Source organism: Rutilus rutilus, assembly GCF_951802725.1.
Source record: "Rutilus rutilus genome assembly, chromosome: 15".
NCBI lineage: Eukaryota > Metazoa > Chordata > Actinopteri > Cypriniformes > Leuciscidae > Rutilus > Rutilus rutilus.
In genome coordinates this window covers 33,945,527-34,017,615 of record NC_140220.1, presented here as the reverse complement: position 1 = coordinate 34,017,615, position 72,089 = coordinate 33,945,527, and the positions used below count along the sequence as shown (strand labels likewise).

The 72,089-nt window shown below is 38.8% G+C and overlaps 1 protein-coding gene across 2 annotated transcripts; it reads right to left on the bottom strand.

Moving 5' to 3' along the window:
* Nucleotides 1-32,321: 32,321 nt before the first annotated feature.
* Nucleotides 32,322-35,889, bottom strand: lratd1 (LRAT domain containing 1). 2 transcript variants are annotated; one of them, XM_084432081.1, is made up of 2 exons: nt 35,757-35,889; nt 32,322-35,499 (listed from the first exon to the last, which is right to left on the bottom strand). In XM_084432081.1, exon 2 carries the CDS (start codon nt 35,460-35,462, stop codon nt 34,680-34,682), a length of 783 nt encoding a protein of 260 aa, XP_084288207.1. In that variant the 5' UTR covers nt 35,463-35,499; nt 35,757-35,889; the 3' UTR covers nt 32,322-34,679. The 2 variants fall into 2 exon arrangements, with proteins under 2 accessions (XP_084288207.1, XP_084288208.1); XM_084432082.1 differs by having other exon boundaries at nt 32,328-35,499; nt 35,602-35,888.
* Between the last annotated feature and the right edge of the window lie 36,200 nt (nt 35,890-72,089).

Here is a 72,089-nt window from a genome sequence, read left to right as displayed (position 1 = left end):
GCGAGAGGCAGCGTTCATTAATTTGGCACACTTACGGCGCGCATAATGATAATAACAGCCTATGAGACGATGAGGCTGACATCCATGTTTTGCATAAATATGACATTGCTTGTGACTTACAGTCCCAACAGAGCTGATTGAATAATGGGCTGCAATTGAAAGCATTAGCTCACTGGAAACAACCACTATTTGTTTGTGAAGCTCATTAGGGTTAGCGAAGAGAATTATAACCACAACTGCCAGTTTTTTAACTTAGCCACATATTTCAGGAGGGGTTTTTTTTCTTGCAGTTAAAGACTACCTGCCATCAGTTCAGAAGTGTGATGTATCTGTTGAAGCAATCCAGAGAGGTAAGCTGCTTTTAATCCTTTTAACTGACTGTAAGGTGTAATATGGCTCAATCGATATTAGCGTGCTTGTGGAAGTGTTAGAAGATACAGAAGGCATTAAGGATTACTAATGTGTCCGCCTTTTTTGTAAGTTACACAAAATGTCTATGGCATGCTGCCGATAACCGCAGCAAACTATTTCAACTTCTCCCTCAGTTTGTGAAGAAACACGCTTAAAGGTGCAGTTAGCGATTTCTGAATAACGCTGTTGAAAGTGAATCGGACTGAATATCACTGGAAAAATAAGGGTTGTGATCAGGCAAGAGCTTTAGGACATGCATTAATATTAGAAAAGCTTTCCAGCACTGGAGAGACCAAGCGGCAACCTCCCTGTCTCTCTCTTGAAACCAACACGGAAGTGAATTCAACGGCAATTCATCGACTGGCCGCTTGAGGCTGGCTGCAGAAGTGAGTCAAATCTGTATCTCCCCCATGTTAAAATACCCAACTTTACAGCAGAAAAAAACACGTTTACAGCCTGGTGCAAAAAGTGGCTTTGGTCTATATAGCTTATTTTTCCCTTCATGACAACTGTGAGGGTGGTGAATTTTTTTATAACTCATCCGTTTAAATTATATTAAGCCTTAAAATTTCTGCATAATTAAGGGTGTCCACTTTTGAGTGACAGGTGGATTCCTGCTGCAGTGGTCATTAGTCATCATTAGCTGTTTGTCTGCTGTCTGTTAGCCGTCACGTTACCTCAGTTAATTGTCTGACTGTAAAAATAAATTCGGGAGTGACGTGCTGACAAGATGGCGACGGTCGGCCACGCCCACTTTAGGCTTCAAAAACGGTCTTCAGAAACCTACGGGTGACGTCACGGACACTACGTCCATATTTTTTTACAGTCTATGGGAGAGACCTAAGCGGGAAGGCCTGAAAACGGACGATGAGGTTGCATTGTTTCTGCTCCACACGCGAGTAACATTGGTTATGAGTGTCATGTCTGGAGCTGCTGTACTCTTGCTTGTATTTACTCATGTAGGCCTACTGTATGTTTATTTTTTGTTCTTTCTTGTCGGTCGTTCATCATCTTCACTTTATTTTTCGCAAAGCTATATTTTGCTTCGCTTCAGCTATGATAAAGAGATATCCACTCTTGCGTTGCATGTTCGTTCATTTTGGGGGTGGAGCAATGAAGAAAAGAAAATGGGTGTGTTTATGTTGATTTCAAGTATCAGGAGTGTTCAGCAATGATTCTAAGGCCTCGTTTACACTGCAGGTCTTGATGCCCAATTCTGATTTGTTACCGATCGTCCATTTACACCTTCTTTTAACTGTGACCCATATCCGATTTATGTGTTTACACTTGCCATACTGTCTGAAACATTGCGCATGCTTAAAGGGTTAAATCAGAGAATGTCTAATAAGGCGAGAAGTTTCACTCTCAGTAAACTTCCGGCTTCTGAACTGGTTGCAGTTCCACTCTGATTCCATAGGAGGGCGCTCACAGGACGAGTGCAGAATGAATGGAGGTCTATGGCGCTATACCAATCAAAATCCACTTTTCTCAGGATATAATTTTTTGTCTAGTAATTTGAATGTTGTATTCGAAAGGAGATGCAAAGAAATTACACATTGCTGGGTGTTAGATTTTTTAGAGTCACTTATTTGCTTAAAAAAATGTTTTAAAGTGTCAATGACGTCATACACATCGTACGACCAGAGATACTGCTTTACGGCAATCCTTCAGTCACTTTGGTGCTTTCGCGCTCTGCACTTTCTTTTCTCTCGAGGCATCGACAACACAGCTGACACAGGTAAATACACGTGCTAGAAGAGTTTTTGTTTTGTTTGTTTCTGGTCCCGCTTCGGATGCCACGATGCCATCAAGCGGTATCTCTGGTCGTAATCAGTCCTTCACTGACCAATCAGTGTTCATTAGCAGAATGCTAACGTGTTATCGGCAACAACAACTCAACCTGTAAGAAATCGAAAGGACATAAGTACTCCTATAAGAAAGACCTATAAACCATGTTGAACTTGCAAAACCTACAATCAAATCTGAGATTTCTCAACGGCAATCGGGTGAAAGAGACAAATTTAGCCGTCTAGCCCCATAGACTCCCATTCATTTTGCACTCATGGGCGATCGCCCCCAGTGGAACTCTGGTGGAACTACAACCAAATTTCGGTACAATAGGACTTAATAGGGAGTGGGCAGGCTCTCCGTAGACGGGCTCTGGTTAAATTCTCTTGCACAGATGGGCGGACGCGAAATATTCTTGATGCTAGCTCTGCGATATGCGAAGTTCGCCAAACATCACCATGATTTTGAGGCGAAGGAGGACGAAAAGTGCCATAATTGCACATATGATTCAGTTATTGTGTGTGAGAGAGATCTCAGGACTGGTGGGAACATATTGGCTTTAACGAGGAGTGGGTCCGAAATATGGGTCCAACAATATGTTGTGTCAACGTTTTTTCACATTCCTCTCCTACGATGACACAACGTTTCGTCGGGCCATCCGTCCCTTTGCAGACGCGCGTCTGGGTTTCTCTCGTCATTAAACCGCGGAGACGTTGCCTAATGCCTCAGAAAATCCGATCTGCCTGTTTACATGACAGTCGCATTGGCACATATCCGATTTATTTCCACGTATGAATGAGGCCTGAAACCGATCTCGAAATATCCGAATGCATGCCATGCGTTTTTTTCCTGTTTACACTGTCATAAAACACATATCTGTGTCACATATGAGCAAAAAATCGAAATTGGGTCACATTTCACGAGGCCTAAGAAAGCGTTTACTGCACATTTAAAGGTGCTGTATGTAACTTTTTTTATAAAATGAATCCTTTTTTTATTGCCCGTCTGTGAAGGGGTTGTAATCACACATTACAATGATCCACTTTTCGCGTTTTGCTATTACCTCTGAAGGCCAGTATTCCTATTTTTATGTGAAGTCTCCGGGTCGGATTTTCTGCGAAATCCACCGGATGTGACGTGCATGCGCGCTCCCGAGCCTCTCCGTTTTATATATAGTCTATTGCGACGGCACTGCAGGCGCTGCAGTCTGCAGCTAACGACATGGAGTCTGATAACACCAAAAAACGACCTGCCTCCAGCACAACACAGACTCCAACACAAACTCCAAAAAAAAAAAAAAAAAATTATCTGCTGAAGCTCGTCAGGCCAAACGTCAATCGGATCGACTCAGGACGAAAACACGGATCAACATTGGCAGAGCGTTTGAATTATGGAGAGATCTCCGCTTTGTTTTAGGTATAAAAACAGACCCTGAGTTGGCTTTCATCCTTTTGGACAGGTAAGCTAACAATACTTAAAAGCATGTAAAATATATTGTGATTTTGTGCTTTAGTTGGCTCAAGTTAGACATCATTAGTTCGCCAGCTAACGCCGACCATTTGCTAACGTTATCTGATGTGAAAGACTACAGTTGTAACTTTATTGCTTTTCACGAGCACGAGCGCTGTTGTTGCAATCTGAAACATCACCGCTAGAGGCCGCTGGATCCTACATACAGCACCTTTAAGGAATCATCACATTAGCAAACTTCGGATAATAAGGTTTATTATCTATTATTAATAGTGTAGCGATTTGGTTACTTCCAAACTAAGAAGCTTTATATTTATAAAAGCATCAAATTATGTTCAAAGTTCATTGAGATGACCCACAGAGTTTCACCATCCAAAGGTAATACTGTTGTGTATATACGACAACAGCTTGAGGCTGTCTAAACTGGACACGTCAAAGCGTAGTGTACTTTCCAACGCCATCCTTTGTCAATACCGCAAGAACAGTTTACTGTCAGTAGTGACTAGTTGCACCATATCCACTGTAGACAGGGTCACAGACTATCCACCTTATCATTGCGGAAGTAAGCTATTTCACGTGAATGTGCAAGATTTCTGATGCATTAGCCACTATAGGTAAATAACTAGAAGAATATGAAAGTACAGTAAACTGAAAACTATTTGCCAGAGTGATTGATTACAAAAACAATATTAAAAAAAAAAAAAACCAGTTTGCAATATCACCCACCATAACAGGCTGTCTTTGTACAGCTAAAATAACTGAAGTGGCTAACACTAGAAGCCTTGCACATTTAAATCGAAAATAAAGTGTAACTCTACCCACAGCAACTGTGTTTCTATCACAAAACAAAAACAAAAAAAATAATATAGAAGATAAACACTTTCACATGTCTGCTTTTAAAGTCTTACAATTTATAAACTGAGGGACGAAATAATTGTCTGTTCTAATCAACAGCACGTCACAGATTCTGTAGATAGTTTAAAGGAGCATTTCACCTACACTGTAAAAAATGTGCTGTAGTTATGCAGCTGTTTGCCAGTAACTTACTGTAGATTTAAATTTATGTTATTTACTGGCAACAGTTTGTTCAAAGTTAAATGAACATTAAACATTAACAAGTCTTTGTCTTTACAGAATAAAATGATAAAATAACAATCTAATGCAAAGCATTCTGGGAACCAGAAATCTTCATCAACCTTTTTCAGTTTTTTTTTCCTTCAGATTTTGGTTCCCAGAATGCTTTGCATGAGGCTGTTATTTTAGTTTTATTCTGTAAAGATAAAGACTTGTTAATGTTTAATGTTCATTTAATTTTGAACAAATTGTTGCCAGTAAATAACATCAATTTAAATCTACAGTAAGTTACTGGCAAGTAGCTGCCAGTAATACTGTAATTTCTACAGATTTTTCTAACAGTGTATGAGAACATTAAACTTTATTGAAAGTGGGTCATATATGTAGTCGAAATGTAACATAAATTTCGAATTTGGTGCCTTCTTGACCGAGGAAAGACAGAAAGTAACTAGATATTGCTTTTAGTTTCTGCAAGTGAAGTCCCATCCACTGATCTGTAATAGGTCTGTAGCGTGAGTGGGTCCCACCCCCTGGAAAAATGAGGAACGAGTGTTTGTAGTCTCAACCCCTCTGCAAAGATATGGGACTTCCTGCTTAGAATGACGCAAAATTATAAGTAGGAACTGCAACACTGAAATCCGCATTTCTCCCGTCTCGGGAAAATGAGGGAATAATGCACAACCGTTAAAAAATATGGGTTTCTAATGATACAAAGCTTAATGCAAATGGGTGAAGTGTTCCTTAAACTTGTTTTGAACCCGGAACAATCCTTTAACTTCGGATGCGTTCTACTTTTGATCTTTAAATGTGTCAGATTCTCTCTTTCATACTGAATTTTGAGGAGGCCACTTTTCAGGTACATTCTTCCACATTTTGTTATACTTGAAACGAGAATGTTCATGCAGGCTTAACCTGTGGAGTAGGCTATTGCACAGAGTGGGCTTTGACAGCAAGATTAGCTTCTCTTTAGAATTGCCTCTATCTCCATTCCATCTACTTTTACAACTGCTTTCTTAGTCAAATTATTCACTCAGAAGCCAGCGTCAGGGTTCGGATGGAGCACAAAATGGTTTAATTGTCATGTCAGAGGTGAGCCAGGGGAATAAATGGAGGTTTTCAGCTTGAGTCAGAGTCGGATGAGGAGAACTAGAGAGGAGCTAAGAATGCTACTAATAACGGGTCTGTAGTAAGGTTATCATTGTCTCTCAAACCATTGAACTCCTCTCTACAGGACCGCTGTGCATTTAACAAGGGAAACAAGGGTGAGAGAGGAAATAAACAAAGGTACATGGACTGAAAAAAAAAAAAAAGAGTTGTGACTGAATAGCATTAATTTGATAGCTTTGTTTTACTATTGACGAAAATGCCATTAATTTAATCAATATTTTGTCATGTGATAGCCAGGGCCTATTCATTTTTGTCCATTTAATCCGACTGAATCGTGTATAGGGTTCCAAGTATTCACAGCTGTGATAATTAGCCTATTCGTGGTGAAATATCCTATTGATAAAATTTTATGTAAGCCTACGTGGCTGCTTTTATATAATAGTTTTTAAAACAATATTTTTAAATTATACGCCCGTGCGCGTCTCCAAGCACAGTGTTGTTGAACGAATCATTTGAGCGAATGATTTAGTCTTAGTTGTTGCTAAATGAATCAACATTTCTGAAAGAGTCAGTGATTCAAAGACTCATAAAAACAATCTTTTGTCACTCCCTACCAGCGTAACGTAACCTGCAGAAAGGGTCTCTGAAAACAAATGCACTGGAACAGCTGGATAAAACTGAGAAGAAAATGTTTGTTAAACAACAGACCAAATCATTGAATGCATAGCCTACATTAAAAAAAAATTCATTGACATCATTAGGCTACTCTGACTGAAACAAGAACATTCCTCGAAAAGCTGGTGGATACTGGAAAATCGTGTTAGTTTACACAGATGCCCTCGTGTTCTCTGTGGGGGTAGCTACGTCTTTTTCTGCAAGGGTTTGTATAAATTCCTTTCTACACACAATTTGCTGTCAGACTGTTGACCCCCTCCAGAGACAAAGAAAGAGAATGAAAGGATGAGAGACGTTGTTGCACTAGAGTACAGGCGAAGAGAGATGAGAGAGACCAAGATAAGGGTGAGAGAGTGAGAAAGGGCTCATGGGATGAGAGGGAAACCACTTGACAAGACATGAAACAGTGGAGATTAGAGAGGCTGAGAGAGAGCACAGCAGGGGCCTGTACCATGATGCTAGTTGAACAAACTCAGGGTTGCAGGATTAGTTTCGAGTTGACAAAACCAAACCAATCCAACCAGGCTTTGTGCCATTATGCTGATCATCAACTTTCTCTGTCAACTCAGGCTTTGATTAGGAGTTTAGGTGGGACATTCGTAGCGAACAGCCAATCACATGCTGAGAAAGAGTGAAACTGCGATTCAGTTCTCGCGAGAGAAGCAGTGCGATTCACCTATTTAATAAAAGTATTAACATATTAAGAATTTAAACAAATTTACACAGCAAGAAGAAAATAGCTGTCTATGAAAGAGGACAACTAAAAGAAAAAGTCTTGCTATATCAGTGCAAGTAAAAGTTGTGAAGATAAAGGTATAGAGAGAATTGAACATTTAAGATTACATGTAGTCATTTTATAGCGTTATCTAATGATTCTAAAGCGTATTTATATTATTCATTTAAACTCTGCGTAAAAATAATTGATGAACTAAAATTGTACATGTGTGATCGACTAATGGGTATAATAATTACATAATATCTAAATCATACAAAATTATTATTCTAAATAGGCATTACTAAAGGCCTGACGATTTTGTCTTTAAAAATCATTTGCTGTGTAGTGATCTTTAATTTGAAGAAGAAACAGGTGGAGTGACTTTATAGTATCAGACATGTGTCACTTTGCTCACAGCTGGTCCAAGTTCAGCTTCAAGTTCAACCTTTTACCTTGAACATAACCTGACCCGGACCAGGTTAGCCGTGGAGCGTAAGTTACTATGGCGATGAACACTGCTAAAAGCCAAACCACTTTCATGGTGCCTAAAACCCAGGGTTGGAGCAAACTACACTGAAATATATCGGGCTAGCCACCTACACCGGCTTCATGGTTATAGGCCTCAGGTCTTCAGAAGCTAATATACAGATACACACATTTCACAGAAATGTACACAAGCACTTTAACGAGATTCAGAGATTAATTTATTTACAGAGATTATTCCCGTTTAGCAGAGATTCTAATAAGTTATGTAGCTGTATTGACAAAACTGCAACCTTGGCAGGAAAGTATGTTTCAAGAAATGCATCCTCTAGGCTTCAAGTGCTTAATCATTGTTTACCGTGATCGCAAATGTGGCATACAGAATATTTAAATATTTATCAATCAGTATGACTCACAGGAATTATGGTCCAGCAGATGGACTGTGATGGAAAATAATCAATTTATTTGAGTCAGGTGTAAAAATAAATCATACTCTCTTCCAGTTCTGTTTGTGCTATTGAGAGAGACCAAAAAAAAAAAAAAAAAAAACATTATTGTAACATCTTGTCTTGTCTTGTTTTGGTTTTGTTTCATGTCAGTCATGTTTCATGTCTTTGTCATGTGATTCCCTGTTAGTCATGTGATCCTGCCATGTGTTCCCTTGTCTGATGTATCATGTTGTCATTGGTTCATTGTTTCATTGTTCACAGGTGTCCCTTGTCTAGTCATTAGTCCTTGTGTATTTAAGCCCTCATGTTTGCCATGTGTCCTGGTCAGTATTGTTTCCTGTAACTTCTGCTGGTAAGCGTCATGTCCACGGTTATGTTTTGAGGCCATGCCATGCCTTTGTTTTATGTTTGATCACGTCATGCCTGCCGAGCCAGAGACTGTTCACGTCATGCCTGCTGAGCCTGTGTTTTCGGACAAGATGGCCATCACGCCTGAGTCAGCACCGGAAGATACAGCACTCATAGTTGCCACGGCTATTTTTAGTGTGTGGGCAGCACACACATCGGCTCCAGCCTGTGAGCCCTCGGCCAAGATGGCCGCCGCCACGCCAGAGTCTTGTCCTGAGATGGTCTCCGCCACGCCAGAGCCTCTCCACGTCATGGCCGCCGCCACACAAGAGTCTTGTCCTGAGATGGCCGCCGCCACGCCAGAGCCTCTCCACGTCATGGCCGCCGCCACACAAGAGTCTTGTCCTGAGATGGCCGCCACCACGCCAGAGCCTCTCCACGTCATGTCCGCCGCCACACAAGAGTCTTGTCCTGAGATGGTCTCCGCCACGCCAGAGCCTCTCCACGTCATGGCCGCCGCCACACAAGAGTCTTGTCCTGAGATGGCCGCCGCCACGCCAGAGCCTCTCCACGTCATGGCCGCCGCCACACAAGAGTCTTGTCCTGAGATGGCCGCCACCACGCCAGAGCCTCTCCACGTCATGTCCGCCGCCACACAAGAGTCTTGTCCTGAGATGGTCGTCGCCACGCCAGGGCCTCTCCACGTCATGTCCACCGCCACACAAGAGTCTTGTCCTGAGATGGTCGCCGCCACGCCAGAGCCTCTCCACGTCATGGCCGCCGCCACACAAGAGTCTTGTCCTGAGATGGTCGCCGCCACGCCAGAGCCTCTCCACGTCATGGCCGCTGCCACACAAGAGTCTTGTCCTGAGATGGTCGCCGCCACGCCAGAGCCTCTCCACGTCATGTCCGCCGCCACACAAGAGTCTTGTCCTGAGATGGTCGCCGCCACGCCAGGGCCTCTCCACGTCATGTCCGCCGCCACACAAGAGTCTTGTCCTGAGATGGCCGCCGCCACGCCAGAGCCTCTCCACGTCATGTCCGCCGCCACACAAGAGTCTTGTCCTGAGATGGTCGCCGCCACGCCAGAGCCTCTCCACGTCATGGCCGCTGCCACACAAGAGTCTTGTCCTGAGATGGTCGCCGCCACGCCAGAGCCTCTCCACGTCATGGCCGCTGCCACACAAGAGTCTTGTCCTGAGATGGTTGCCGCCACGTCAGAGCCTCTCCACGTCATGTCCGCCACCACACAAGAGTCTTGTCCTGAGATGGCCGCCGCCACGCCAGAGCCTCTCCACGTCATGGCCGCCGCCACACAAGAGTTTCGTCCCAAGATGGCCGCTACCACGCCAGAGCCTCTCCATGTCATGGCCGCCGCCACACAAGAGTCTCGTCCCAAGATGGCCGTCGCCACGTCAGAGCCTCCACCCAAGAAAATTGGGTACCAGGACACTTCCAGGTCCGCCCACGGCCCATGCCCGTCATGCCACGGTTCTAGCCCGGTTCCCCTTCCCTCCTCCATCCTCCCTCCTAAAAATGACACTTTATCATGTTTTGTTTTGTTTCATGTTGGGTGTCTGGAGCCACCCATAGAGGGGGGGATATGTAACGTCTTGTTTTGGTTTTGTTTCATGTCAGTCATGTTACATGTCTTTGTCATGTGATTCCCTGTTAGTCATGTGATCCTGCCATGTGTTCCCTTGTCTGATGTGTTATGTTGTAATTGGTTCATTGTTTCATTGTTCACAGTTGTCCCTTATCTAGTCATTAGTCCTTGTGTATTTAAGCCCTCATGTTTGCCATGTGTCCTGGTCAAGTATTGCTTCCTGTAACCTCTGCTGGTAAGCGTCATGTCCACGGTTATGTTTGAGTTCATGCCATGCCTTTGTCTTATGTTTGATCACGTTTTGTAAATATACTGCACTTGGCTTCTCTACAAACTTGCCTTCTGTGGACCATTATTATAATTATGTGCTTTGTGTCCATTCTGACTCTGCTGCAGATTCAAGTGCAGGGTGGAAAAAGTGTGAACCCTTGCATTTAATGACTTTGGCAGCACAAGTGTTTCTTGTCATTGCAGATCATATCTACACAATAGTCAGGAGGAATTCTGCACTATTCCTCTGATCACTTCAGCATCGTTCTTGAGTTGTCTGCAGTGGATCACTTTCTTGAGGTCATGCTAAAGCATCAATCTGGTTGGGGTCAGAACAGATTTTCTTCTGTTAAAGCAGTTCTGTTGTTGATTTACTTCTGTTCTGTGGGTCATTATGCCAACCAACAATGCTTGCCTTCAGTTCTCCGACCTGTCATGATTAAGTACTTGGGAATTAACTGTTTTTCACCAATGACTGCAAGCTGCCCAGACCCTGGACACTTGGACACTGGACACTGGAGGTTTAGATGTTGGTATGCTCTGTGTTTTTCTCTTCACATTTAGTTTTTTTTTACTCCCAAACACCTCAACTTTACACTTTTCTGTCCATGCATAGAATATTTTGCCAGTAGCAATGTGGAACAGATGATCCTTTGCAAAATTCAGACGTGCAGTATTTTTTTCTTCTGTCTGTGTGTGTCATTCATTGTATCATTCAGTCTATCTGTATTTGTATTAGCCTACGTGTAGTGAAAAGCTGAGCTAAAATGTGCTTTAAGTTGTATACAGAGATGGGCTATATGGGGATGTATAGAATATATGGGTCTTATTCACAGCAGTGGCCCAAGAGGGCCTGTTATGTCAGTAAGCTTGTGACCTGTTCTCAGCCCAGCGCTGCATGTGTATTTCTTCATGAGAGAGACTTTTTTCCTCATAGTACTCTCCTAGCTGTCCAGGTACTCACAGCCACAACTGAATCTCTGATCAGTTGCCATGGCTACACTATTTTTTTCCCTGCAAATACTGGTTTGAGAGATGTGAAGTGATTCCCAGTGCTGCCATTAGAGTGACCAGTTGGACTTGTGGTATATAAATGCATGAGTGTATGCATTATGGTGTGTCTATGGCAGGCAACACATGTGTCGTTATGTTACCTTGTTATTGCAGCTCGACTATCTCTCCGATGACCCAGAGACTGTGAGGAACACTGAGGTATCCAAATCCACTTGTCAATTTAAAGAAGCGTCTGCTATCACATGAGCTGCACCATATGCCCTTTAATGGTACAAGATATAAATTAGACTAACACCATGTGACCAATAGAAAAAAAGCACAAAGAAATAGATGATTTGTAAGAGAAAATGAGAAGAGATATGCCATACACCGGATCCAGATTTAGCACCTCTCACAACTTCAAACAAGCGCTTCTCAAAAATTTGTTCCTGGAAAATGTAGGATGCCTTATTCATTTTTCTATTATTGTTAAAGGGATAGTTCACCCAAAAATGAAACTTCGGTCATATTTTACTCGCCCTACTCGCCAAACCTGTATGAGTTTCTTATCTTCTGTTGAACACATTTTTTGAAGAATGTCGGTAAGCAATGGAAGTCAGTGACCAGAAACTGTTTAGCAACCCATATTCCTCAAAATATCTTCCTTTGTGTTCAACAGAGGAAAGAAATTCATACAGCTTTGGAACAACATCAGGGTGAGTAAATTAACTATCCATTTAATGTTGTTAATATTATCATTTGTAAGCTGTTGTTACATTTTTACATTTAATTATGATTGTTATCATAGCAGAATTCATCTAGCTCAAACATGTAGAGCAAGTTGAAGAAACAGTGGATCGTAATCAGGATTGGTCGATTCCCAGGAAATGCATGAACTGATAAAATGTATACCTTAAAAGCTATGCAAATCACTGTGTATTAAAGCATCTGCCAAACAGCACATGTGTAAATGCATTTATATAATAAAAGTACAAAAACATAATCTTAGCTGAAAGCACATACAATATATATTTAGGCAGTTCAGAGTGATTTGGGTTCCTGTATGTCTGTAAGCTAAGTTTTGAAATGAGACATGAGTGTGGAAGGGTAATTAAAGTATCTGTGAGAGAGAGAGAGGAAGAGACATGAAAGAGTGTGATGGGGATCTCTGAATGTGTAAGTGAGTGACCCTGGGGTGAGCTCGTTCAGTAACAGCGCTTTCTGCCGTACCGTCACTCCCAGGGATTTGTGGGTAGATGAATATAGCGCCAGAAAATGGTAATAGGTGGTAGACTGGAAGGAATGAGATTCACTTGTTTATAGCATCACAACTGAGCACATTTACATTTTGCATTTATATTTATTAATTTTCCCGGATGCTTTTATCCAAGGGACAATACAAACACAGGCGATTAATCAAAAGTTTAATCGAAAGCGAAAGTGTAATCACGTCTTCTGTCATCGTCTGATGTGGCTGTGCTAATGAAACCGCTACGGCGCATTATCAAGTGTGCTGAAAAAGTAATTGGCTGCAAGCTTCTGTCCCTCGCTGAGATGATCTCGTCTAAGGCAGTGAACCAGGATACAAAGACTATTGAATACCCCTTCCACCCTGAACATGACCAACATACACTTTGCATACTCGATATTGCTCTTCTATATCCTACGTTGTGATGTGTATTGTAATGGTGTCTGTGGTTGCAGAGTGTGAAGCAGGTGCAGTATTGGTGAATAAAATGGATTCTGATCAAGAGTTACGAACAGTTTAACAATGGCGCGAAATGCAGTATGTAACGTGCTTAACAATATGGCACCATTAAATGAGTTGAGAAAGAAAGAACAAGAACAAAAGAGTTTTCCAAGACAAATCAGGCAAGAACTGAAGTAATTACTGTATTACTGTAAGTGTGTATGAGATGGACCGAGAAAGAGTGTTTGTGTAGTTCAGAGTTTAGATGTGGTAGAAAATGTGTAGAATAATTGCTGTAATCGGGGTGTGTGGATTGGTGAGAGTCTGAGTGTTTGTGTTCTTACACTAATTAACTGCTAAACCCATGAATCCTAAAAAAAAGTTAGAAGCTGATTTCACACTCCAGTCAACCATCTCTCTCTCCCCCTCTCTCTCTCTCTCTCTCTCTCTCTCTCTCTCTCTCTCTCTCTCTCTCTCTCGAGTCTCTCCCTCTCTCTCTCTCTCTCTCTCTCTCTCTCTCTCTCCCCCTCTCTCTCTCTCTCTCTCTCTCCCTCTCTCTCTCTCTCCATATATATATATATATATATCCTGAGGCTCTGCACCTGTCCGTTTATATCAAAACAGCTCTTTAAAAACAAGCCAGGTGTTTTAGATGCACAACCATGCATTTTCAGCCTTGTGCCTGCAGTCATACTGATATTTAGTACTACAGCACACTTGCCTGTGTGATATTGCTTAATTATCTGAAGTATTTCTAGACTGCCTTTACTACAATAACATTATTTTTCTTTTCTTTTTTAAATCTCAACTACATGCTGTTGTCCTAAGAGAACAAACAGATTTTCATTACTTTTCAAACACAGAATTGCAGTACAATTAATTATGAAGGTGTTTTTTTTTTTTTTGTCAAATTTCTGTTTTGTTAAACTGACATCAGAAAAACAGTTTTCAAAAATATGATGAAGCCACCACAGACGTATTTCTATTTTCCATTATTAAATGTCTACCTTTTTAGTATTTACCTAACATTCCATTAAAAAGTAACTGTTTTTCTTCATAGATTTCTGTATGCTCAGTTTCTTAATATCAACCTTTTTTGTATGTATTTAACATTTAATTAAAATGTAAACAATCTAGGGCCCAATTATATTAGTATCTGTCATGCAGCAGTCAGTTTTTGACAGCAAAGACTTTAATTAATTTCTTTTTTCAGCTAATTTGCAGTACCTGCAAAATCATTTTGTAATCTTTTTTGAGAGTTCCATTTTATGGAAGTCAAGAAAATGCAATTAAAGTTTAAACAAACTTGTATGCCATTACACTGTAAAGCTGACCCTAATGTAATGTTTGCTTTTCTTATCAGCTTTCAAATCCACGTCGAACCCAAGATATTGCACTCCCCTCTTGCATTGAAAGCTTTCATAAACAAACACAAATTAGAGCGTTCAATCTCCATTCATGCGTTTTTATTGTCATTCAGAAGTTATTCTGAGATTCGCGCTGACTCAGAGTGGCCTCGCAAATTGAATTAATTAAATTCTTATCAGGCAGAGAGCAGCCACTTCTCACTCGATGAGGTAAAAGCACTTGGCTTCTAACAGATACGCGCTGGCGAACACTTTTTCTGTGTTTGTTTGCGAGAAACGTCCTTTTTTCGCGTGTTTGCTTTCATTAATGTTACGTGAGACAATATTTATCTCGGAATTAGGCGTGCCTTGGCTGCGGGGATTTTGCTGGTATGGAAACTGACAGACTAAATATAAAAGCTCCGATCCAGATTTAATGCAGAGTGCCTGTGTTCTAGGTCAAATTAGCTTTTTAATAAATTGCACCAGGAAAAATCTCTGAGTAGATAATTATCCACATCTGAAATGTAAAGCAGCGAAGGAAAAAAAAAAAGCCCCTCGATTGAGTTGAATGAGACCTCGAATGCTCTACAAATTGAGCAGTGCCGTATAAACGTTATCTTGCCTTATACTTCTGAGGGCATGTAAACACTGGGGCTGCGTGATTCTCTGCTCTCGCAGAAAGCCATTGTTCGGGCCGTGGACGCTGGCTGTGAGTTGACCTTCTGGTAAAGACCTGTTGAGGATTGTGGAAATCATGCCTGGAAGCATCTAATCAAAGCATGCATTACACACATAATGGCAGAAAGGCGCCAAGAGACCTGTGACATTTCTGTCTAATTACACATTAAGTCATTTTTAAGTGATGATGAGCAAATCACCGCCATTATATTACCGTAAAGAATGGTGACAAAGCCATGACATTTTCCAGCTATATTGATTTGGCATCATGCCTTTTTAGCATGCATGGACCCTGCGCCTCATTCTGTAAGGTGGCAATAATTAGATGTGGCGATTCAGTTTAGCTAATGCAATTGCATGTTTACTTTTAATTAGTGACTCCAGTCGAGTAATTGTTGAAAAAGAAGCATCCAGCTGTCCTCGTATGCTTTGGAGTACGCTTATACATTGGATTCTCGAACTTCTGCCAGAGATCTGCCGCTGAAAACACTTACTGAGCTAATGAAGTGAAATTAGCCCAGGGGTTAAACTGGATTGTGGTGACTCTGACTTCACCCCTAGTGTAAAGTAGCTGTTTCGGCAAGCTGCTCGTATACAAGATGGCAAAACAGTCCCTACAAACCTCCTCGAACAAGTGCTGTGAGAGACTTAATCTCGGTAGCTTAACATTCAGTCACATCCTGGCAAGAAACTGCTCAGATGTCCACACCAGTGGAAAGAGACAAGCAGGGGTTTTAATCCTTGCCAATGGATTGGCCTCGGGGGAGACGGAGAAAGACGAAGATTTGAGGCTTGGATTGTTTCCCTTTTCAAGAGCCCAATTGAATCCTTGCTTCAAGTGGATAATTGAACCCTTGCCCAGTATCAGTATGTAGCCTAGTTCACACACTTCACACTTGGCGTCACTCCAGGTGTGTGTTGTGGGGAACTTGATAAATAGTATTAACCTTGGTAACAGGCTTTAATACTCAACAGATAGGCCTATTCCACCTTGAAATCACCTATGTGACTTTATCACCAACGACGACACTCGAATCTGAGGACCAAGAGAGGCAATTGATTATATTATAGAGCCCGCCGGTCGATGGTTTGCATGTTTTGTGTGTGTGTGATTGCTGTTCTCAGATAGTTAAATAGAGATAAACTATGGAGATATGAACCTTGAACAGCATATATCTTCTTCCGTTAGTCAGCCAAGAAACTGAAGTGAAGAATAGTGGGCTAGACTTGTTTTTGCCCCAGTAAAGTTCTGCTGTGCCCTAGTAACATTTTACTGATAAATCATTATGTGATAAGAAATGCTCGAAGTGGGCCGGTATGTCCGCACCGCGCCATTTGCATACTTAAAGGGATACTTCAGCATTTAGCATTAAGCTTTGTATCAGTAGAAAACCTGTAGTATTTTCGCATTACCGTGCTTCCCTCCCTCATGTCCCCCTGAGACGAGAGATTTATATATTTTTTGTCTGGAAAAAATCCTTTGATGACGCAAAAATCGTCATTTTGCGTCATCGGAGGATTTTTTGGCCTGAGGCGAGAGACTACAGCCAGTTGTAGGGGCTGTCCCGCATGTTTTCAACCCGCCCATACAGGGTGGGATCTCACTCACAGAATGTACACATAGGGCCCTATCTTGCACCCAGCGCAATTGACTTTGTACACCGACGCATGTATCATTCCTATTTTGCACCCGCGCAAAGCGGACTTTTCCCTCCACAGATGCACGTCGGTTAACTAGCAAATACACTTGCGCTCCCCGGGGCGGTTCAGCGCAAAGAGGAGGCGTGTTCCGGCGCAAACGTTCCCTCATGCTATTTTGCAGGTTTAGAAAACAATTCCGCCAGTGACCAGGAAAAACCTAGTCTAAAGTCAGTGGCGCGTTCCGCATGTTATTCATGCTATTTTAAGGGCGCATGCTTGGCCATAATCAATGTAGCGTGTGCACAACGCGCGTTACAATTTGAAGCTCTCATCTACACAGAAGCAGCCGTTTTCATTTTTGCAAATCATACATTATTACTAGGAAAAATATTAGGTCTTGTAGGTCTTGATAAGCCTAGGGCTTCTACGTATCCCTTTTCGAACAGTGTGATTATTATGCAAAAAAAATAAATAATAATTTTGTTCTTGATTTTGTTTTATTTTTATTGATGGATATTTAATGTGTTGCTGTCTTTGGTTTAATTTATTTTTTAATTGTTCGAAATAAAGATTTCATTCATTTATTCATATTAATACACGAGGGAAATCATTGTTGTGTCCATGAAGATGTGAAAATAAAATAGGCATAAATCTAGCTTACACATTTAATCATACGCCCAAATTATCATACGCCTGTTTAACCGAAGCTAATTTGGGTGTGTTTCTCCATCCCCAATGTCACTTCTCTGTGTTTTACGGCCGTGACGAGGACGTCTGTCTCCTCGGCTGTGAACCACTCCTGGCGCGCGCCTGGCAAATCCGCCGTTATAATAGGAATCCGCTTAGAAAAAACGCGCCTGCTCTTAAAGGGAATGTGAGACGTCGCTCTGATTGGTTTATTTCACGTTACGCCCAAACCACACCTATGAATAATGAAGCTACTTCAGACCAACCCCTTTTAGATTTGCGTCGGGCGCAAGAGTCATTTATCCCGCCGGGAAAATAGCAACAGCGCCGAGACCCGCCCACAAAGTTACTTGCGCTTTGCGCTTTGACACTTGCGTTTCAGATCGTTAAAATAGGGCCCATAGTGTCAGCCGTCTTTTTTTGGAAGCTAAGCTAACAGGCTCTTGTTCTGTGGAGAAAGCTGAGTAGTAGGGGTTACCATCCTCTTTTTCCCAGACATGTCCGGCTGTCATGATCGTCCAAAATGTCCGGGATTCGGCTTTTGCTTTCTACAGTCGCCATTCATTGTTTACATGCACACCTTTTGTTTCAGTCTAACTGAATTCATTCCGATTGGTGAATCTGAATGTGGTGTTTACATGAACGCTAAACAAGTGATCGGTTGATGTGCGTGTTAGCATTGCTAAAAAAATTCCTGCTCCTCCGTGAGAGAGAGCCTACGAGACCGGTGCGTCTCACAGGTGTTGCTCATCAGTAATCACGCCACCGGCCTCGTGCCGTTCTCTCTCGTCCTGCTCGTCACAGTCAACACAATGAAGCGAGACTGTAGAACGCAAAAGCCTAGTCTAGAAGGCTCCAAATTCAAAAATAATTTCACATTTCTACTACATGAATGACCCATTTTAAATACACATTCATCTTTCCAGAGGTGAAGTATCCCTTTAAGCATTTCTCAATTTTTTACTGACGTCACTGGACACGCACACATCTTGTCACCAACGGTCACTGTTGCCCATGTCACCGGAAGTCGCCAGCTCTCCATTGAAATGAAGAGGATAATGTTGCTTTGTTGCTGTGTGTCTCTGGTGGTGTGAACAGGGCTTTATTCATTGTATCAGTTTTGCATTATATCCCATTGTTTTCCTGTCAAATTAATTAATGTGTGTGTGTGTGTGTGTGTGTGTGTGTGTGTATGTGTATATGTATATATATATATACATTAAGCATATGTATATTATGATCCCTTAACCTTATCCCCAAAGCTAAACATGACTACTTAATTTTCTTTTTTTTTTAAATAACATAATGCTGTCTGTTTCTGTGGTTATGCAAATGCAAGTAAATGTACATGGTAGAAAAGTATACATACAGAAAAAAATTGAAAACATGCATGTAAATACTCGTGAGATCACGTTGATAAAAAAAGTTAGGATTATGGGGTAGAATATACAGTTTGTACAGTATAAAAATCATAATGTCAATGGAAAGTCCCCATAAAACATGGAAACCCAATGTGTGTTTGTGTGCACGCTTAATGTATATGACTGTTTGCACATGATTTGTAAGCACTTTATTACTGTATAATTATCATAGCGTGTGGGATTTAAAAATGGACTAAGCCAGCCATGCTGCTCCCAAAATCAAGTTTTGCCATTTTTGCAAAAATCTTCCCAGAACTCCCAAGAACATAAGAGTACACTTTATTACTTAAATGGAAAACTGCCCCAGTGCTGATTAAAGGCTAGACGCACCTCTGGTGGAGTAGATCACAGCCGTGGAGAATCATATCCCTCATTAAACACACGCAAGACATAAATGTACACGCACTCATGCCTCATTCTCTCCATCAGGTCATTCATGACAAAATCAGCTCAGATATTTTAGTAAGAACATTCCTGTCCTTGTTCCTTTTTAAACTGATGAATACTCCCACTTTCTCTTCCTCACTTTTCCTTAGCCTGTCTGTGAGGGTAGAGGTCAGACTAATTAAAGTTTTTTTTATTAATTAATGTTTTATTATTTATTAATGGGTTTTGAAATGTCCATGCGCCCGCTTGCTGTGCTGCTGAGACTGCTGTTAAATCTGTCAATGTAATGCGTTTTCTCAATCTAGATTAGACTGGTGTCTTGTTTAACTTCATTTTTAGGAAATTGTGGCTTTTAACGTTTACAAATATGTTCTTTCCCTCAAATCTCCCCCTCTAGATGTGTTACTGAGCCATCATTTCGTTGGCTAAACTGACTCGCCGGGACAAAATAGTGCAGAATGTTGTTTGATGCTGGGAGCAGTCAAAGTCATGCCGAATGATGGGATTATTGCACTCGTGGATATTCCTGATTGCTGTGGAAAAAGTGAAGGTTGGCAGTTCTGTATGCAAATTGGTTCCAGCAGGGGAGAGGTTGAGGATTCAGCGCCAGACGGCGTAGCTATAGCGACCCAGACACTCTCTACATCTTGCCCATTGGAAGCAGCAACAACACACAATGAGGGACCTTCAGTGACAGGTTGCTAATGGAAACAGTGACATGGACACCTTCCTGCTTTCCACACACAGCAGCCTAATACACACGCAAATACAATTACACACTGATTAGTCCCGGACGGCCTATTTACCCAAATGCACAATTACTCAAGGTCAGGGCAGATAAGGGGTCTCTCCTTTCATTTTCTCTCACTTCCTGGTACTTCCATCACAGAAAAAAAAAAAAAAAAAAAAAGTCCTCCTTTTGCTCTTTGTTTGACTTCAGTATTTCACTCCTGGCCTCTATTCCACTATGTTAAAAAGACACTTGCTCTATACTACATAATTCAATGAGACTGACATGATTTACAGTGTTTTCATATTTCCACAGATGGTTTTCTCCTGGTGTATCTTAATTCTTCGTAATCCATTTCAGCTCCAAGTGCAGCACTGCAGTCTGTGTGAGGATGGCAGTGAGTCATGTGTGATGTAAGCATACAAACAAGTGAACATTTCTTTCTCTTTATCTCTCTTATCATCATTCTCTATCCATTATCCACCAGTCCATCCGTGTGTGTGTGTGTGTGTGTGTGTGTGTGTGTGTGTGGTTCAGGTATACCCAACATTATTGGAACAAAATGTCTCCATAAAGATGGTAATAATATCCAAAATCCTTGTCCTTGTGGGGACATGTTTGGTCCCAATGAGGAAAACAGCTTATAAATCATACAGAATGATGTTTTTTGAAAATGTAAAATTGCAGAAAGTTTTCTGTGATGGGTATACGGTTAGGGGAAAGAATTTAGTTTGTACAGTATAAAAATTATTATGTCTATGAAAAGTCCCCATATAACATGAAAACCCAACGTGTGTGTGTGTGTGTGTGTGTGTGTGTGTGTGTGTGTGTGTGTGTGTGTGTGTGTGTGTGTGTGTGTGTGTGTGTGTGTGTGTGTGTGTGTGTGTGTGTGTGTGTGTGTGTGTGTGTGTGTGCAAACATAATGGCTTAATTGAATTGAAATTGAAATTTTTTATTTTGATGGCCACACCACACAGAGCTCCTGATCAATTTGTCCAGGTTTATTTTGCCTCTCCTCTTCACACCAATATAATATCAAATACAGTTGTCCTCAAACCTTGTGAGAGACAAACCTTCTCTGGTGTCTTAATAAAAGGAAGGAAAATGAAGTCTGAAAGGAGTCTGTTTTTCACCTATAGTATATTGTTTTTTGTTTAAATGCATATTTTTTAAATAATATTCATGATAACTATAAATCCAGGGGAAAAATGTGAAAAGGAACACATTTCTGGTTTGTTGTTGATGGAGAGCCGTACTGACGGGGCTGTGGGGATGCATAAGGCATGAAAAGCTTGCAGAAACGTGCATATGCAACAACCCTGCAGCGCACAGAGATATTGAAGTCATAATTCCTCTTTGAGCTCTCTGGGGTCTTTCTTAAACTCAGCAGATACTGATCGCTTGGCGATTATTATATCCATTGAGTGGCTGTGTTTAGGTGATGTTACTGACAGGCTGACAGCATGGAGAAGATGAATTGGTCGTTCACTCTTCTGGCCTTGCATACAGCAGATGTTTTATCCCAGTGTCCCCCTTTGAGAGTGTTAATTATGTTTGTAAAGGAGTTGCTTTAAAGAGGCAGAATGAGATGTAATCAATGCTTAAGTGAGCTGTTTGTGTGCAGAGAGAGACAGAAGGTGCAATACGCAAAGCCAAAAGATTTCACAGTCTCTGGGCAGCCATTGTGCTCTCTCTCTCTCTCTCTCTCTCTCTCTCTCTCTCTCTCTCTCTCTCTCTCTCTCTCTCTCTCTCTCTCTCTCTCTCTCTCTCTCATACACACACACACACACACACACACACACACACACACACACACACACATTTAAAGTCTGTTATGCTGTGTTAAATAAATCTTCAATGAAACCGTTAAATGGTAGGCTGCAGTTTCACACACATACTGGTAATTCAGAGAGTGCTTGCGTTTAAGAAGATTTAGATTGCCATGTTGTTTTATAATAGTTAGTTACAGGAGTGATGTTTTATTATTCAGCAACATCACACCAGCAGGGGTGTTGTTATTTCGAAAACCATAAAAAAATTACATAGTTATTCACAGTCGTGTAGATATTGAGTATGCATGATTTGAAGTGTGATATTGTTTCTATGCAGCAGTTCGATAAACATGGATTAATATTGGGTAGCTTTCTGAGAGATTTTAGTTAGTTGATGAATGAATCGATGTTTAACAAATTAGTTGGGTGAATGATCCAATGATTCACGCAAACAGACAGTTTTCCCAAATTTGTTGTTAAAAAAAATCAGTTCAATGTAGGATTCAATGATTAATTCATAAAGACAGTCGTTTGTCGCCACCTACTGGCATAATTATGTAAACTGCAGAAAAAGTCTCTTTAAAGCACTGATGTTAATTTGTCAAAGGTGTAGTTTGGCTAAAATGACAATTCTGTTACTCGCGTCGTTCCAGTCTCACAGGTTTTTGCATCTATTTTGCATCTATCCTGCTCTTACTATGCATTGGAATGTTTATTGTCTGTTATTGAGTGGGATAAAATCCCTCAGCTGCATGCAGACATTTGCCTCGAGAGCTTTATTTCTCTACCACTTTCATTGTCTGCTGCCCTCCAGCCATCATTATGCATTCAAATACAGCCTCTGTGTACACATTTATGCATGTTTAAATATTTTTCACATTGTTACATTAAACTTTTAAGGTGGATGTAGTCTGTTGATTTATGTTAGCAAGGACAGTTGACCCAAAAATGCCAATTCTGTTTACTCACCCTAATGTTGTTCCAAGCCTGTATGACTTTCTTTCTTCTGGAACACAAAAGTATGTTAGGCAGACTGTTCAAGCTGTGGCATTGTGGTTTGGAACAACATGACAGATGACAGAATAAATGATGACAGATTTTTTTTTTTTTTGGGGGGGGGGGGGGGGGGGGGTAAGCTATCCCTTTAAACTCTTTATGCTTGTGATTGCATTCAAAATGCTTCAGGCTTGCTGTGCTTCAGAGAGTAGCACATATTTGAGTAGGTTTCATGTACGTGAGATCTACCTTTACTCCTAATCCACAGAAGCCTCCAGGCAGCAGTTATCACCCTCTGACCACCCTCATCCCTTTAAACTCTATTCATCTCTTGTTGTCTTCCATCCTCTCATCTTTTAAAACAGGCAGTGGAAGGGAGAGGTACTGTGACGTTGCCATGGTGATGCTCTTGTCTTCATCGTAGGAAATTCAATATGCTTGGTGTAACGTGTCTGTGCGTTTGGACGTGTGTGCGAGATCGGCCGTGAGAGTGTGTTTTTGTGTGTAGGGAAGCTTTCATACTGTATGTAGAAGGCAGTGATGAAAGCTTAGTACATAAGACAACACCGTATACCATATTTGCTTGTAAGAACCAGAAAACAAAAACAGCATGCCATTCACAGCTTTGTTGGACTAATTATGCCTATGATAAGGTGCATAGCAATCTGAAAACATTGGTTATCAGGTGTGTATGTCTTTAGTTTAATTCATAGAAAACCTAGCATGCTGATACAGTTTTGCTGCCACAATTTATATCGCAGGTGATTGGATAATTCATACATCACATGGTCAACATTTGGTTTGGCATTCAGTTCACATATGCATCAGGCTGCCTGAAATTCAACTGTTATAAAATTCAGCAGCAGACTGTTTGAGAGAAATATTGAACTGTGGCATAATGTGGTAAACATACATGACTACAGAGCAGAGGGCCTGAAAGCCTGAGAGCCTGATTTTGATTTAGCTGTGTTGTCTCACCATGCAGTCCATCGCTTACAGAAGTATGAGGGCTCTATTTTAGATTCATTTTGTTGCTGCATGAATATTTCACTCTCTCTTTGGATTTGTGGCAAAGCATGCTGCAAGTCACTCTCTTTTTTCAAGAACACTGTTGCGGCATGTCTCCTATGAAACCTTCTTGACAACCAGGGTTGTTGTCTGAAGGGTTTCTGTTTCAGTTCTGTAAAGCATTGTTTTCCTTTCTAAACAGTTGCAGATAGATAGAGAGAGAGAGAGAGAGAGAGAGAGAGAGAGAGAGAGAGAGAGAGAGAGAGAGAGAGAGAGAGAGAGAGAGAGAGAGAGAGAGAGAGAGAGAGAGAGAGAGAGAGAGAGAGAGAGAGAGAGAGAGAGAGAGAGAGAGAGAGAGAGAGAGATGGATGGATGGATGGATGGATGGATGGATGGATGGATGGATGGATGGATGGATGGATGGATGGATGGATGGATGGATGGATGGATGGATGGATGGATGGATGGATGGATGGACGGACGGACAGACTATCAGATAGATAGATAGATGGATAGATAGATAGATGGATAGATGGATGGACAGACTATCAGATAGATAGATAGATAGATAGATAGATAGATCGACTATCAGATAGATAGATAGATAGATAGATAGATAGACAGACAGACAGACAGACAGACAGATAGATAGATAGATAGACAGACAGACAGACAGACAGACAGACAGACAGACAGACAGACAGACAGACAGACAGACAGATAGATAGATAGATAGATAGATAGATAGATAGATAGATAGATAGATAGATAGATCGACTATCAGATAGATAGATAGATAGATAGATAGACAGACATAGACAGACAGACAGACAGACAGACAGACAGACAGACAGACAGACAGACAGACAGACAGACAGACAGATAGACAGATAGATAGATAGATAGATAGATAGATAGATAGATAGATAGATAGATAGATAGATAGATAGCCACAAGATCTGTTATATAAGAAATGGCCAGAGTACTGTTAAACAGGCTTGCTGTGCATCTGTGTTCTGAGTCTGTTTGTGTGTCTGTCTATAGTCTTCTCTTGTGAAGGTTTCAGTCTTACAGTCATGTATAATTCAAAGCCAGGCTCTTGGGTTAGATCACTAGATACATTCATCTCAAACCTCTGCAATCAAACTCCCTACAGCTTCCTTTGATAACCAACCGTAGCACAGTCCATACACTTATTACTTAGTGCCAGACGGGATCACACTTGTTGCTCAAAGAGGGAGGCATCCAACCGTTCAGCCCATGGTAATTGAGAACACCACCATAACAGAGGCAATTTGAACTCCGCCTCGTCACAAAGTAAGGGTCCTGAAGATCTTCACTGATGTTACACCTCTTTTGTCCACTCTGCAAAATGGCAATTTAGTTTCAAATGGTGTTATTGCTTTATGACACACTGCATTTGCAAACATAGTGTCCTAGTCTGACTTTTTCCCCAAGTGATCATAGCTTCCTACCTGGTTCATGCACTATACCTTGATGTAAAATCTTGTTTAATGAACCATTTGTTTTCTGTCAAGAGTTCATCCTAAGCCCATAAATACAGTGGGGTCATAATCAATCCATAACTCTGCAAAGTAGGCCAGAACATTAATAATGAAAATCATAGCAACAGATTTTTAATCAACTAAATAAAAAAACATATAGTCAATTAAATGCATTAATGTATTGTGATTGAATTACAAAAATAACCACATTAAAAAAGGAATGCAATTAATCATGAGCCCTGTCAAAAATGTTATCACTTATGCAGCCTTTATAATAATAACAAATGCTTCCTAAGTATTCCTGGGAAGTGTAAAGTTCCTCATAACGTTTCCCATTCATTAACGATTCTTACATTTTTACAAAATAGAGATTTTGAAAAAATAAACTTATCACATTATTTGACTATTTCAGTAATAAATGCATTCAAGACAATTCCAATGCAATTTCAGGAATCAATCTACATTGGTTGTGCTGTATTTGTTTGATTCACTGAAACCAACTCATTAGAGTCATTTATTCAGGAATTGGATTAAACTGGTTGTGCTGTCTCTACAGTTTGGAGAATAAAGGAATAGATAGTTGTGCTGTATGTATGATTCACTAAAAATAACTAATTTGAGTCATTTGTTCCAGAATTGGATTGAACAGGTTGTGCTGTATTAGTCTGACTCACTAAAATGAACTAATACAAGTCATTTTTGCGAGAATCTATTTTACACTGTTTGTCATGCGAGAACTGTTAACAGAACTGAACGTCATTTGTCAATGCTATACACAAATGAATGAGCCAGAATGATTAATTACGTGGCCAATCATAAATCCACCTGTAGATATAGTGTAATTTAAGAGGCTTTGCCTCTAATTTGAGAATGCACTCATTTCTCTCTCTATCTTTCTCTCCCTCGCTGTGTCCATCTGCAATCAGGCTCTGTCATCCTCGTGACATTGTCTCTGTGACTTTGGTGATTTAGTGCTGAGAGAAAAATGGAGGCAGGGTGTGCAGGGGACACCTGTGGGGTGTGTGATTGCTGTTATGGAGGAGCAACCGATAAAATGTAGGGGGGAAAGTTGTCCCGGTCAAAGAACGGTCAAGCTGAGAAATACATGCAGTGCTTAACCAAGGAGGAGGAGGACGATGAAGCGAGACACTGAACGAGGAGAGAAAGGTTGAGCTGAGCATGTGAGAGGAGGAGAGGAAAAACAGGGGAAAAGAGCGAGAGAAAGGCAAGCTGATGTGTGTTTGTGCAAGCATTAGATGGCAGGTATGAGACGTGTTATATCACAGCTGCGGCAGTAGCATGTGTGTGATTGGCTTTGGCAGAAAGGGCAAACAAGCCTAAGCATGGAGAAATACAAGACGTGAAATGGGAGGGGGGAAACAAACATCCATATATTTAAAGACAGCAGTGCTAATAATTGCAGAATAAATATGTGTCAGAGATAGAAGAGGAGAAACAAAGGTATGGAATTGTGCTCGGTCCAGCAAAGAGAGTGCATCTAATCCTGTATCTCTGACTCTCTCATTAACTCAGAGACAGATAAAGCAGGTAAAATATGAGAGGAGGAATGGAAAGTAATGGGCATGACTGCGTGTGTCTGCGAGTGCTGGTGCTCCAACTGCTAAATTAAGTTTCCTCTTGATTTGTTTTGCCCACATTTTTAGTGTGACACCACCAATTAAAACTGTATTATATTAGCAGCAGTGCTATGCTCAATATGTAGATGTAAATAAACACGGATACACTAGAGAAGAATGTAAGCACCTTGCTGCTTCATTGGAGATTTAAATGGAGAGATAGCTAATCCAAACAAGGAAACTGTCATTACTTAATTGTCATTACTCATATCTTATGTCATCCGAAATTAGCTTGACATCGCGATTGGAATCCAATTATTTTCCTTTTAATCAAAGTGAATAGGCTGAAGCTGATAAAATGACAAAAAATATCACCATTAAAATATCATAAAAGTGGTTCATGTGAAGTCTTTTGAATTTTTTCTTTTGTCATTTTGGAAGATTGGCAGCTCCAGTCCACATTCACTTTTTATGGTATTGAAATTTCATACTGTATATTGAAAGAGCGGCCAAGCTATTCTTAAAAAAAAAAAAAAAAAAAAAAACTGTCCCTTGAAGTATAAACTTTGTCCCAGATGTTTCTCCTAGAATTCTTTAGGAGACATCCAAATGGAAACATGTCTCCTAATTAAAAGAGAACAAAATGAAATGCACTAGAGTTATAAAAATTGATTTGGATAGCACAGCTCAGATAATTTAGTTAATCTAATGATAAATTAAGTTCATATTGGCTGTGCTCATCTACTAAATAGCCTACATGAAATACTTCTGACCGCCCTGAAAATTAAGATAGGGACAACTGTTTTTTCCTAAAATCTGTGTGGTTTTTACAGAACCAGCTAGGTAAGTTAACAGAAGTAGTTAAGTACATCACAAAATCTCATTCCAAACCTTTATGACTTTCTTTCTTCTGTGAAACACAAAGGAAAATGTTTTTTTTTTTTTATATATATATATACAATAAAAAGTGAATGGGGTCCAAAAAAAAAAAAAGTCTCCATTTGCTCTTCATTCAATCTCATTACTGCCTAGAAGAAACTATTAAGATGTTAAAGAGATCTAATTTGTGATGTTTATTTCCTATTGGACGAGAATCTACAATGTCTCACATGAACCCCTTGTCTCATGTCACCTCACAAAAGAAACGGGCCTCCTCTGATCCACACTTTAGAGAAATTGGTGAGAGATTGCTTCTTTTTTTTTAAAGGAGAGCTGTCATTTTTCATGAGGCAGGTTGTTTTTCCCCTGCCATCTCTGTCCATGTTCATAGCACGGTTCAGAGGGAGACAGTGTGAGGAGCAAACACTTCTGCAGTAATTGGGTACAGACCAAGAACTTTGGTGTGGCCCAGCGTAAGCTGATGTGAGTCTAGTAGGAGCAGAGTAAACACAGAGAGAGGAGGGGGGCAAGGGAGACTGTCTGGGTCCGCAGGGACTCGCACAAGAACACAAAGCATTAACATAATGTGACTGTCGGGGGTTGCGTAAACAATCTACCTCATTGTTCTACAGGTGCCACAACATCTCCAACAGCGTCCAGCCGCTGGTTCTGTTCATTCTAAACAGGTCTGCACACACTCTGATGTGATGATCGATAGAGAAAAAGAATGTTTTCTGCATTTTAAAATGCAAGCTGGCTGCTCGACTCGCATATGTTGATTTTGTTGAGTCGTTGTAGATGCTTTCTGGAACTCTGCTTGAATTTTTATCAGACAGCACTCTTTCACAGCCAGCAGCGGTCTCTAGTTCATAAGCGTGAAACAGAATTTGCTGAATTCTGCAATGTGGCGCATTATGCTGTAGCATTATAAAAAGAGCCTATAATATGATATGAGCTACAGTAGAGTCTAATCTACTCTCTAAGGATTCCCTTCACTGTTCCTCTGACCAGTTCAGTATGTCATGTTACATTGAGTCCATCTCAACGAACCCATAGCAGTACAGAATCATTACGCCATAGAGATTAACAAATGATTGTGATTATCTTTTTCCATATGTAGTAGAAATATGGTGATGTGGCTTAGAATAATGTGCCTTACAAAAAAAAAAAGGTTTCTCGTGTTGTATTACAAATTTATTAAATGTTTAATTTAGGTTCCAATACAATAGTATATAAACTGAGAAAGTTTAGCAGACTGATTTTAGCATTTGAGGTATAGGCTAAATGATGATTACCGAGTTTCCAGCAAGAGATTCCTGCCAGACCTGTTTTCTCTATTGTACGTTAAATGAGTCATATTACTGAGACTCTCACCTTTTGTCTTTAATGGCTGTTGGAGCCCGAGCCCCAGCCCCAGTCGTTGAATAGTTAGGATGATTGGATTAGGATCTAGGCGTTTGAATAGTTATGCTGATTGGATTAGGATTGGTAACACTCTAGAGTCTAGGGCGGGTTCCTAAACCTGTATACTTCATTTACATGCTTTGTTCAACCTCAATGTAAATCCCTCCCCCTAAACGTATATAAATTGCAAGGCAACGTTCCTTAGTTAGACTTGATGACTACAGCAACCGCACAGCGAGTTCTCAATAAAGAGTAACTTCTGCTTGAAAGATATCCCAACGTCTCCTGGTCTCTGCTTTGACGAAGGAAAAGTTTCCAACACTCGCTAAAATTAACTAACCATACTGTTAACCACCGGATGTAAAGTAGCGAAATGATGCAGGCAAACGGAACTATAAGAATCTTGCACCATTTTTTGTAATTTTATTTCAGTATAGGGACCTGAAAATTGTGATATAACGATACACTGAAAAAAAAAAATGGCGTAGAAATTAGGGATGCACGATGATATCGGCACAACATCGGTATCTGATATGATCATTTCTGCCGATGAGCCTTGCCGATAGGGTGGCGTGTTTCCTATGAGCACGTGACGACCGTGCATGAGGGCCAGCAACTTAACATGTGGAGGCATTTCCAGCATGGGCGTCAGTTTGGTTTGAAATGTGCTGGGGACAGAGACACATTCCCAAGTGCATTTTCAGAAGTGCTGGGTACAATGACGCAGTAATTTTTTTTCTCTCTCTCGTGCAGGTCATGTTTTGAAAGACGATGTCCTGTAGCTTACTAATGTAAACTCTCCAAGCTACTATGCTCTCCGCAGAGCATAAAATATTCATTTTATTTTATTTTTCGTGTTCGCATTTATGAGGAAAAACAGTGACAGTTCTCCTTTACGGACGTGAGCGCTCTGAAAGCGGCACTAAAAGAGACTGCTTTAAAACTTCCACAGAGACCTCAAACAGAAAGCACAAAGCCTTTCTAAGTGAATTTCGTTTTGTATTAATTGTATCTTAATTTTAATCAATGTTTCATCAACCAATTGCCTGGATTTAATAAATAATAAGTAAAGCAGATAATAGATATCACGACACGGAGGCGCCCGCGATTGAACTGGAGCTTGTCTCATAAATGAAACGAAACTCAGCATAGCCTACTTGCCTCACAGACCTGAGAAATATATCTATAATCTACAGAACGCTTGAAATCATATTTTTAAACAGAACAATTCAAAACGAAAGAAAACTATGTAATCTGTATGAAATGTGCATTTCTCTCTGGCGCGTTCACTACTGCGAAGATCGCGAGTCATCGTCAACTTCATCTTTGCAGCTGACACAGAAAACACTTGTTAATAAACAATTAAAATGTCTCCTTGCTATATTTGACATATTCAAAATCATTACTTTTTGCGGTTCTTTGTGACAGCTTAGTTGCATTATTGGCAGCGCCACCCTTACATGTTACATGAACGGGACGCCACTGCATCTGCACCGAAAACAGGGGAGCATTTGGTAGACCTGTTCAAGTAGAAGATGTAAAAAATTTATTTGAAAATTTATTTGTATTTATTTTACTCCTAAGGACTGAAGTTTGAAGTCTGAACTTAAAAATAAAATGTGGCACTGGCATATCATTTATTCTCCAAGTGAAATAATTTGCCTATTTTTCAGGGGTGAATGTCTGTCTACATTTGTACAATTATACATTTATGGTAGAATCAAATGTTGTTTTGTTTGTCTTGTGTATTGCCTTATCTACAACACATGAGTGTAATACGGTAAAGGTAGTACAGGAGAGAGACTTGGATTTCTCTTCAGTAAAATTAAAGTGTAAATATATCAGGGGGAAAATGTGTATATATATCGGTATTGCATCGGACAAAATTAGTTTGAAAATATCAGCATATCGAATATCGGCCAAAATGCAATATCGTGCATCCCTAGTAGAAATGACTTTCACTCAGAAATTGCAAACAATTTCACAAATACTTACAAAGAAAATGCAAGTAACATTGAATTCTACCTGAAATTTTGAAGTAGAAAAACTATCTTTTCTTGTAAAACATACTTCAATCTGTTTTATTCACCACTTTGAATTTTTGTTTTTATATATCATGTCCATAACACCATGGTAGTTTTTTCTTAGTGCACCAAATTAAGATGATAAAGACAAATTCTTTAAAATTGCTGGGAGATGTAATTGACAAAAAGATAACAAATGAGGCTGAGTTCCTAAATTCCTCCTCTCCTCCTGCGGCCAGATTACCAGCTAGCCTGCTGGTTTAAATGAATATCCGATCGAGTCTGAAAGGGAGGCAGGATTTCTGTGGAGCTCAGATGCTATGCATAATTCTCCCTCAGCAGAAGCAAATGCATTATCGTTAGTTCTTTAATCAACGCAAAAACAACAAGCTTTCCGTTAAAGAGGCTGGATTTGCATTCATCCTCTCTCCAGCCTTCAAGTAAAACAATATTCAGTAGACGCAAGCGATATTCAATATTCAAACGACTGGCTGAGGTTTCCCCAGTAACAGGTTACGAAGTGTGACAGACACACATATACACACACAAACAGGACGGCACACATATGGCATATCACTGAGAGGCAGACTTTGTTTCAGGCTAAAGATATTCTGTTCAGCTCATGTTGGCAACATCTTTTCCCTCAGCCCATTGCGCCTTCACTCCTGTCCTCATTCTCCACATATAGCCCGCTGCCCCACTATCCTTAATTTCCAGCTTCAGTAAAAAAAAAGGAATCGGTACAGGTGACAGATTGTCAGGCCTAGAGAAAATGGAAATGAGGTGGGGGTGGGATAATGTCAAGGTAGGGGATCCCTTAAACCATATTGTGAAAAAGTGGGTTACTGGGGCTGCTGGGATAGGTGAACAACAATGTGGTAGAGACAACACTAAAGAGACAATGGTGATGACACACTCTGGGCCAAATAAAATGAGTGTGTGAGTGTTAATACTTGTCAGTACAATGTCAGAGTATATACTACATGGCTCAGTTCTAACTTTTAAATGGTGGAAGATGCCTCCAAGATCGGACATACTTTACTATGATTGTACAGCATCATTCCACCAATATGAGTGTGCCTGGATAAAATGTTTTTCTCTGTAATCTGATGAATAACTTTTGCCATAGTCAACAGAATATGTACTCAAATCTAGTTTAAAATCGTTCAATGCCTGCTTTCCATGGGTGGTAAAAGCAGATTATAATTTATTGTGGCAAGCAAATAACAATGTGCCCAATTTTGACAGAAAAGAGGCATATTTGCACTAGAAAGAATGATAATTAATTGAAGTACTCACAATGCAACACATTAAATGCCTGGTTAAACTTGATTGTGGAAGGTTTGTAAGATGTAAAAAAAAAGTGCTGCAGACGTTCAGTGAATTAATCTGTAACATTTACGATGAACTCATATGACAGTTGGTGAGTAACCTTTCCCAAGCCTTTAGAAACCTGTCCCACTTGTCTTCATTCATTTGTACAATCCACCGCTTTCCATATTAACGGCTCAAACTGGCACACCTGACATAACGTGCATGACGATGACTCATGATGCACTATGACCTGGAATAGACACACAAAGACAATAACCGGCAATGGGTGTGCGTGAAATGGATACAAATGTTGAACAGTGAACAGGCATCTAGAAAATATTTCAACTAGATTAATAACAAGACAGGAATTTTCGAAATGTGTCTTCAATGTATAAATCCATAACCACAGCTCAAACAGTTACATTGCGCTTGATATAAACTCATAACCTGCAGCACAAAGGTAAACCTGCAAAGAATGGACTTCAGCCTTGCTTCAGGGAAACTGATTTTCAGAATGACTTGTTAGTGTTGGCCAGCAGCACAAGCTCTGTAAAGGGTCCAGCCACACAGACCTGCGGGCCAATCAAGCCCCACTGAACATAAAGCATAAATGATCCCAGCTGCAGCCTACAGCCTCTAATAGGAAAACAAACAGAGCATGACCATATTTACTGGTGCTTGAGAGTGTCTATGTGCAGACACACTTATACACAGCTCTCCCATTACTTACTGCAAACCTTGCAGCCAAAAAAAAAAATGGAGACTGCAGTTAATTTGGATGTATGGTTTCTGGACCACAAGCAGTGCGGCCATAAACTTGATATGTATAATTAAAGTAGCATAGACAAGTAACAGAATGAAATGCTTCAGTGGCTGTAGGGTTTTTAAAGGACTTTTTTTTTTGTTCACTCAATGTCTCAGAGTCAAGGTCAGAAACACGCTAATGACCATCAACAGTAACAAGCCAGGAACAAAAGGACAGTGTCTCCATGTATCAACAGCTGCCTATAAGGCATACTAATGCAGCAATGGTAACAAACGACTGCCCTGCTAACGGAAATAAATCCCCCAAAACCAAATGAGAAAAATAGTCGATACTGTGAACAACACAGAAGGTCCATGTATGAATTATAGTGCATCGGTTAGGCACTCGCGTGAGGCTGCCTCAGCCCAGCACGTGCTCGCTTATTGCATTTGTATGCAGGCAAAATAGTATGAAAAAGAGCTAGAGACCAACGCAATTTTCATAGGGCAATCTACGTTTATTTGAATAAAAACAGTTTTCTTTAAACGTACTAACTGAAATACAAAAATATGGACTCCAAAAACAGAAGAATGTTCGCTGCATTTGTTGGTAAGAGAATGAAAACAAAGGCTCGTGTGTTGTCGCCTGTAGGGGGTTAGAAGAACTAATGCAGCTGCACAGATGCGCAATAACCGAGCTCCATGTTTCATGGTAAAGCTAGAGTTCAGTCAAATAAGAGACAATGTGGCAAGCTGTATAACAAGTATTCCTTTAAACTACCTATTTGATTTAAGGTTACCAGTAGGCTACAGATTTTTAATTAGCAGCAAGTAGTCCAATAGCCTAATTATTCCTTCCAATAGTACTTTTCTTCAAGTCACTATTCTGATAATGACAATGATACATATTGCAATTTTTTGCCATTTAATTCTAGGTGGATCAGATATGAACTCTTCACTTCCAGTATAGACATTCCTTAGGCACTAGTACTCGTTTTTAGCTACTAATTAGACAAAAGTAGCTATTGATGTTGATCTCAACTCTAGTAACAATTGGAATACACACTAGCTTACTAGTATTTATTCACATGCTGCTAGGACAAAGAGAAAAGATACTAGTGGTGAATAATGAATGTTAGAAACAAAAACAATTAGCCTACTAGTTAGTCTTAAGGAATAAATGTCAAAACGGCTTGCCACTGACATGTGAACGCATCGTGGTCACCATCTGCCGCAGCAGATCTCGGGTGCGAATTTGAAGGGACTGTCATGGGAGAACTGTGATGAGGGCTCACCTTATGTTTTATCTTTTTCCTTTTTAAAGGTACAGGGTGATTTTAGTGGGGCCATCGGTTCTCACAGCACAACCAAAAGGGGCGTTGTCTTTGCCAAAACATGTTTACACAAATAAGCACAACCCTCCCAAAGTCCTGAAATAAAGGTAAGCAGCCCTTGCTCAAGGCATGCAGAGAGTCCCAATGCGCTCATTCCTTCCCGGTCACCAGCGACAGCTCCTTCAGAATGCCACTGGCGTCCACTCGCCGTCTCTCGCGTATCATCTCCTCCAGGCTGCGGAACATGAGCGTGTGCGCGGTGCTCTCGGACAGGTGCACCTTCAGAAAGTAGCGCTGCTCGACCGAGTGCGCCTCCCCGACCGCTTTAAACTCCCGCTTGCCGAAACGGCACCAGGCTGCGAAACTTTCCGAGTTCGTCCAGCAAATCTCGCCACTGCTGAGCCCCACGTGCCCGCTCGCGTTCTGCATCACCAAATCAGCGGGCAGCGGCCGGTAGCGGTACCGATTGTTCACTATCCTGCCCTGTCGACCGCAGCTGATCTCAAACAAGCTGTCCTTGCGGATCTCCCCCTTGTAGAGGTGAATAACCTGGTCCTCCCCTTCAAAGATCGCCCAGTGCGGGGGTTGTGCGTTGGCCACTAACTCCAGTAGATCCCCGGGTTTGCACATGGTCAATAAAGTTTTCACAGAATAAACATTCAGGTCCTCGTTCTCTCGCAGTTTGGAGTATATACATTCCTGGCAGCAGAACGCCGAGTACTCGATCTCGTTAAGTGCAATCGGACCGTCTTTGCTCGGGCTGTTGTTGTCTTTAAAGCTGTCCGACTGCGATCGATCGTCCAGCTCTTCCTCCTCATCGGAAAAGAAATACGCCACACCAACACGTAACTCGTCCTTCTCGATGCCCGATGGATCCCCGGTGGGTAGCTCGCTGTAGTTCAGGTGGGTGATCCGGTCCAGTTGGTTTCCCATCAATAACAGGGCAGAGGAGAGACATGGAATACTGCTTCTGAAATACAAAAGGGTTATGTGAGTGTCATACTGGAGAGGCGTACTAGAATTATTCTGACGCGCCCGAAATGCTGTCTAGGTACAGAGCCATAGTAGTCACCTCACTACACAATAAACCACCACGCGCACCTGGGTGCGTAAACAAGCCAGTCGCGCAGAGCGCGGCACAAAGAGGAAAAGGGCGAGTCAATGTTGAACTGCTCACGAGGCTCGTGTTAAGAAGTTCACAACACAACACCTCGAACGGACGCATACCTGCGTATTTCCCCAGGACTATGGCTAATGGTCCTTTCTCTCCATCGGTGCTGGTGATGTGTGTTTCCCGCAAGGTCTCCAAAACAAACGCGTTACCTCCCCCTTTCGTGTCCTCCAAGGTACACTGGCTTCTTCAACACTTTGCACCGCCGCACTTTAAATAGTCTAGAAAACTCCGCCCCGACCAGCAAAACCTGCCCTCCTGATGGCGATTGGTTCAGAGCCCTCATGAAAAACTTAAACCTTTGCTCAGAGTCTTATATTACAGATGTTTGTGCTGTTCACAGCCTTCAATAACCAAACGGCTTGGCAGATTTGTCAAATATAACAATAGTAAATAGGCTTGAAATTGAGCTAGGAAAGGTTAGAGATTCATTATGAGGACATTTGGTTTCTGAATGGTTGATTAGCTCTGTCAAGTTACAGCTCATGTTTGCTGGGAGAACACTTTATTTGGGGTTCAGGTACATAATGTTGGCATAAAGTTAATCACCACAAAAAAAAAAAAATTTAAAGTGGTCTCTCATTTCTGTAAAATCAGGTATAACCATACACAGAAAAGGTTAGTAACATTTTTTTATGCATTTATGAGTAACACTTTACAATAAGGTCTCTCAATGTTAGTTATTGCATTAACTAAGTTAATAAGTTAACTAATTGAATAAGATTAATAAATGCTTTGAAAGTATTTTTCATTGATAGTTTGTTAACTAATGTAGTTATCCAATGTTAACAAACTGAACCTTATGTTAGCCATTCACAAATTGACCCCATTCACCTCTATTGTAAGTGCCTCACTGTAACCCAGACTTTTGCTATTTTTAAATAAAAGGAGGGACAATTATTTTTATGGTAATCAGCATTATGCCACAATTGCTGTCAGCTGAACTGATGTACAAGTATTGATGACTTCAATCTATATGATAGGATAGATATATGCTGTTTTCCTGTCAGATCTGGTGTGGACCTCTGAATCCTCCATTTCACTCCCTCACACACAGGGACATATATAACACACACACTAGCTGTCGAGAGACTCGGACAGTCAAGTGACTGAGTAATTCCTTGCGGCATCTTCCAGCCATTCATAGTGCTGAAATGAAATTTCAGCCCTTATGCACACGCACATTCACAGTATTTACACACAAGCCATTCTGACTACCATAATAGGCCATATGCCACACACAAATTTCCACACAAACAAGGCACTCCAGTGGCAGGCTTGAAGTTGGAATGATTTAGATTATAATTATTCTGCAAAGACCGATCCAATTATGCACCTATGAAATGGATAGCCCTTGTGTCTCAGTAATATATATGCTCTATACTTATGTGTGTGACAGGGAGAAAGATAATCTATTTGAAAGGCAGATGCAGAGGACCCTTAAAAGAATCCTGATGCTTTGGCACACACGCAAACATATACATAGGATACACACTTTCACAGCGCACGTCAGGAGACTTACCTAGGTGTCAAGTGTGTGAATACTTGCAGTGCATGTGCGAGAGAGTGACAGAAAAGAAATAGAAGAGAAGGATATGAGGGAAATAAAGGGACAGCACACAATATCCACAGGGTTCTGCACTTTTCTGCGAAATATAGAGACACATATTGTATTTGCAGTAAACAAGCACGCTGTAATCATAAGAACACCAGGGAAAACAAGTCAAGCACAAACAAAGGAGAGGAGGAAAGAGGGATGAGAGGAGTGGAGGAATGGAAACCAGGAGAAAAATGGCTTTTGGTAACAATGACCATGTGGCAGTCTTGCATTCAATATATCCAGCTGAAGGCTTAGGCTTTGAGAAAGCACTTTTATGGGCTTCATATAAAACGCTGCCAGGATAACTAATCATTCCCTCTATAATGTTATGAGTTTAGCAGTTGGTGTATGTGAACCCCTTTTGCATGAATACAGATAAACACGCTTAAATCTATCTTCTGCTCTAAAAGAGCTTCTTTTGTTGTTATTATTCCATAGAAAAGTGCAAACATAGTAATATATACAGTGGGGTCCAAAAGCTTGAGACTATATTGAAAATCTGGGATTTTTGTTTTTCATTTAAACTTTGAAATAAGTTAAAACAAAGAAAGGTTACGCATAAAATCGAAATATTTAGAATTCTATATTATTTCTCGGTCAAATACTCACATTTGTGACAATGATCATTTGACTGTACAGATGATCAGATGTATTCCTTCCATTTCATTGAACTCACAGTGTTCAAGACAAGTGCTGTCATTGCAACAATAAAAACAGACACAGGCCTACCAGTGTTTGCTGCACAGCACTCATCTTCAAGGCCAAAAGAACTCATGTTTCACCTGGGCTGTAAATGTGAGTTTGCGGTCTGTATCGAATGTAAAGCAATAACAGTGTAATGTGAAATAATGTCAAGAAATGTTTTTACTGCTAAGTGTGGGCCTGATTCACAAACAAACTATTCTTATGAGTTGGTTATTTTAGTTAAAAGTTAAGCGTTCAACTTTATAAAACGAGTTGCTATACCTTAATGTTTTTTTAATTCCATTTTTAATGGTGAGAATGACCCCTGCCCTGACACATGATCATTATGGGATGTTTTGTTTGGAAGTGCACCAACAATCACCAACTTTGTACCAAACCACAATTTTTACTTTTTACTCAAATTGTAATAAAATGGTTTACTTTAAAGCAATTTACACTCAGAAATTTCTAGCAAATTTCACAATAATTAGAATAAAGAAACGGCAAATTACATTGAATTAAACTTGAAATTTTTGAAAAATTTTGAAAAATAAATTCTTTTACAGTGTATTAAATTAGGAAAATGAATGCTTTGCCAATGATTCTAGACTTTTGGATCCCACTATAGCAATTCAAAGAAAAAATTAGCTTCAATATGACTGCAGAGGATTGGGACTTCCAAACAATACATCCCATCCTGCCAAAAACCCTTATATTATTTTCCATGTTCAAAAAAGCACTCTTTCATCATCGTGTCCTCAGCTCAGTGACTATCGCAGGTATTTTTTTTTCACAGGCCTACTTCAAGTGGTTTCACTAAAGCTCTCAAGAGGAAATATTAATTAGGATTCTACGAGGAATGGTGTTACTATCTGGAAAGGACTATCTGATTTATCTGGCTTGACCTAAAAATATCCCCTGCTCTTAAATTCGCTGTCACACACAACAATAACGCTCCCAGTCAGTCTCTTTCAGTCGAGTGAGTCACAGGTTCTGAGTGCAGAGGGTGAGCGTTCCAAACCATGCCTGTCTTAAAGGCCCTGACCCTGCTTTAGACCATAGAGCGAGTTCAGCTTCCATGCCAAAATGACAATTTAATCCTCACTCTCACAGGACACCACAGATACTTTTTTTTTAGACCCGCAAGAAAGAGTTATGCTTCTGAGATGGCACTATAGATTGTGTTCCCTCATCGGGTGGAGAGAGGGTATTGACAATTCTTTCACACATTTCCCTTATGGCCCTTTTGTAGAACTCCCACCACAATGTGCTATTGATGGAGCAGCTCACTGACAGTTCATTTTCCTCTTCAGCGCTGCCATCCTTACTCACCCCCTCTTTTTTTCCACACTTCGATACTATTAGTAGGCCGTGCTCCCTGTGCCTTTATCTGAGAGGAGCCCCACGCCCTATCACTGCACAAATAACTATTATCAGGTTTCCTGTTATGGGCCAGCTGCCTTCTGTGGCATTTCATATGAGATTTTTTTTTTCTTAACATCACTGAAACTTCATAGGACCGCACTGTCATATCCTGTCCTCCTGTGCTTTTAACCCAGTGATGTGTGCTTATCTGCCACCAGAGCCATTAGAAAGCCTGGCGAGGAACTAATGAAAAACAAGAGTTCAAAATGTCTGGTCACTCGGAGAGAATGAGCTAATAACTAGCTGTCAGACAGAAGGGTTAATGCAGAGGCTGAGGTGGCGCGAGGAGGTTTAGCAGATGGACGTTTTCTTCTGAGAAAGTACGGCAGACTAAGAGAGGCTGCTAAATTATAAGCTTCGGGTTTAGGCCGGTCCGATGATTAAATACATTTTCATGTCATCTGCCAAATGGAAACTGTCTGAGGAAAAACAGCAAGATGGCATTTTAAGCGATCCAGCTGAGCTGTGGCTTTTTGGATGTTGAAGAGTGAACAACTTGACTAGGCACCGACAGGAACTGGTAATTGGTGTTTTCTGTTTGGCTTTTCAGAAATAATTACATTGCCAGTTGTTGGTCAATGCACTTGTTTACCTTCAATCGCTATACTGAGTTTTTCTCTGACACCTGTCTGAATTTTTAACATGCTGACCTGCAAGTTCTGGTCGAGGTGGATCCATAAATCTTGCAGGGTTGTGCGAGATTTAAATTCTTTGAATTGCAATGGAATTTGAATTGAGGTAGCAAACAGGATGCTAGTTTATACGTTTCATTATTTTTAATTGATTAACTTTTCTGGACCAGGATGGGAAAACAATTATTTCCCAGAATGCATTATTGGTATTCAATTTCTCCTCATCCTGTCCAATTCAAATTCTAATTCAACATGTGGGGAGTGGCCTCACCTCATGATTCAACAGTTCCTTATCTCAGAAAAGGCAAGAAAGGGCCATGTTCTTCCACACTTTTATCTATGTGTTTAAAATGAGCACCGTGACTTTTCCCAGACTAGGGTGATATTTTGTTGTCAGCTGAACGTGAGGAGGAAACGCCGGCAGATCGGCACATTCCATTTCCTCTGACAACTTAACAGCCCTTGCTCCCACCCTTCCTCATTCAAAACCAGTTTGCTCCTGTTGTTTATTCTTCCACAACCCCTGACAGATGCGCTGATCCCCTGTTCTAAGATCAGAGAGCGTCTGTGCTGTTCTCTCTGGAGGGAAAGCAGTTAGTGTGTGTTAAAGTGTCAGCCTTGTGACATGCTTAGAGACTAGCAAAGTTAACTATTAAATGCTGTTGAATGTGGTTCTTTGTTATTCCGGGTTTGTTTGTAACACGTTCTCATGTTCCTCAAAATGAATGCTTAACTTGTGTCTGGTTAAACAAAAGACTGCCTGAGTTGCGCATTGAGTCTGACATCAGCACCTTGAGGTTTGTTCATGGTTGTGCTGTTTGACAGCAAAAAATGGTGCCAAGAACAATTTGACCGTGGGATGATTATGTTTAATTGGAATTAGGTCATAGATACCTACAACAAGTCATGTATCATTGTTGTATCTTCTGGTGCTTCCAACACCCTCTAGACCCTCATAAATGTGTATGCAGTACCTAAGGGATCTCATTATGTGTAGGCCATTTCTTTGATGAGGGCCTAGGAGATCTGTTAACAGCATGTCTAATCCACCAAGACATGGCGGAAAAAAAATGTCATTCAGATGTGATGTTTTGAAACTGCTTTGACTGCCAATAAAATTGATCCTTGAGATGTGAATCATCCTTGGTGATTCTCCACATGAATTCTACATTGTTATCGTTCTATTAACAGGATTTTCCTGAGTATTTCTCAAGGTCTGTTGCATCAGTAGCTTTGCTTTATATCTCATTGATTACTCTATATACAGTATGTTGTATGAAATATGTTATCTATCTATCTATCTATCTATCTATCTATCTATCTATCTATCTATCTATCTATCTATCTATCTATCTATCTGATAGTCTATCTATCTATCTATCTATCTGATAGTATATCTATCTATCTATCTATCTATCTATCTATCTATCTATCTGATAGTCTATCTATCTGATAGTCTATCTATCTATCTATCTATCTATCTATCTATCTATCTATCTATCTATCTATCTATCTATCTATCTATCTGATAGTCTATCTATCTATCTATCTATCTATCTATCTATCTATCTATCTATCTGATAGTATATCTATCTATCTATCTATCTCTATCTATCTCTATCTATCTGATAGTCTATCTATCTATCTATCTATCTATCTATCTATCTATCTATCTATCTATCTATCTATCTATCTCTATCTATCTGATAGTCTATCTATCTATCTATCTATCTCTATCTATCTATCTATCTATCTATCTATCTATCTATCTATCTATCTATCTATCTATCTATCTATCTATCTATCTATCTATCTATCTATCTATCTATCTATCTATCTGATAGTCTATCTATCTATCTATCTATCTATCTGATAGTCTATCTATCTATCTATCTATCTATCTCTATCTATCTGATAGTCTATCTATCTATCTATCTATCTATCTATCTATCTATCTATCTATCTATCTATCTATCTATCTATCTATCTATCTATCTATCTATCTATCTATCTATCTATCTATCTATCTCTATCTATCTGATAGTCTATCTATCTATCTATCTATCTCTATCTATCTATCTATCTATCTATCTATCTATCTATCTATCTATCTATCTATCTATCTATCTGATAGTCTATCTATCTATCTATCTATCTATCTGATAGTCTATCTATCTATCTATCTATCTATCTATCTCTATCTATCTGATAGTCTATCTATCTATCTATCTATCTATCTATCTATCTATCTATCTATCTATCTATCTATCTATCTATCTATCTATCTATCTATCTATCTATCTATCTATCTATCTATCTATCTATCTATCTCTGCATAGTGATCACCAGCTTTGGAACCAATCTGATTCATTTAAACAGGGGGAGAAAACATGCTTAGAAAGGAACTGGGGTCATGTAGAGGTCAGTCATGCAGGCAGAGGACTGTGCTCTAGGAACATTGGCTCAAACCTCAAGCAGGAAAGTAGGTATCACGCTGTGACTTTTGAATTCATAGCAGCCAGCATTTGCTATTGCCAATTAGCCATAAAACCACAGAAAAAAAGCTATGGCACATCCATGGTTTCTTGCAGTGTACGCTTGAGACAGCCTGGGCTGAACAACATTTTAAAACAATTTGATTTAAACATTGTAAAAACCTCCAGGCCTAAAATATGGTTGAAACAAAAATTCCATAAGATGTTTTATGAGCAATTTTTAACTTTCGATCTTTGTAATTCCATTTGCAAAGACGGCAAATCATTTTTGGTGAGATAGCTTCATAATGCTCCAAATATATGCTTGTTCCATCTGTTATGGGAGTGATGCCTAATGAAAAATAATCTGCACCATAATTACAATGGAATGCAATTAAAGGTACCATATGTTTAAAGTCACTGATTTATAACTCTTTATGATGTATTCTCTTTTTTTGTCAATATCCTGCACAGGTGGTTAATTAAGCATGCTTAGGAAAATACTCGTGGCTGATTTGTCATAAATGCAGATGCATTGCACTGTGACTGTGAAGACTGCAACAGTAGTCTGTGCTTTTTACCATATATTTTCAAATTTATTGGGGGGAAAACAGTGTATTTTGACCCTCCAAAAAATCTCCTAATGCGTTTTTTGCCCCAGGCTTGCTCTTAGAAGCTCCATGCTTGAAGTACTCCTGGGAAGTGCATGACAAAAATAATCTACAAGTAAACCGAATCAGCTCACTCAGATTTATAGTAAAGACGTGTATAGATATGAAGAGTAAGAAAGCTGATATTCAAAATAGCTAACCATGAACAGAAGTGTACCAGCCATACATATAAATGAGTAGAATCCCTCTTGACTGCTAAATACAAGTCTAGATGCAACAATAAATGTGTTTTAAGGAATCACTTCTTAGTTGATTTATTCTTTATCGTTGCATTTCTTTGCAATCTGCAATAGTGTCTGCATTTTCTGTAAACAGGCCTATGTCTCTGCGGCTAAGATGAATTGGGAACTAAAGCTATCAGACAATCATGTCTAGTTCATTTTGGAGTTGGCACAGTGATACTGAATACATTATAAAAAAGAATAAAACATCCTCATTACAGTTTTGTCAATACAGCTGGTTGAATGCATGATAAAAAAAAAGAAAAGAAAAATCCATTGGTAACTTAAAGTGAGTAAAACTTATGTAGGGCATAAATAATGTATTATTGAAACAGAGAAAAGTGTTTCTGATATGCTTATTAGCGATACAGCTAATTTCTTGGCAGATATTAATTAAGCTGATATAAGTGTTGTTCTTTGCAGTGTTCAGAACTTTTTAAAAGCTGTTGTCTTGTCACCTAAAAGTGTTCCTTACCAAGCTGTCACAAGTTAAATCTTAATGCCTACAGTTTTCACTTAAAATTGGCTCTTTACAAATACTCGATTCTGATTGGTCAATTGCATCGTCCCGCAATCAGATGCTTTTTTTCCCCATGTTTTGAGAGATGCCTGATCAGGTTTGCTTGGGATATTGTAAATAATCATCATTATTATCATTTTGTAAGAGTTGTGTTGTATTTTTTGTTACATTAATCACAATTTTGAAAACATTATTCTTTATAGTTTTAAACACGCTTTTGGAATAAGCTATTATTTTTGAAACTAAGGTTTTAAAGTTAATTCACCGTTAGTATTTCCCCCTCAATTCATTAAGAACGGTCTTGGAAAAAGCTCTCTGTTCAGTCTTCCTCAAGCTGTTTCCGCATAAAGTCTGCAGGACTCAATTCTCCCTCATTAGAGAGTGATGCAGAGGGCCTCCATGCTGTTGCTTATCTCGTTTAAGCGATTCCCCTTCTCTATTCGTGGGAAGCACCCTGCCTCCACCCATCTGCTGAACAGGGCTCTTGATTAGGGGCAGTGGAGAGTGAAAGGCATGTGACGTGTTGGCAGTCTTGCCATGTGGTCTGAATGACTCATTCTGGAGTGAGTAACTCTCTGATCTAATCAGCAACTTCACCCGTTTCTGCCACATTGGGCTGAGAGGTGGGCATGCATGTCCATGTGCTTTTTTTGAGGTAAAATCCGAAATGATTCCTTAAAGGAATAGTTCAACCAAAAATGTAAATTCTTTCATTATTTGTGCTATTACTCATGTTGTTCCAAACCTGTAGGACACAAAAGCATCATAAAAGTATCATGAAAATGGTCCATGTGACTCGTACACTACAGTCATGGTCAAAAGTTTTGGCTGTAACATAAATTTTGTTTCTCAAAGTTTGCTGCTTCAGTTGTTGTGGTGTTGATTCACATTGTTTCTAGATTACTTGGCAGAGTGATCAGATGCATTTTAAAAAGATTGCAAAAAAGCTTAATTGACCATTCGTTATCATTCAGTAATTATTCTGATTGGATTATAAGTGCAGACTGATTGCTATAAACGGAGGGAAGAAAAGTTATATGATTAATAAGTTATGATAACCATATGTTTTTACATTGTTTTAACTCATCAAAATAAGTTAAAGGGATAGTTCACCCAAAAATGAAAATGCTGTCATCATTTACTCACCCTCATGTTGTTCCAAACCTGTATGATTTCCTTTCTTCTGCTGAACACAAAAGAAGATATTTTAAAGAAGGTTGGTAATTAAACAGTTGCTGGTCCCCATTGACTTCCATAGTATTTTTTTTCCCTACTATGGAAGTCAATGGGGTCCATCAGTCGTTTGGTTACCGACTTTCTTCAAAATATCTTCTTTTGAGTTCAGCAGAAGAAAGAAAGTCATACAGGTTTGGAACAACATGAGGGTGAGTAAATGATGACAGCATTTTCATTTTTGGGTGAACTATCCCTTTAAGCAATTTTCAGGGTTTTTTTTGTTATACAAGATTCAACTCATTTCTTTTAAAGTCAGTTTAATGTAATTTAAGTTGAAGTAACTTAAACATCCAAGTTGATTGAATAAAAAAAAAAAAGTGTGCTTCCAATCAATGTGTTCTTGTGTTAGCAATGGTTGCTAAGAATACTGCACCTGAATGAACCATTTACCGGATCACCAAGAATTTTCAACTGCAGTGAATAAGACTTCAAGATGTCCCAGAGTGTCTAGAAAGTGCCAGGACAATCTCCTACTGAGGAGTCAGCTGCGGAAATCGTGTCGCCACCAGTACAGAGCTTGCTCAGTATTGGCAGCAGGGGGATGCGAGTGCAGTGAGGCCAAGACTTCTCTCCAAGAAAACCGTCAAAGACAGACTGAAATTTGTCAGGATGTACAAGGATTAGACAGCAGAAGACTGGTGCAAAGTTATTTTCTCTGATGAAGCCCCCTTCCGACTCTTTGGGACAATCTATTGTCCGGAGAAGAAAAGGCGAACGCTACCGTGAGTCCTGTCGTGGCAACAGTGAAGCATTCTGAGACCATCCATGTGTGGTGTTGCTTTTCATCAGGGAGTGGTGACTCTCTCCCAATTCTGCCCCAAAACACTGCCATGAATACGAATGATATCAAAACATCCCGCAAGAGCAACTTCTTCCAATGATCCAGAAGCAATTTGGTGATGATCCGTGCATTTTCCAGCATGATGGAGCACCATGTCACAAGGTAAAAGTGATAATGAAGTGGCTCGGAGATCATTACATTGACTTTTTTTTTATCCGTGACCAGGCAACTCCCCAGATCTTAATCCCATAGAGAATCATCAAAAGGCAAATTGTGAGCATAATAGGAAAAGAATGGATCACCCTCAGTCAGGATTTGGCCCAGAAGCTGCAAAGGTTATATGAAGAAGAAGGGTCGACACTGTAAATATTGACTCTTTGCATATATTGAATGTTTTTGACACTAAAAACCTTTAAAACTTATGAAATGCTTATTATTGTTTTTTCCAATATAGAAATGTGGAGAAAAAAAATCTACAAGTCTTCTGAATTTGTATCATACAGTAGCTTTGTGTGAAAAATGGACTAGAATAACAAGGCACACAACAACAAATAAAGGTAACACTTTAGAATAATGGTCCGTCATTAATAAGTAAGTATGCAGGAGGTAATGCATTACTTCAGTAGTTCTACATTAACACTTCAGCTACTACTATTAACTAATATGGAAACAAGCTTAACTAATCAGTAAGTAATGTTGAATTAGGACTAAGATAGTTCCTTATCAATAATTGCTTAATGAGAGCATTCTCATGAAGGACTAATACTGTAGGTAATTATGACAAATTATAAAGAATTACTAATTAATTACTAATCACAACATTAACGTGTCTGAGACGTTAGCAATTGTCTTTTTTTTTTACTCTCAACGTGGTCATAAAATGCATCAGTACTCAAGGGTAGTCACTATGCAGGAACTACTAGTGATCTGGACCATTATTTTAAAGTGAAAAAATGGTCCAGATCACTAGTAGTTCCTCCATAGTGACTAGGTAACACTTGAGTAATTAGTGATGCATTTCATGACTACATTCAGAGTAAAAATGATGACTGATTACGTCTCAGACACACGATATAATATTCTTAATAATTAGTCAGTTAGTTAATAGTTATTAATGAAGCGTATCTCATTAAGTAATTATTGATTACATAATAATGAACTATCTCCTAAATTTGATATTACTTACTGATTAGTAAAGCGTGTTTCCATATTAGTTAATGGTAGTAGCTGAAGTGTTAATGCAGAACTACTCATTAATCCTCATTAATGACGGACCATTATTCTAAAGTGTTACCCAAATAAAGACAGTTTTCGTTTTTGGTGAACTATCAATTTACCAGATGTGTTAGCAATCTCTGTCATTCTCCATATCTGGTGTACAGTATTGTGTATCTGGGTATTGATGCAGAGTCTAATCTTTCCTTTCTGTCCCCCATGTGTTCTAAAAGGGTAATGTCAGGCCTTGAGGTGATGTAGAGGGGTCATGGATGGGGCAGAGCACCACTGTGGAGTATTATGGTGTCAGCAGGGTGCTAGAGTCATAGAGAAACCCCCCTGTTATCATCTGAGGACACCAAGATGGAAAAGTGAGCTATTCATTTACTAGAATGAGACTCCCTAGCTCTGCTGATGTACTAGGGTGGATATTACATTATGATGGTGATGATTGTTGACTCTATAGACCCACTGTGAAAGTCTGACCTCAGAGAACGAGGCTTTCTGTGCTGCTTACTAATGGATATTAGGCATTTTCTAAACTTTTCAGTGTTTGAAAGTTCAAGACGCACCAACAAAGAAATAGCCTGCGGTTTCTTGGAAAAGTTTTCAGACCCTTACGTTGACCTTTTGTTCTCTGGGATTTTGGTTCAGTGCTCTGAAGTTCAAGGTTAACTGTTTTAATTTGACTTTATTTTAAGAAATCTATTTATTCAAAATAACATGGCATAAGTATTCAGCCCCTGTGTTTGGACAGATTTAAACAAATCTTTTGACATAAACCAGAGCATGGATGAAATATAATTTTTTTTTAACCCATAGCAAAAATGGGTTGGGTGAGCAATTTATGGACTCCAGGTCCCCATCTCTATTGTGAAAGAAGTGCCACTAGCAGTTTGGAGCGTCTCTGCTTATTTACGATGCAAGGGTAAATAAAGAACTGTTTCTTTGAATAAGTACAGCATTTTCTTTACTTAAGAAACACAGAGGAGCGTCTTTTGTTTGTCATCGAGTCACAGCAAAAATAGACTGTGCTTAGCGCTTTATTATATAATGTGAGATTTTGGCCAGATGACAGAAAAAAAGAAAAAAAACGGAAAAAAACGAGCGCCCACATAGCTTCAGTAATCTTCATAACCTTTAAGATGATGAAAACGAGATGTGATGATGATCGACTGCCCTAAGATGCAGCCATTCTAATTACAGAAAACCAGGACATTCACTGGACAAAAACGTCCTATTCGTTTGAGCTTGATTTTGGTAAAGTGTTAATAATATAATGACACATGCACGTATATGATCACATATAAAGCCACAATATAAAATTTATATTTTAAATATTAAAATATTTTTTTGGGGTCATACATTGTGGGGGGGGTCATACATTGTGGGGTGGCCCAAAATGTGCTTTTGCCTATATGTCACAATATGAGGTAAATCCGGCCCTGATTGTCTTTCTTCTGGAGAACAGGAGGGTGAGATTCTGAGTGTGTGCGTGCAAGTGTGAGGTCGGCACAGGGTGAAAGCTGAGTTCTTGACTCCGTTGCCATGAGGAGAGTTTATTTCAGAAACTGATTGAAAATTCCAAGTTACTGTCGCCGGTCTCAGGAGCTCCGTTTAAATGCCAGAGCAGCTCTCAATGCATGACAATCGTAGTGATTTCCCCTGGCAACACTCTTATAAAAGTGAGCACTCACCCTAAAAGTCCTCCACAAAGAGTGCAGTGAGAGCGAAAGGTCTATGGGAAAGTCAAGTTCTGAGAAATCTTAAGCTTTTATTTAAGGTTTTGAATTAGACCAGGGCAAGATTCATGACCAACACAACAGAGGTGACTAGAAGCATGGGCTTTTGGATTTAATGCCACATTGTGACATTTAGTGGATTGGCCTTAATTCAGTTTGTGGAGTGAGTGTTGGGCGAAATGGCATGTTGACGCATTTAGTGCCCCTGACCTTGATGTGTCATTACGGTTTAAAAGTGTTTGTTGAAGTTTGTACCTCACAGCGAGTGTTCTGTAATGTGTCTTTAAGAAGCCTTTGGGCCAACTTCCCACTGTAAACCTTTCTACACTTACACGCACATACATGACCACACTGGGTCTTACCTGCTTACAAACCCCCTTTATCCCCTCTGACATTTGCAGTCAATATTCTGGAGATAACGGCATGCTCTGAATCACAAAGCAGCACTGTCAAACATTCTCAAACTTGCCTTGCTCTTGCTGTCTTGGTGTATCTCGGCTCATACCTCTCTCCTCTCTTCTCATATCTCTCTCATTTTAATTAGTAAAAAATATGGTGGAAGAAATGTGAAATAAAACACTCTGCAGTAAAAGTTGAAAAATGGTCCTTTAGGCAGAAGTGTACGCTCACAGTTGGAAAAGTTTAACTTAAGCACATTCAAAAGAACAAAGACAAAAAGCAGGTTCTGGAACTCTTAAGTGAAATCCACATATGAACACAGTGAAGTTGTGTATTCTGAATTTGATTTCGCGAAATAAGGATTTAGCACATATTAAGTCTGTATTTTTTGGTTAATAGCAATATGCAGCTACTGATTGGATGGACAGTTTAATACAAAGCATATTCTCATTTGCTCATCCATTCTGAATCTAGTCTTGCAGCCTATTCTGATTAAGAACTACATGCATGTCCCTTAGTTTACGGCTTCAAGACAAGTTGCCCCGCCCACAATGAAATCTCATTGGATAGAAGCACTGCTCTTCATGTATATTACACATCAAACATGGATGAGTAGAAAGAGATTGTGACAGTTTAATGTCAAATGCTATTTGGCAAATCCCTCAAGTTCCACAAGGAAAACCATAAAAAAGCATCCACAGTGTTTTTACAGTAGCAACTGTGCATAATTGTTCAGCTGTTTGTGTTATTTCCAGACTTTCATAAAAGAGTTTTGTTGTTGTTTTTACTATTCCTCAATGCTGCTTATTACAGTTTGAAATGAAGAAATGTTTATGTTCCACCGCTCTGCCTTTTAATTGTTTTTCTGTGTACATTTGTGGTAGACGTCTTTGACCATTGCAATTGTCTTATGTGTGAGCGGCACATTTTTTTAAATGCCATGTTAAAACCCAGCGAGCAATTTTGCGTTTAAAAGACATCTCATAGCCGTCCAAACACAGCCCTGACGTCTTGGCTGAAACAAGGCAAAATCTGAGCTGTCAGTGAAAATGTAATAGACATCTAACCATAGGCCAAAAATAGACTAGTCATCAACTAGATAACATGTCAAAGAATTGAAACCAAACACCTTGTAATCACCTTTTGACTTTGCTTATATGATGGAATATCATACATCTCGCAAGATATTTGGCAAAAACGACATGTAACCAAATTCAAGGTTATTTTGGCCGGACTATATCGGGTGTATAGCTAAACAATTATTTCCATTCTGCTGTGCTGCATGTGTATTGCTGCTTTTGAACGTAAAACGTGTCCTGTGTGAATGGCATGATGGTCTGTCTGATCGATATCTTAATCAGAACATTTGTTGTTGCTGGTTCATGCCATTTAGGAATGGGTTTATGGTGGAAATTGCACAGAACTCAACCAATCAGACTGGAACTTCTTAATTTAATATAGTGTTTGCTCGTTTTGTGCACAATATGCATCATATGATCATTGAATTGACTTTGGGTGATGTTCTTACATGCCATTTGAGGCTGAGACTTTTTAGAATTCAATAATACTACATTTAAAGGAAAAAAAGAGGCTAAGAAAAAAATAAAGATGACAAAGATGAATAAAATAATACAGCAAATGAAGTGGCTGCTTGTGAAGTCTTCAGGAGTTTGACATATTGAAGGATATTGTTTGGTCTATTTGTCTATCCTAAACCTGACAGCGGCTATGAAACAACAAGAATTGATTGAAAACGTATGTGTTCATGTGAGAGAGATCGTTAATTCATTCATGCATGCATATGTGTGCAGGGTGCTGAAATTAAAAATGGCCTGTGAAATATCCCTTGACAAATGAGAATTATAGATACCTTGGGCACACAAGTTGTCTTCCTATGTCTCTCTCTCTCTCTCTCTCCTTTAGAGAGAGGGCAATTTATCTGAGTGAGAAAGAGAGAGAGAGAGAGGAAATGAGAAATAATCTTCCCAGTCCAGACCAATGGGCTGTGGCTATACGAGGCAGGTTTAAAGTTAGAGTGAAGTGAAAAACAGTGCACATTTGCATTTAAATCCATCTGACCTGCAAAAGCACCGTTCCCCATCTCAAAAACAAGACAATTACAGCCAATTACCAGTATCCATTTCCCCTTCTCTTTTTCATTTTTGAGTTGTTCATGCATGCAACAAAAAAAAAGTCTGAATGATTCCGTCATTTGTGACAATTACAGATGATCCACTGAGGCGAAGCGACTATCTCTGACTCTGAAATGGTTTAATTTATTTATTTTCCAGTCTCCGAGCGAGAGAAGCATGAGACAGAGAGGACTCACAGAAGTGCGTGTCTGCGTGTGGAAGCTGAAGGCAAAGTTTGGAACAGTTTCTGAAGCTTTTAACGTCAGTCTGAAGGCTTGCAAAAGGTCTGCATGCACGTTGCATCTGGAGCATGTAGATATTTCTCTGTGCTTCTGCTTCTCTCTCAGAACTCTCCCTCAGTTAGCAAGGTTTAGGAACAAAACGAGACGAATCCATTTGCTCGTATCAAAAGCAGCCTTATTCAATCACGCTCTGCAACACGCAGCTTTGTGCCATGATATTTATTTATTTATTTATTCCCTCTATCAAATAATTGACAGCACATTCTGCTTGGCGCCGTAGGATTTTTGGAGCTTGCGTGTGATGCCGTGAAGGTGTTGTCGCCAATGTCGAAGCAGCGTTTGATAGTCTATCTCGCCATTTTGAAATGTAAATAGATTCAGTCGGAGGCAATATATATGGGAGAGGTATAATGAAGGATCAGGGATGAAAAATAGGCTTTAAACACTTCAAACATAGCCCCCACCACCATCACCACCTCTCAGTCGCCTCTTCTCATGGATCTAGGAGCGAGAGTTCTTGTCAAATGCTGAAGGGATTTGCAAGTATTCTAGTAATCCACTTCAATCCAATGTTCTGCGTTGACAGGAAATGTGTCATGTGATTAAAGCACAGTGTTACCATGCGCTAGTGTGGTATGTTGGTGATTCGGATTGGAAAACTTTGCCATCACAGGAATAAATGAAACTTTAAAATATATTAAAGAATATATAAATAATCAAACCATTAAACACAAATATCCCCTCCAGAGATCACTTTATGGCCACTATATTTGTGGTATACAGTAAAATGCAACTCTATAATCATGCATACTGTAAAGAAAAAGGCTTATTAAGTGAGGAGAAACACTTCCCATACATTTTGTTATTGACGTCAAAGGTTGTGCATCCAATCAAATTCTTGGATGAAAATTTGGAGTGGTTTTCTTTTTAATAAGCCACTTTTTAACCTCTCTATGCAAATTAGCCCCTTCTCCCTTCAAAAATCCTTAAAATCATCACAAAGCGCTGCAATTTCCAGTCTTACTGGTTTTCGTTTTTCCACTTTACCACTCTAAATCGGAGAAAGAGGTTATTCATGTGGCCAGAGAGAGCCTATTAGCACTAATTATGAGTGAGGTGTAGTGTGGAAGAGTGTTCACTCATTACTCGCAGATGAAGAGGCAGAAACAGAGGCTCACAGAAGGAGAATGATGGAAAGGAAAGAGGGAAAGAGATTTATAGAGAGCAGCGGTATGTCCGAGAACTTCTCAGGGGGTTTGGTAGATAATCTCTCTCTCTCTCTCTCTCTCTCTCTCTCTCTCTCTCTCTCTATGGAAGCTTGTTTCCGCCACTGAATAATAAATAATAATAATTGCGACTTTTTATTTCACAATTCTGACTTTTTTTTCTCACAATTGCGATATATCAAGTCAGAATTGTGACTTTTTTTCTCACAGTTGCGAGATATGAAGTCAGAATTGTGAGAAATTAAGTCGCAATTCTGAGAAATAAAGTCGCAATTGGGAGAAATAAAGTCAGAATTGCATGATATAAAGTCGCAATTGCGTGCAAAAAGTCAGAATCATGAGATATAAACTATTCTGAGGTAAAAAAAAAAAAGAAGTCCTTAGAAGTCCTTTTTTCCTTAGAATTGGACTTTATATCTCACATTATATCTCACAATTTTGAGAAAAGATGTCAGAATTGCGAGATATAAACTCGCAATTATGTGTTATAAAGTCAGAATTGCGTGATAAAGTCGCAATTGCGAGAAAAAAAGTCTGAATTCTGACTTTATAAGACACAATTGCGACTTTATTTCACGCAATTCTGACTTTATATCTCGCAATTCTGAGAAATAAAGTCAGAATTGCGAGATGTAAACTCGCAATTCTGAGATAAAAAGTCGCAATTATCTTTTAAAATGTGTTATTTTGTGGCGGAAACAAGCTTCCATACTCTCTCTCCCTCTTTTTTTTTTTTATTGTCTTTAATGACAGCGCCTAGCTTATAAATTTCCTGAAATTAGAAATCTCACATCAATGAACACATTTTTGAACACATGTTCAGAAAAAAATATCTCTAAATATCTCTGTATCTCTAAATCAAATTAAATTGAATGAATAACAACTCTTGACGCAATCATGTTCCAAATAAACAAATTCAGAGCACATAATGCAAGCATCCAGAGGCTGTTGTTTCAGGTTATTCCCAAATGTGTTTTGTTGGAGAAATGGAATGTTACTTCATTTGATATTTTTTCAACAAATAATTACGAAGGAACAGACTGATGTCCTCAAAAAGCTCTCGCAGTACACTTAGGATCCCTGTGTACTTCAGCTTCCCGTTATATTATAGTATTTCACTTTACCTCATACTTTTCATGACCTTTTTGAACATGATTGAGCTGGAAGCTGAGAGTGTGAGGCAGCTGGTTACAAGTATCATCTATAAATGTCTGTGACTGATTGTGTCCTGAAGTACAAAATATCTTCATGAATGCAAATAACTATAGATGTGTTACCCTCTGTTTATCCAAACGTGGTTTGGTCTTACTGCAGCTACATTCAAAGTTAAATGATTTTATGAGCTCAAGGTTGTCTTTCTTTATCTTAAGCATACAGAAAAGCCAATGAAACACAATGAAACCACACTCTTCTTTCCTTGCATTATTCAGTTGCTTACTCTGTATAGCTCTAGTTTGTTTACTCTGCATAAGGAAAGTAGTGAGAGGGTTTAGGGGTCTTGTGAAAATGTATATATTATACAAATGTACACTGTAAAAAAAATCCCGTTGTTTTTACGGAAAAAAAACTGGCAGCTGTGGTTTCCAGAACAATACTGTAAAAAACACATCAAACCGTAAACATACTTACGGAGTTACATGTAAATGTAACATTTTAAACATGTATATTTAACATTGGATTTAAGTAATATGATATAATGTTAATTTACCGACCTATTGAAGTATTAATCTCTATTTTGTACCATAGTATTACACTGACAAACCAACATTCTCAGCAGTATTGAGAGTTACATGATTAATCAATGCTCATTACATGTAGACTTGTTCTTCCACAACAAAGTTGAAATTAAAATATATAGAAGGTGCACAGTGTCATTCACACAAACATTAAACACCATCATGGTAACACAGATGAAATTTTAAAAATACAATAAACATTAATTTAACAACATTAAATGTAATATAAAACCCTAATGTACATAACTGATTATAAAAAAACTAAGAAAACTATGACGAAACAGTTATTTCAACAAAAATACATCAACTGTGAAGTGTCACGCATGGAATTGTGGGAATGTCAATTTAAAAATTTTTCACTGTAAATTATACAATGACTTGTTCGTTTTTACTTCCAAAAACTGTAAATTTAACGGTATTTTACAGTAAAATTACATTAAATGTACCATTAGATCAATCACAGTTATTTACCGTATATAGTACGGAAACTTTCTGTTAACGTAGCATTTTTACAGTCTTTAACTGTTAAAATCACGATATTTTTTTAAAACACTTCTATATTCTCCATTGTTTGGTTTAAAACCCCCTTCTCAATTAAAATAGTGATTGTTTATACTGTTTCTTTGATTAATGGCCAAGACTGCATGAATTGTCTGACAGAGATGGAGTGTTTTTAATATTCTGGAGTGCAATGTACAGTTTTGCAGCATAATAAATAAAATGTTGATATTGTTATAAAAACTTTAAAATAGTAAAAATTTTGATAAAATAAAATATGAACGATAAATAAATAACTATACATTTATATATAATTGTAATATAAATGTTAAATTAAATGTAATAAAACTTATAATTTTATCATTTTAAATGTATATTTCATATATATATAAATTATATAATTATTTTAAGTAATGTGTACTTTAAAATATACATTTTATGCTGAATGTTAATATTTTATCATTTTTAATATAAAAAGGTATAACCTTTTTTAAAAATATATAAATATTATATTTGGTTTTGCAAATAACCCCCTCAGAGTGCCTCTTTCTGATGCTTTTCAACCCTACTTCACATAAGGTTCAAGGTCTTAAAACACTCAAGGTCTGCTATTTTCATTCCCATCTCCAAAGGGAGTTCTCTCATGCAAATCCATTTGTCTCTAGGGGAGAGATGAGTTATTCTTACTACTCTCTTTGTGCAAGTCTCTTATAAGTGCTTTTTTTTTGTCCCAAAACACTTTTATCGCTACCAACAATTTGGAGTATTAATGTGTAGCGCATGAGTCATTGCTTCTCCTGAATGCTTTCTGTGGCAAGTGGCATACTCTTGTCCTTTAAAGATGCATCCAAAATAAGTGGCCTTGTTCTTGTTGACTTGAAAGCAGAAATAGTACATTAATTTTACTTTAAGATGGCTGGGGTTGAAGCTAAGTGACCTAGCAATGCTATCTTTGCGCTAGTGCTGCAGTGCAGATGTCTTGGATGACACAGTAGGTGAATTAACACTAAAATATACACTGTCTCCAGTGTCTAGAGCCATTTTAGATTCAGATCCCAAGTCCTCCTGACTTTATGGGCATCATCCATTCGAGGCCTCTGTCCTCCATTGAGCTATCCAGGGAGGAGGCAGGTTAAGTATTTATGAGAGATGGAGGAAAAAACAGCTTCAGTCCAGGCAGAGGTAATGGAGGCGAGCGAGAGTGGCCGCAAACGTTAGCGGCTGACCTTTTGCCACAAAGACGCAGCATGAATTCTTCATTACTGCTCTGTGGTGACTCGCATCTCATTTTTGAATGTAACGCCTTCCAAAGAGACCAATTAGCATTGATCATTTTGTTGTAATAGCGTAGTTATGGTGGTGTTGCACGCATGCTGATGTAACTGTCCTTGTTTGAAATGTGATGGGACTCACATTAAACACTCCTTATGATCTTGATGAAGCAAAAATATGGGCAAATAAAAGACTTAATCCTAATAGATGCGTAATGATGCTGTCATTGTGTGTGTGTGTGTGTGTGTGTGTGTGTGTGTGTGTGTGTGTGTGTGTGTGTGTGTGTGTGTGTGTGTGTGTGAGTTAGTACATATAATGAAATCTTTGGCATTCATATAAGAAATATGCATGTCTAATTTTAAATGATCATCAACAGTGTTTTTATTGTTGACTAAAACTCAAAATTGTTTTCGGTAATTGAAATAAAGCTGAAATAACATAAAAAATAAATGATAAATGCTGTAAATAAATAAAGAAATGCTGCATTGGCAACTAAGTGAAATAAAGAATTTTAAGCACTAAAATGACTAAAACTGAACTAAAAATAAATAAATTAAATTCAAATTCAAAATATATATAGATAATATAATAGTATTTAAAATAACACGGCACAGGACAACAGCTTACGGTCCACTAGCCAATCAAAATCATTCTCTGCTTGTGAATTATTTTGTGTCCGGAAACCCGGTTTTAAGTTTCCAAATACGTCCAAAAACGTTGTGATCTTTGTGTACCTTCTACGTGCAGCACAATTTACTCATGCACTATGAGTAAGACATAAAATGAGGAAACATATGGAAATTATTCACCTGGAATATGAAATGTCTTTTGCCATTGCTCTGCATTAATGGCTGTGTGGAGTTTTCTCTCTCTCTCTCTCTCTCTCTCTCTCTCTCTCTCTCTCTCTCTCTCTCTCTCTCTCTCTCTCTCTCTCTCTCATATACATACAACCTCACACCTATCAGACGAACGGATATAGTATATTAATGAGCTATCATAGCACTGATGACAGTAACGTGGGTGTTTAGGACATGCATTATGTTTAATCCCAGATCAATACAGTACCATCTCAGCGCCCCACATAATTATGAACACAGAGCGGTTTTAATTACTGTCTGACTATATGAAGGATCGTATGAAGTGTTTTCCATTAGCAGCATCCTGGTGTGATTTTTGTTGTGCTAATTATTGCGGGTCCAACGTTTTAGCGTCGCTGTGTATTTTCAGGGGAAGCGATGCAACATTTGTTTTTGCACCTCAACAGTGAAAAGCCATTAAGTGTGCAGGGCTGAATTCTTGTAAGTGTAGTAACCTACCCTCTTTCTCGAGCTCAGAGTCGAGTGCTCACTGCACTCATTCACCTTTCCCTCTCCCCTCCCGTCTCGTTGTTCTCGGGGACATCGTAGAGTGACTCTGGTTTATTTTCACATTCCAAGCCTTTGCTTTGTCGAGTCTGTCACTCGCTGTGTGCTGAAGGCTGAAGTTGAAAGGGAATCTGAGGACTTCATGTTCTCTCACTCGCGCTCTCTGCCCACTGTACGGTCACACTTCACGCTGAATTTGCTTTGACGCAAAGAAACAAAATAATTAAAGACAGCTGTAAAACAAAGAAAGAAATCTCCGTTGTTACAGGGGCATTACAAGGGCAGAGAGTTTACATTGAGGTGGATGTCAAACAATAGTCATTGTATAGTGATTTTTTTTTCCGTCCTTGTGTGGAAGGGAGGTCAGAGCCGTATAAGATTGTGGGGAAAATCACTGCTGATGGTGCAATGCTTCTCTGCAGAAGGACTTTGTGAGCACATAATTCTAAACTGAGGCTCCCATCGACAAGCTATTATAAACACCAGGCTGTCCTTGAAGTCAAGAACTTACAGATCTACAATGAAAAATAGGTCTCTCGTGACGGGAATATTCCTCTTGATGATAGTCAAAAAATGTGCTTTTCAAAATATTAGACAAAAATATCCCTCAATTTCAGTCTATATAAATCACTAGGCATCTATATCACAACATTATAATAATGTACAGTATGAAAATGTGTATTCATTTTGAGATGATTTTTGCTAGATTAGTCATTAGAGATTAGAAATAGTCATTAAATGATTAGCAATTTTCAGAGGTAATCTGATACAGAGAAACTGAGCATGCAGCATTAAATCAGTGGTATTCTTAGATATTATAGTATTTATTAATATTTCAGTTTGAGCTTCAGTAATTTTCTTGTGTCCTTTTGTTTTAAAAAAAATATATATAATGACCTTTTTATCATTTTAGTACTTCAACATCATCAGCTTATTTATTTCCAAACCAACATTTCTATTTTTTTTTTTAGTTCCTCATTTAATATTTATATAATAATAAAATTAGTAAAACTTTTATTTTATTTCCATTAACAAATTAGCAAAAATGCATCACTAATATCGACCAATATGGTACCAAAATATTGTGCGTCCCCGCTAGTATTCGGATGCAAAGCACATACTCATAATTCATTTCAGGCTGTGATGGCCACAACAAAACTGTTAATCTATTTATTTAAAGCTTCATAATATGAAAAGCATTAGGAATAAAGCCATGTATTGATGCACACATCCAATTTATCTAACATCATGCGCAAAAGTAGTTAAGCTGAAAGGGGCAAAAAAAAGTTTGAAGTTTTATCATTAGCATTGCATAATGTGTCCCTTTGCCCTACCGACCTTTCACTCTGGTGGAGGCCACACAACTGGTTTTGTAATGATTAACATTGCTTTTAAAATAGATTGATCACGCTGTCTGTGAGCCCGGGCTATGATAAGGTTCCTTTGAGCTTCCCCTTTTTAAGACGACGCTCACTTTTTAATAGGAGATACCAATAACACTGAAGCCATAATTAATTTTTCATATTAGTTACATTGGAAATCTAACTTCATCCCATCCGCAGGACAGTGCTTTTTAAGTTTCCGTGCTGACACCACGGGCTATGATTTAATAATGCCTCTTCTCTTGTGTTGTGTCCAGAGGTATTTTATTAGAATGATTTAATTAGCCATGAAACGTCTCAACATCTCATTTGCCCCAAGCTAGTGTTGTACCCCCTCTCTCTCTCTCTCTCGCGCGCGCTTTCTCTTCCCCTCAAAAGGGAAGAGGAAGTTATTTTTCAGTCATAACACATTACTAGGTTTGGATGGATAGCCGCTCGGCATATTGAATGGCTGCCGAGCTTCAAACAGATGTGTCCCTGTGTGACTGGATCACTTTGGGCTGACAGCAGTTTCCGGTGCCGACCAAAGTCTTCAGCAGATCTCTCCTAGCCAGACTACACATTGCCAAGAACCACCTATACTTGGATAAGAAAAGACCATATAAAGTGTTTTTACAGTGCGTGTTACAGGGGTGGTTATGTGAAATAGATGATAACACAATCAAATGGGGCAGTCTTTGTGAACGGATGTCCAGAAAAAATGAACATGCATAGAGTGCTATGTAAAAGGGAAAGGTACAATCAAAATATTTTATTTTTATTTGCATGGATTGGGAAATTGTCCAAATTTGCTTAGTCTTGAACCTTTACAATGCAAGGTGTATAGAGACCTGAAAAATATGGGAATCTTCACCTCGATTACATCAAACTGTTGTTTCAATGACTGACAGTTTTGTTTTCTTACACAGAACGCAGTGCACAAGTTTTTGAAACAACCCTAAAAGTGGCATGCGTCAGGAGAGAACTGTTCAGAGGACAAATATTTTTGCACTTGTGCTATTATAACCTGCAATGTGATGCAATGTAGCAAGGTCTTCTTTCGCTGCTGAATTTGGCATTGAGTATCTGGCTGTTATAGCCATTGAAATGATCAATTTGTGACAAAGTAGAAATGCCAAAATGAATACTCGTCAAGCTCCAAATGAGCGCCAAATGTATCTTGGATGCCTAAAGTTTTTCCCAAAACTCCATGTGGAAACACATATGTGAAATGCTTTTGCATTAATCAACCAAAATGAACATATTAGAACAAAATCTTAATGTCTGTTTATATTTTTGTGAAGAAGAATATCATCAGCGCATCGCTTTGTCGGTTTGACACTAAGAAAAAAAAAAGAAGAAAAAATATATTTAAAAAATTATGCAAAGTACATTTTTTGTTTAAAAAATATTTTAATAAAATAAAATACAGTTTGATTTGTGAAAGAAAAAAACATCATTATGGGGCAAAACAGATTTCTGTATTAATAAAATGAAAATACAAGATTTGTTGCATTCCAATCTTACTGACACTAATGTTTTGATGCTAGTAAATCAAGTCTTGATGATTAAATGGCTTTCCCAGTGCATGCGCTTTCAACCGTGAGATGTGTGCAGATGACCAAATCGCCACTAGCTTTGCTGTGTGATTCAGTACATTGAGTACAAAAGTTCAACCTTTACAAGACCTAAATAAAGGCATGCGCTCTGCCTTTTCATAAGAGCATGAAGGCCGACACCAGACATGCCCTCACGCTGTTGTCCAATTCCAGCTATTTACTGCGAGCATTATGACGGCAACTTCCTGTTTTTGAGTCTCTTACACATATGATTACAAAATCAAATCCCCTTCTTGCACTATGCGTACGTGTGTGCATGTGTTTGTGCAAGTCTATCCTTTCTCTAAGCAACACACGTTCCTCGAGGCGACTGCAGACATGCAGAAACAGATTCTGCTTCACCCAATGCATTTTCAATGACATAAATTACTGTGTGCTGTAGAAAGAGAAGAAAGGAGCAGGAGGTGAAAAGAGGGAGAGTTTTGTAATCTAAGGTCTGCTGACAGAAATCACGTGTGCTAGCATTTGATGGATAGATGGGATCTGGATGTATATAGGCGAACAGATAGATGGATATATGGATGAAAAAGAAAATAAATCTCTTCAGGTATGCAGTTAGAACGGTGTGTTTACCTAGAGAGGCCAATTTCTTCCATCTCTGCCTTAATAACAGGCTGTAATTGAATGCAGCTTATACAGCTTTACTTATAAAGCTTTTAAAACTGTATCGTAAAGGGTGAAAATCAATTGTTGATGGATTGCTTTATCTTTCTTAAGAGAATAGTGTAAGGTGTGCTGCCTGACATTCACTCTACTGTATATATAGAAAGCAAATGTTCTAAAGCTTTCTGAATAACAACAAATGCTTTTGATAAAAAATAAAACCATGTTAATGTATGCTAGTACGGTACACATCTTACGTAAATGATTGTAAATGTTAAAAAGTGGCATCATGAAATAATTTCTAATGTCTTCAGTGTATCCTCAGGCTACTGTAAAGGCAAACATCTATGTGTTGATGTCTTGTTGAACTGACACATATAAGTCTCTTAAGATCACAAAGGCTCCATTTATTGATGATCAAAAAGTAAAACAGTAATATTGTGAAATATGCCATTTTTAGAATGTAATTTATTCCCATGATGGCAAAGCTGCATTTTTAACAGCCGGTCTTCAGTGTCACATGATCCTTCAGAAATCGTTATAATATGCTGATTTGCTGCTCAAGTAACATTTCTTATTATTATCGATAATGAAAACGGTTGTGCTGCTTAATATTTTAGTTTAAACCATGATCTATTTGTCTTTGATGAATACAAAGTTCAAAAGATCTTTACTGTCCGTTTTGATCAATTTAATGCATCCTTTATGAATAAAAGTCTTATTGAAAAAAAAAAAATCTGACCCCAAACTTTTGAATGGTAGTTTATTTACACTCATTTGTTTCTCACCTAAAGCCAAACAGCTGTTAATGTGGGTTAATGTGAAGTAATTTTAAAGATTTAAAAAGAAGTTAATGGAATTTGACGTTTTAATTTAGTTAGCTAGGATTGTGTGTCTCGTGTGGGCCAGAACCTCTCATCAAAACTGGTGACCAGAGATTGGATGAATACTGTATAGGTAATGCACAAGTACAACAGACTCTGAGATTTGTGTGATAGTATGTGCAGGTGTGAATGTGAATGTGTATGTCTGTGGTTGAAAAGCCATTTGGTTTTAAACGAGATTTCCATGCCTAAGGTTTAATTTATAGCCTCTATATCTACACTTCACTGTGTTTTGCAGAGTTAGCACTTCGCTCAGCCCCAGTTCAGTGGGGAAATGAGTTTGTCTTTTAGCTGCTGTTGAGGTGTATGTGTGTGCGCGCACATACTCGTATAATGGCGGTATTGGGTTGGTATTGGTGATTGCATTTGGGCAGTAAAACAAGTCAATGGCCTTCAAATGGCCACTTTAAATTTATAATTTCAAACCCTTTAATATTGCACAAACATACTATGCGTGCTACATGCATATACATGTACTGTTTTTATATAGATTTAGCTAAACACATTCACATACACAAAGCAATTATGTCTCTTAACAAGTCATGCTTGAATTCAGTTGTCAGTACAAAATGTGCAAATACACTTGTTTAACCATGTTTTGTCGAGTGAGACGCAGTCAACAACAAAGACTGTTATCCAAGGATGATGAAAATAAAGAGAAAGAGGAGATTAATAACAGGAGGAGGATTGTCATCAAAGCATCATCCTCCATGCTGAGTGTCCCCACCATTACCGGCCTTAACCCCTCATTTACACAGAACGCCGAGCAGCAGGGCAGCGCAGCCTTCACTTCGCCTCATAAAAGACAATTTAAAGAGAAGCATCATTACACACATGCACGCAAACACACTGACAGGAAAAAAGGCACAACAACGAGCATCCAAACAACTACTACAAATTTAACACTGACTCTCGCTTGCAGACACGGTGTACGATCGCTCACAAGCCCACGCACATGAGTACAGCATCATTACACAAACCCATCAGCTCCCACTCAGCATCCATACTTTATAGGCTTTCACTTAATCGCACCAGAGAGAACATTTTAGACAAAAGGAAACGGATAGCTTGACACTTTGATAAAGATATTATACTCATCTTTCCCCTCAAGTATTTATGTGCGCAGAGTCACTCCCTGTCTGGGGTCATCCCTCTACGCTCCTGGAATACTTGTCCTAGATTTTCATAACTTCAGACAGCCTTCATAAGTCCAAGTTTAGGACTGTGTCCCATATCATCGGTATTCACATTCAAACTATTTAAAGGGACAATGTGTAGTTTTTTAGGTATTTTATTATCTAAAATCAATATTTTTATTCTTAAATATGTCCTCAATGGTGTACAAATACCTCTGCCAATGATCTGACTTTATCCTCGTAAACGAAGAATTTATTATCTTTATATACATGGGACGGGTAGGTCCACGGAGGCTTCCATGTAGTTCCGCCATCTTGAAAAACTATAATAGCTGAGAGGGACAAAAAGTACTAGGCCAACGCGTTTCCACAACGCGTTTTCGTTCAGAGCCAGCGTCACGTGACTGAAGCCAGCAGAAGCGGAGGAGCAGAGCAGTGAGAGGCGCTTGTCCTCGTCGTCGAAAAAGTCCAAAGTAGACCGTAAAAACGAAACGTGACCGGAGATTACAAAAAACAAGGGTTAATGTCGGGATAGCTTTTTCCAGGTGGAAAGAGCTAATGCAGGAGAAAGCTTTCAAAAGAGACGCTGAAGTTGCCTGCTTTCTTCTCGACAGGTAAGTCAATGTTACGGTCTTAATTACAAGCTTTTTTTCATTGCTTGGTTGTGTACTTTATTATATAGACAGATGAAGTGCTATTAAAAGACATCCTGTCATAGCTTTATGGTACGTAACGGCTACCGTAGATGCAACACGCATTTGAAAAAGCGAGGCGCTGGAGAGCGGTATTCGTTTGAATGCAAAATACAATTTCACCACTAGATGGGAGAAATTCCTACACATTGTCCCTTTAATATATATATTCTACAATGCAATATAAACAGTTCCTAGATTGCAATTCCTAGAGTGCAACATTGTCTGTCCACCAAGCAGCCTTGGTTCTGAAAGTATTTTTTCCATTCTTTTTATTTTATTTTATTCTTTTAAAAGTCTTCATTTAAGAGTATACGCCATGAGCCAAACCATCCAGCTGTGAATCACAACATTACAAACTTTGATTTGAAGCAAAGTATTGGAAAAACAGACAAAAAGACAAAGTTACAAGACTTTAATGAACAATCCCATGAAGCATTGCAAACAACTTAATCAAAAAAATATATAATGGATAAATATAAAACTAATGATTAGTTGAGGTATGCTGTTGATTTTATAAACATATATAGCAATGCTATTTTACATTTATTGCAAGGTGGGCTTTAGCACAAAGTATTATTTTAGTGGGATTTGCTTGTTTTGATTATCTGATTGGTGGAGATCATATAGTTTCTCACACAGTTAAACACAATTATTTAAGTATTATCAAGTATTATTATAGTAAGTAAAGAACTTAGCGACTGTAGTGAAAACCTAAGACCTCAGAGGACTTACTTAATGATATTGTCACAGTGTTCGTCTTGTTGCTATTCTGATTTGGGTAACACTTTATTTTACAGTGTACTTGTTACATATGTTACATGTACTTACCATAGTAATAACAATCAATTATGCATAATTACATGCAACTAACCCTAAACCAAATCCTAATCCTACCCTAACCCTATAGTAAGTACATGTAGTTGCTTAATATTACTCAGTACTTAAATATATAATTACACTGTAACAATGACACCTTGAAATAAAGTGTAACCCTGATTTGTATATGTTGTAATGGACTATTTTATTTGGGTATGGAAAATGTACTGGTAACATAAACATAGCTAATACATTTTTCGGTAACACTTTAGAATACTGTTCCTTCATTAATGAATAATTACACAGGAACAAACGAGTAACGCATTATTAACATTCTAGTAACTACTATTAACTAACAAGAAACTCTGATTAACAAATTAGTAAGTAGTAGCGTTCAGATGAATGTAGTAGTTCATTATTAGCTAATCAATAACTACTATTTTGTTCATACCTCCCAGAGAACTAAACATTATAATGCATAATTTATAATAAAAGGTAATGGTAACCCAGTAGTAATGACTCAAGTATTACTACATCATTCTAAAGGAACTACTAATTATTTGGATCAGTATTCTAAAGTGAAAAACATGATAACTACCTAATATTGACTGAAGTCATTGTAAGTTTTTGAGATTTTTGTAAGATTTTGAATAGTAATTCCTTCCAATGGATTTGGTAACACTTTAGTCATTACTAGTGTGTTCCCATGATCTTCACTTTAGAATACTGATCCAAATAATTAGTAGTTCCTTTAGAAAGATGTAGTAACACTTGAGTCATTACTATCAAAAACCTTACAAAAGCCTAAAAACTTACAATGACTTCAGTCAATATTAGGTATTTATCATGTTTTTCACTTTAGAATACTGATCCAAATTATTAGTAGTTCCTTTAGAAGGATGTAGTAACACTTGATTAATTACTAATGAGTTACCATTACCTTATTATATAGTATGCATTATTAATATTAATTATGAACCTGTATATAGTAGTTCTTAGTAGTCTTCAGTGAGGTATGAAAAATAGTAGTTACTGCTAATAGTGAACTACCACATCCGACTGAACGCTATGACTTACTAATTCGTTAATCAGAGTTTCTTGTTAGTTAATAGTAGTTACTACAATGTTAATAGTGCATTACTCATTTGTTCCTGTGTAGTTATTCACTAATGAAGGAACAGTATTCTAAAGTGTTACCCATTTTTCTTTTCTAAATTTATGAAGAATAAAAGTGAGGGTAAACGATAAACCAGATCAAATATGAAAAAGTGAACGGAGGAATTATTAAGCTCGAAAATCTGCAGTAAATGAGAATTTGATTCTGCCTCCTTTAAAGTTGAAATATCCCCTAGCGCCATTTCTTTGTTTAATTTTCCACATGACTAAAGCTGAATCGGAGAGAGTGTCATGTTGGTTGTCCTCAGCTCTCAGTATCTGGCAGCTATCTTACCATCAGCACATTCATTTGTGCTCTTTTTTCAGCTCTTTTGTGCTGCTTAATATGTGCAGCCTTGTCATATTGCAAGCTGATTCAGTCTTTGATTCAACTTTTAATTGTATTAATATTAATATATAATAAATTGCTAAAAGGGACGTTGATTTCAAACCGGAAAGAAGAGTTGATTTTGGTTAGGTTTGCACTACATCGATCAGAATCTCTGTGCAGAGATATCAGTCTGCTTCAGAAGACTTGCAATATGTTGCATGAGTCATATGAACTGATTTTATATTATTTTTGACCTTTTCGGAGCTTGTCAGTCTGTGATCCGTTCCACTATGGAACATTTCTGTTAAAATTCTTTTAATAGTCCCTCTTTTGTGTTTCATGGAGAGAAAAAAAACAACAACGTGGGTTTGGAACGGCATGTGGTTGGCTAAATAATGACAGAATTGTCCTTTTACCTGTCAACTGTTCCTTTAATTTAGTGTCCCCGTAAGGCGGTTTGAGCACATTAAACCACACTGAAGAAGAGTCGTGTACCAGCAGTGTGGACAGAGTGCTTCTGTCTCTCCGTGTCAGCGAAAAAAATGTCAAATGAATTCCATACCCTCCCTACGGGAATAGGGAATCTTTCCATTTAAATGTGAACATCATCTTCTGCAAATTGAGAATCCAATTATTTATTTAAAGCTAATCCCGCCCCAATAATTTGACTTTTCCATAATTTAATGAAAGTGCCGTAGGAGACCCTTTGCTTCTCTACTGGTTAAGTGCTGACACAGGAACAGAGAAGGAAAAAGGAGCTGAAGGAAAACACCATTTCTTTTTTTGAATCGCTCACCTCTGAGGATAAAACGCTTGTCTGTTCTTTGTCAGCCTGACGATGTCAAAAGAAGTGAAAAATGATTCAAGTCCTGTATTAAAGAGCCAAACAAGTCACAAAACTCACAGATAGGCTATTATACACACAGATCACAGCTCATGCGGCGTGTCCTCAGGTACAGTACACAATGGCTCCATTAGCGTTTATCAATTACAGGCAAAAAAAAAGTTCATACAAACAGTCCACATAGACGGGGAGAGCATTTTAGTTGTTAAGCAATTGTTGCTGCATTACCACTAATGGCCCTCCGCTTACACCTTTAAAATCCTCAAATGGTTTTGCAAGCATGGGCTGCCAAGATCTCTCCAGAAAAGATAGCAATCCCTCTTCAGGGACCATCGATTAAGACAAAATATGATATGAAGTGGAAACACGGAGTACGTTTTCATCCACCTCCATGCCTCCTGCTTGGCTTAGCGCTGAAAGATTTTTCCTGCTCTGATAATTTAAACATGATCCATTTTGCAAAACCTTCTTGATATTACACCATTTGAGTTGAATGAAAAAATGAAAAGTCTAAGAATTGGGGACAAAAACGAGAAAAAGGAAAAATTGCGTTTCAGGAAGAAAAGGAAGAGTGTGTGTAAACACCTGTAAAAACAGAACTCCTGACCCTCTGTGACCTTTTACACTGTTGCCTCAGGGCATTTAGATAAACCATGTGTAAGCAAATAGCTAAAGCATAATCAATAACCCGCTAATCTGCTGTCATGCTTCATGAGTGTGAAGTAGAGACTGAGGCAATGGCAATCAATGTTGACATTTCAAGCAACTGTTTTGCCAGGTATTTTGTTTACTTTTGGTCTGTAATAGTTACAAACGAATAAAATAACCAATAAAATAACTTACTAATAAAAGTCCCAAAAGTGGTCAAAACAACACTGTAAAAAAATCAATAAGTTATGACAACATGTTTTAACATCGCATTAACTCGTCGAAATAAATTAAGCAATTTCAACCTTCATGTTATACAATTTTTTTAAGTCAATTTAATGTAATTTAAGTTGAAATTACTTAAAAACTGTACTTAATTTTTTTTTTTTTTTACAGTAAGGATTGAATGTTGGAATTGTCTTCAACAACAAGAAGTTATGTGCTGTTTTCCAGATTTGAACACTTACCAGATAAGGAAGTTTGATATATATTTTTAGGTGCTTTGACACTCCCTCCAACCAAAAGATACTTCTGAACTCCTGTTCATATTTGACATTGTTGTCACACTGTCTGGGATCCAGGGGAATGTAAACTGTGTTAGACCTGTACAAACAACATTTGCAGGCTCAAAAAAAAAGTACCTCGGTATATATAGCAGCTGTCATGATCTTGTATAAAACTCTGAATGTTTTCTGTGTGATCGATTATTTCTTGCACACGTTGCATGTAATGTTAAACTATATTAAACTTATGGAAGAGGAACATTAAAGTGGGTTGTGGTGAAGCTTTGCAAACGGATCACACGTAGGACTATGGGTTTACATTGTAAGCCCTGCACATCAAACTCAAGAGAAAATCTGGGAAGTTGAAAAAAATGTTTTTGAACATATGCACTATTCCGTAGGTGTAAGATAACTCCTCTACCAAACACTCAGAATTAAAAAAAAAAAAAAAACTTCCTGCCATTTTAACAGTAGCGTATCTTCATAACAGGATTTTCCATCCTTATTTCTCAGAATGTGGAATTTCAGACTAAATCTTGTTTTTAGTTTATGGATTTGCTAACTGCATAGCAATACTACTGCCCTACGTTATTTGCATGCAAAGTATCATAACACTGCAAGGATAGTGCTACAATCTCCATAATTTATTGCTTACCATGTTTCTCTTTACATGCTGTTCTGGTGTGACAGGAAATTAGATTAGACAAACTGAACCAATGGTTCACCTCCAGGCTTTCGCTGGTTTCAAACTCGCATTGCTATCTGTGCCTGGAAAGAGACAACAAGTGCTGCCTCTACTTGAGCAACGTTAGGCAAGACATGAATTTAAACATCTGATCTAGTCATGCTGCTTTTTTCCGCTATCGCCAGAGTGGATAATGTGTCAAAATGTCTACAACCTCTAAAAGCAGTTAATGTCCAATATGCTATTTGGGATGCTGGCAGGGTTTATCAGACGCAGACCATTTTTATAAACTGGAAGCTCACGCAATTTCACAGCGCCGTAACCCCACATTCCCTATTAAAGTTGGCTCATAACATATTCTGCTTGTCGCCGCGCTATCCTGCAAGTTCAGGGCTGGAAAAGGAAATCAGCTTTTTTTCCTCCCATGGAGCCGGCAAATTAACAGTTTAATTTCTTGTAAACGTGTGTTGGAGGGGAATGAGGGTCTTTGTATGTTGGAGAGAGTTTGAGCTGCATGTACTGTATGGCAGCTGGCAGCATACAATATATACTCAGTACTTTTTAGTCTAAGCGATGTCACGCGTTTTTTAGGCTGAACATTTTCTTGTCACATCCAGCAAACATCTCCTCACTATCCGCTAGCTGCCTGTCCCCTGAACACACTGTAAAAAAACGTGGTCTCTGTAGACCGCCCAGGCTCCACAAACGGCAACAAAAACAAACTGGGCCAGCCTGGACCAGGAAACATAACAAACTGTTCCAGCCAATAACCGACAAGAAGGATTTGGGGTTGGGGGTTGGGGGGTTAGTGCGCGTGCACATGAAGGGGGGTGTGGGGAGTGGAGGAGAGAGAAGCATGAAGAGGGAAGCTAGCTAGAGGAGAGATGTCCTAGACAACGACTAACGTTAGAATTATATTCTCTTGAATTTTGATATGACCGGCAGACGACCAAAGAGACGACGTTTCGATGAACAAATAGCAAAGAAGAGGGAAAAGGAGAAGGAACGCGTGAAGTCCCGAAATTTCACTGGAAAAGCCTGTTTCAGGAAGCACGGAAGGGAGGGGGAGAGGTCGGGATGAGGAGGAGCGAGGGTCGAGCTAGCCTCCGTTTTGTTTGAAACGTCAACAAGAAGTTACGTCACCCGACATCGCTTTGAGCACCTTTAATGTATCAACATAAAATTGCCAGGGGAAATGTGGTATTCAATCATATATGACGTGGAATAATATTTTTTTTTTTCTCATTGTGATTTATAAGAAGTGTAAAGATAATGTTGATTAATGAACAGAAACATTGAGAAGAGATACAGCAAGGTCCACAGATCACAACATGAAAGGTTGTTTTTTGGAAAGTTAAAACAAAGAATGACATGAAATAAGAAATATTTCAGATTCTGCGGTATTTCTAGGTCACTAATCAAATAAATTACCTTGTGATGTTCAGTAAATATTTGAGTTCATGGTGCTTGAGTGCTGTGTCACGTCTTGTTTTGGTTTTGCTTCATGTCAGTCATGTTTCATGTCTTTGTCATGTGATTCCCTGTTAGTCATGTGATCCTGCCATGTGTTCCCTTGTCTGATGTGTCATTGGTTCATTGTTTCATTGTTCACAGGTGTCCCTTGTCTAGTCATTAGTCCTTGTGTATTTAAGCCCTCATGTTTGCCATGTGTCCTGGTCAGCCCTTGAATGGGTAGAAAATAATAAGCCAAGTAAAGTGTTAATAGGGTTTAGATTCAAGTAGTGCGCTAGCCAGTTTCAAAAACATGGAGTCAGAAGCAAGACAGGACATTATGTTGGAAATAGCCCAAACTCTTTACAGAATCAATAAAGTAGGAGTAATAGTGAAATATATCTGGATTCCAGCCCATATAGGAGTAGTCGGAAATGAATTGGCAGACAAATATGCAAAAAGTGCAACAAAAAAAAGAGGTAAATATGCCAGTAAATTATAGTGAGGTGGAAGTTAAAAGCATAATCAAAGGAGAAATGAAAAACAAGTGGCAGGAGGAGTGGAATATGGAAATGAAAGCGAGAATGTTCTACGGTATCCAGAGGAAGGTAGGAGGAATATGAGAAAATAATAGAAATAAAAAAGAAGAGGACAGTATTTTGAGAATGAGATTTGGGCATACTGGATTAAATAGTACCCTTAAAATAATAGGAAACATGGTGTGAGCAGTGTAATAGTATTGAGTCATTAGAAAGTGTAATTATTAATGGTCCTATAGGTACAAGCAGGAAAGGATGATTCTGAAAGATAGGCCAAGTAAAGAGAAAATTAGCTTTGAAATGAAGAAAATATTACAACTGAATTCAGGGCATGTGGGGTATAGAGCAATATTTAGTTTTTTGGAAAAAACTGGGCTTATTAGATACGAGTTTAGTCATTAAAATTGTTAATAATGATGTGAATAATAATGTATTATTAATAATAGAGTTGGTTGGTTGGCTATTTTGATCCACACTCCATTTCAGAAGGTGCCGTTAATGCACTTTAAAAAGTTGTTTGCCAAAAGGCATTAAAAATCAGAAGAAGAATGTGTCCTGGTCAAGTATTGTTTCCTGTAACCTCTGTTGGTAAGCGTTATGTTTATGACTATGGTTTGAGTTCGAGTTCATGCCATGCCTTTGCTTTATGTTTAATACCATTTTGTAAATAAACTGCGTTTTGTAAATTACCTTCAGTGGACCATCTTTACGTGCTGTTGTCAATGAAGCAAAGGAGGCCAAACTAAATGTTTTTTATTATTAATAATAATTTCAGTTCAACTTGATATTGCTGATATTCTGATTTCTAAAGAAAAGTTTGACAATGAAATGATTAGGTTGCATGTGTATTTCAGTATGTCTGTTTACACCTTTCTTTTTCTCACACACTCTCTCATTGTGAATATTAAAAGGCATGCCTACATGTAAATTCAGGCTTTATGACTTTGGAACAACTGAAAATAAATTAATTTCTCACCTCCACACAAAGTTGCTCTCGGTAGACCGGCTCACGCTCACTGTGATTTTTGCCAAGTAAGGCATGTTCCTG

What these genes read in the sequence shown, in the direction of transcription:
- lratd1 (XM_084432081.1), bottom strand. Translation starts at nt 35,462, where the DNA reads ATGGGAAACCAACTGGACCGGATCACCCACCTGAACTACAGCGAGCTA.